We start from the raw sequence: 72089 nt of genomic DNA on the forward strand, positions 1-72089 counted from the left end.
TGTCCTGGAGAGCTGGTTTAGTTGTGGCAAATTTCTTCAACATGTGAATGTCACTGAAGTATTTAATTTCTCCATCATAAATGAAGCTCAGTTTTGCTGGGTACAGGATCCTGGGTTGAAAGTTATTTTGTTTTAGGAGATTAAAAGTCAATGACCATCCTCTTCTAGCTTGAAAGGTTTCAGCAGAGAGATCTGCAGTTATTCTGATATTCTTGCCCTTGTAAGTAATGGTTTTCTTTCATCTGACAGCTTTCAGAATTTTCTTCTTCATATTAACTTTAGTGAAATTGATTATGATGTGACTGGGGGATATCTTATTTGGGTTGAGTCGTGCTGGAGTTCTGAATCTGTCTGCTATCTGAATTTCGGAATCTCTTGGCATGTCTGGAAAGTTCTCCTTCATAATCTCATGGAGAAGAGACTCTGTGCCTTGTGAAGCCATTTTGTCACTTTTGGGGATCCCTATAAGACGAATATTGGTTTTCTTCAAATTATCTGAGTGCTCTCTTAGAGAGTGGTCTGTATTTGCTCTCCATTTCTCTTCTTCTTTGAGGGTTTGGGAGCATTCAAAAGCTTTGTCTTCAATGTCAGAAATCCTTTCTGCTGCTTGCTCCATTCTGTTACTGAGGGATTCTACTATGTTTCTCAGATCTTTGAGGGATGCAACTTCTTGTCTCAATTTGTCAAAATCTTTGGTCATTTGGTCTTTGAATCCGATGAATTCTTGAGATAACTTTTGGAATTCTAATTTGATCTTATTTGCTATCCAGATCCTGAATTCAATTTCTGACATCTCAGCTATTTGTTTGTGCATGGGGTCTTGTGCTGTTTCTGCTCCATTGATCTTTGGGGGAGTTGATCTACTCTGATTATTCACATTGCCAGAGTTTTTCTGTTAATTTCGCCTCATGATTGTTTTTCACCATTGCCTCTGGCTGTCCTTAGAATTGGGGAGGTGTCTCTCCAAGATTAGACCCCAGCGGGATCACTCTATTGTTGCTGGATCTTTGTAGGGAGTGACCCTGTGTAGTTCCTCTGGGGCTGCTCTAGTTAGGGAGTTGGTTGTTGAAGCAGCTCCAGTTTGTGACACACCCAGATCGAGCAACAGGGCTGGGGGTGGTGCACACAGTTCAGGGAGTGCCAGGCACCTAGTGACTTTGGCACAGAGAGCCCAAGGCTCCAGCAGTCTCTGGCCAGGAGTAGAGCTCTGCACAAAGGCAGGGAGGGCTCAAAAGGGCATGCAGCTACCAGAGTCCCTGTCCAGATGAATGGGCTAGTGTGGAAGCTGGGAGGACACAGGAGGGAGGACACAGGGTTGCGTGGCTCCCACAGTTCCTGGTCAGGGAATGCGGCGGCCTGGTGTGTGTGGGTCACTGGTCGGGGGTCACTGCACAGCTCTTATGGAGGTCTGGGTGGCACCAAGCTCAGGAGTTTGAGGTTGCCATGAGCTGTGACGTCATGGCACTCTACCCAGGGCAACAGCCCAAAGCTCCAGTGTGCCAAAACCATCTCACTCTGCCCCTAAGGATTAAGGCTGTAAGGCAGCTCAGTCCCCACCTTTAGGCTGCTCAGTCAGTAGGTTACTTTGACCTGCCCAATCCTTGCTCTGAGACCCTGAGGGCAGAGCTTGCCAGGGCAGTCCTTTCACAATGGCTTCCTGTGCCCAGCTCAGTGGCTCAGTCTGGGGCCCCAGACAATGCCCAAAGTTCTCCACACTCCTGCTCAAGCTATCCCCAAGGCAGTTCAACTGAGTGCCAAGTCCAAGAACACTGAAACAGTTCACAGGTAAGGCCTTTCCAGTTTGCAGTCTCACTGCTGCTTGTACTTACGGTTGCCGGCGTGATTAAGTTGATGGAACACACGCAACCACTTGCCAGTTTTCCACTGTTTTTGTCCTCCTCTTGGGGTCCAGAAGTCCCTTGCTGGCTCCGTGTATCCTCAAAGGGATGGTTATAGGCAGATCCCACAGGCCAGAGATGCCTGGAGTCTTGTCTCCCCAGACTTGCTGTTCCCAGTTGCAGGGAAGCTGTTACTTGGCCGCCATCTTTAATCCATCCGGGTTGGAACTTTTTGGCTGTCAATAAAAAGGGAAAGACCAAGCCAGCTGGGAAGCATGGCCATTTGGAATTCTTCTATGCTGTAAGCTCCCAGCCAGTAAATTAAGCCCTTCCTATATTAAACATGGTATTTGGGTGCTCTTTCTCTCCTTTGGGCCTTGTCTTCCTGCAACAGTACACGATTAAGCATTCTAGCACATTTTCTGATTTGAGGATTCATCCTACAAAAAGGCCTCAGAAGGCTCTAGCAAAATATCACACAGTGGGAGAGAGTTGTGATACTCTAAATCTGCTTGACTTTAATGATTTTAAATGTATGTGGTTCTTTTGTTACTCAGTTCTCCAGACATACAATTTATTGTGTCCTTGTTATATTCCAGGCCCTGTGCATTTTGAGGGGCCAACACCAGCATAAAGATATGGCCCTTCATACATTTGACTACCAGAACACAATACATACACACACATACATGCAAACATATTCTCAAGGAAAAATAATATTTTCCCAAAGTAAATTACTATGCAAAAATTTCTCCTGCCAAAAGGGCAAGGGATAATTTATATTTCAATATATTGCAGTTTTACTTTTCCTCTATTCACCCTTGTTCATGCCAAGTCAGGTTCTATCTTTGCACAAAACACTGGCAAATAACAAATGGTACATTTACAAGCAATATAGACATCTATCTCACATCACACCTCTAAGATACAAAATGACTTGAAAAAAAGCTTTGAAATTTTCTTTTTGTTTGCTTTTTTTCTTTTATCTTCATTGGAACTCCTCCTCACCGCCCCCACTCTCCCACCCCCCCAGTTCCGCACAATTAGTTTATGTTGGCAGAAGGGAAAGAGTACAGGGTGAGAAAGATATTTATATATTATATAAACATATACTATGTAAATATATGTATATATATACACATATATATATTTGCATCATCAAATTTGATGTATCTTAAAATAAAATGTAATTTGTAAGAGGAAAGCTCATTTCCAAATGCAACTTTGCAAGATGGAGTTTTTAAGTAGCATCATATCGCAGTCTCTGGGTTCCTGAAAGGTAACCTTCACCCTCAACTACATTAGTCAGCAATTCAATTTTCTCAGTATCTTTAAGAGGTGATAATAGCTGCAAATTGTCCTGACATAGGCTACCAGCTGCTTCTTTAAAGCAAGTTACACAACTTGCTTTCTCTCAATTTGAATCAGAGAAGAAAAGTTCTTCCTTAACTGTTCTTTTACATTTTCATACTCAAGTTTGGAATTAAAAGTTTTAAACTCCAATTGTTTCTGAAAGCTTAGCATTTGCTCTCTACTCACATCAGAAGGAAATCAGCAGTTTACGAAGAAGAAAAGAGAAATTTTTCACTTTGGTGACAAAGGAGGAAAAATGTCAAACTATTTATCTCACAATACCAAATTTCTCAAACATAAGCAGAAACATAGAATTTTTAAAAGGGAGAGACTATTTTCCTTCAACTACAGTTAATTATTCTAATCTTCCTATCTCTGCCAAAGACAAAGCCATGATCTGTTAGCAAGGGGCCAGGCCTCCACCTCCAGTCTCACAAAGATCAGCTAAACCATTCTCTGTAGCACAAAGAACAAAAGACCTTCCCTGTCCCTTCTGACCATGGCCTGAGGCAGGGATGCAGGCCTCAGTTTCCAAAAACAGTGGGGGAAGTTTTAAAGAGACAGAAAACATTTTTGCCATTTTTTTCAGACCTTCCCTTTGTTCTATATATAGAAGTATCCAGGATCCACTCTCATTTAAACACATTAGAGCTTCCATTGTCACATCCCTGCAATGACCACCTCCATATGATGACCTAATTTTCATAGACCAGACATGCACCACCTATATATATCAGTACTATAAGCCTAGTTCCTTATGTTGATTATCTCTGGTGTTGACCAGTTTATTACAGTCCCTTGGGTGGTCAACTTACAAAGTTTGTACTATACACAGAAGCTACTTTTGCTAATTTTATCTTTTCTCAGAGGATGGAGAATTTTATCTTTTCTCAGAAGATGGAGAATTCTATGTATTCAATTTTGATATGAAGACAATTAATGACAATTAATGACAAGTGGGTCATGGGGGAAGGGGAGAGCAGACAGAGAAGGAGGGAAGGGGTGAGGGAAAGGAAAAGAAGAAAAAGAAAAAAAACAAGAAAAGAAAAAAAGAAGAACTAATTCTCACAAAAATTGGATTTAATTTTGAACAAAGTACATTACTTAAACATTAATTTTTAATTCAACTTGTTAATATGTTGTTTAAGATGTTGCATCCTCATTTATAAGTGACATATGTTTGTAATTTCCCCTTTATAATAATATGTTTTCTCCAATTTTAATAACAGGTATACCCAGATCAAGAAGTATGGTTTTGAAGTATTTCTTCTTTTTCTATTGTCTATAAGATTTGGCATGATCTGTTTTTTGAAATTATCTTTTTCTTTTATTTGTAAATATTAGTTATTTATTTTTTGATACTTAAAAAAAAAAAAGTTAACTGATGACTCCATGCTGAATCTCAGAGTCAAAGCATTCTATAATAGACATACTCTTATTTGGCAATGTGAATGTTACTTTCTTTGCATTGTTATTATTATTGCTTAATATTTTGATGTAGCAATTGTCTGATTCCTTTTCTGAATGTATTTATGTTCATTCGTTCTTTACAAGGTTTTTGTTTCTAGTCCTTATCTTAAACATTGTTATTGTTATTAAATTTTAAGCCTTTTTAATTTTGTGAAGACAAAAATATGAAAACCTAATAAACATATGTATGTGTAAAAAGAAAAAAGAAAAATAATTTTTTATCTTTTCTCAATTGCATAATTTTAAAATATCTGAAATACTACCCTATTTGGTCATTTTTATATCATTTTTCATTGCAATTTTGAACTACATCTAAAAAAAGCATCATATTTTTTTCAAAGAATGTTCGCATCCCTAACTTCATGAGAACCTCTCAACCACAGTAAATATGATGTGTGGGGTGGGTAATATTAACCACGGCTCAAAGTAGCAGAAATGTAAACTTAAGGAATTAGAGTGTGAATATTTTCAATAACTATGTTTTGAGCTCCTGTTTCTCTTTTGTGCCCCAAGAGAGCTCTTGTACTTCTGTATCATGACCAGTATAGATTGAACACTCAACTTTATGCAATGGCCTCATAAAATGATATCTTTAATTTTTCCCATTTATCTGAGCTCCACACTTGTGATTACAAATGTCTCTTGATTACTTCTTGTGGTATATCTTGCCCATATTTCAAACTGCACTGAACATCCCCTATGACATTTTCTTCCTTCACTAATTCCTATAGCTATCATCTCAGTAACTCACTCTGACTTAACCTTCATATTTTAGGGATTCATCCACCCCTTTCCACAAATAAACTCAGTCTGTTGTCATCTAACTCCTTCCCTCAGAAATCTTCTCTCCATTTTGTATAAAAATAGCCTAAAACTTCTGTTAAGAACTTGGTGTTCTGGACTGGTTCTTCATGTTGCCTGGAGTTCTCTGCTGATTATTCCTCATGAGTGATTTCTTTTATCTGTTTCCTTGCCCTGATTTTCCTTTCACTTCCTCTTGCTCTTTAAGTTCTCGTGCCTGTGGACTAAGGGTTAGATGAGTCCTTTTGGTACAGGACCAGAAGAATGGGAACGATGAAGAGCAAGAAATGGATGAAAGAAAGGAGGACCAAGTGAAAAAAAATAGAGAAAGGAGAGGGTATGGGTAAAAGGAATACTGACAAAAAGAAGAGAGGCACAGAAATAGGGAGACCAAGCAATATAAGTATACAGTAGGGTACTTTCACACAACCTTTAAAAAAAACCACATTCTGGGGGTGCCCAGGTGGGTGGTTCCCTTAAGGTCAGCAGCTCTTTGCTAACCTGATCAGACACAGTACCCAACCTCCACCAAGTAGAGAGGAAAGACAAAAATGCTACAAATGAAACCAAAAAAAGCAAACAGAAAACTTTATGGGATAAAATTGGGTGAAAAACCAAATAATAGTGGTAGAAACGCTAGCAAAAATGAAGTTCTAGTTATTAAAAAAGGCAGCAATGGGAAATTATAATTAAACTAGAAAAATTGAGAAAGAAAAAAGATCTGTATGGAAAAGGTTGAAATTAAAAAACAAAACAACATCAACAACATCAAACTAAACAAAAAAACAACCAAACCAAAAAAAAGAAAAAAACAAAACAGAAAAAAACAAAACACAACCAAAATCAAAGCAATATGTATATGTTGTTGAATATTGTCTGGGCAACACGTGGTCTTCTGGGGTATGAGATGTTAATCACAGTTCTGATACAGCTGGAGGCTGCTGATTTCTCAAACCCCAGCAGGTAGACACCCTAAATCTCTCTTCAGCCCACTTAAAAGGCACTTTGAACTTGTAAAATAGACCATGAGGTAGCTACTGCACAGGATTCCACCTGTAAAGAAATGTTAGGAATGACAGAAAGGGAATTTAGAATACACATGTTGAAAACAATGAAAGAAATGATGGAAACAATGAGGGAAACTGCTAATAAAGTGGAAAATAACTAAAAGGAAATCCAAAAACAGAATCAAATAAGAGATGAACGATATGAAGAATATAAAAAGGATATAGCAGAGCTGAAGGAACTGAAACAGTCAATTAGGAAACTTAAAGAAGCAATGGAAAGTATCAGCAACAGGTTAGACCATGCAGAAGAAAGAATTTCAGAGGTAGAGGACAAAGTTCTTGAGATAACTCAGATAGTAAAACAGGCAGGAAAGAAGAGAGAGAAAGCAGAACGTTCACTGTCAGAATTATGGGACTTTATGAAGCATTCCAACATACGAGTTATAGGAATCCCAGAAGGGGAAGAAGAATGCCCCAGAGGAATGGAAGCCATACTAGAGAATATTATAAAAGAAAATTTCCCAAATATCACCAAAGACTCTGACACATTGCTTTCAGAGGGATATCGGACCCCAGGTCACCTCAACTCTAACCGAGCTTCTCCAAGACATATTGTGATGAACCTGTCCAAAGTCAAGACAAAAGAAAAGATTCTGCAAGCTGCCAGGAGTAAGCGCCAGTTGGCCTACAGGGGCAAATCCATCAGAGTGACCGCAGACTTCTCTAATGAAACTTTCCAAGCAAGAAGACAATGGTCATCTACCTTTAATCTACTTAAACAGAACAATTTCCAGCCCAGAATTCTGTGCCCTGCTAAGCTAAGCTGAAAAATTGACGGAGAAATCAAATCATTTACAGATATACAAACATTGAGAAAATTCGCCACAACAAGACCAGCTCTACAGGAAATACTTCAACCTGTTCTGCACACTGACCACCACAATGGATCAGCAGCAAAGTAAGAAATCAGAAATTAAAGGACAGAACCTAACCTCCACACTGAAGCAAAAGATAAAACTAAGCAATGGACTCTCACAAAATAAGATGAATAGAATACTACTACACTTATCAATTATCTCAATAAATGTTAATGGCTTGAATTCCCCACTGAAGAGACATAGATTGGCTAACTGGATTAAAAAGCACAAGCCATCCATTTGCTGTCTGCAAGAAACACACCTGGCTTCAAAAGACAAATTAAAGCTCCAACTCAAGGGTTCGAAGACAATTTTTCAGGCAAATGGCACTCAGAAGAAAAGAGGAGTTGCAATCTTATTTTCAGATTAATGTGGATTTAAAGCAACTAAAGTCAAAAAAGACAAAGATGGTCACTTTATATTGGTCAAGGGAAAAAATACAACAAGAAGATGTTTCAATTCTAAATATTTCTGCACCCAATTTAAATGCTCCCAGATTCTTGAAACAGACCTTAATCACTCTGAGCAACATGATATCTGACAATACCATAATAACAGGGGACTTTAACACTCCTCTTAACAGAGCTGGACAGATCCTCTAAACAGAAATTAAACAAAGATAGAAGAGATTTAAATGAGACCCTAGAACAACTGTGCTTGATAGACGCATATAGAACACTCCATCCCAAACATAAAGAATATACATTCTTCTCATCACCCCATGGAACATTCTCCAAAATTGATCATATCCTGGGACACAAAACAAATATCAACAGAATAAAAAGAATTGAAATTTTACCTTGTATCTTCTCAGACAATAAGGCACTAAAGGTGGAACTCAACTCTAACAAAAACGCTTGACCCCACACTAAAGCATGGAAATTAAACAATCTTCTGTTGAATAACAGATGGGTGCAGGAAGAAATAAAACAAGAAATTATTAACTTCCTTGAGAATAACAACAATGAATACACAAGCTACCAAAACCTGTGGGAGTTTTGAGAGGAAAGCAGTTTTGAGAGGAAAATTCATCGCTTTAGATGCCTACATTTGAAAAACAGAAAGAGAGCACATCAACAATCTCACAAGCCATCTTATGGATTTGGAAAAAGAAGAACAATCTAAGCCTAAACTCAGTATAAGAAAAGAAATATCTAAAATCAAATCAGAGATCAATGAAATTGAAAACAAAAGAATCATTCAGAAAATTAATGAAACAAGGAGTTAGTTTTTTGAAAAAATAAATAAAATAGATAAACCATTGGCCAGACTAACGAGAAATAGAAAAGTAAAATCTCTAGTAACCTCAATCAGAAATGATAAAGGGGAAATAACAACTGATCCCACATAGATACAAGAGATCATCTCTGAATACTACCAGAAACTCTATGCCCAGAAATTTGACAATGTGAAAGAAATGGATCAATATTTGCAATCACACCCTCTCCCTAGACTTAGCCTGGAAGAAATAGAGCTCCTGAACAGACCAATTTCAAGCACTGAGATCAAAGAAACAATAAAAAATCTTCCAACCAAAAAATGCCCTGGTCCAGGTGGCTTTACTCCAGAATTCTATCAAATCTTCAAGGAAAAGCTTATTCCTGTACTGCAGAAATTATTCCAAAAAATTGAGGAGGAAGGAATCTTCCCCCAACACATTCTATGAAGCAAACATCATCCTGATACCAAAACCAGGAAAAGACCCAAACAAAAAGGAGAATTTCAGACCAATCTCACTCATGAATGCAAAAATGCAAAAATGCAAAAATTCTCAACAAAATCCTAGCCAACAGATTACAGCTTATCATCAAAAAAGTCACACATAATGATAAAGTAGGTTTCATCCCACGGATGCAAGTCTGGTTTAACATATGCAAGTCCATAAATGTTATCCACCATATTAACAGAGGCAAAAATAAAGATAACATGATCCTCTCAATAGATGCAGAAAAAGCATTTAATAAAATTGAGCATCCTTTTCTAATTAGATCACTGAAGCGTATAGGCGTAGGTGGCACATTTCTAAAACTGATTGAAGCTATCTATGACAAACCCACAGCTAATATTTTACTGAATGGAGTAAAACTGAAAGCTTTTCCTCTTAAAACTGGAACCAGACAAGGTTGTCCTCTGTCACCTTTACTATTCAACATGGTGCTGGAAGTTCTAGCCAATACAATTAGGCAAGACAAGGAAATAAAGGGAATCCAAATGGGAACAGAGGAAGTCAAACTCTCCCTCTTTGCTGACAACATGATCTTATACTTAGAGAACCCCAAAGACTCCACCACAAGACTCCTAGAAGTCATCAAAAAATACAGTCATGTTTCAGGATATAAAATCAATGTCCACAAGTCAGTAGCCTTTGTATACACCAATAACAGTCAAGATGAGAAGCTAATTAAGGACACAACTCCCTTCAGCATAGTTTCAAAGAAAATGAAATACCTAGGAATATACCTAATGAAGGAGGTGAAGGACCTCTATAAAGAAAATTATGAAATCCTCAGAAAGGAATTAGCAGAGGATGTTAACAAATGGAAGAACATACCATGCTCATGGATGGGAAGAATCAACATTGTTAAAATGTCTATACTTCCCAAAGCAATCTACCTATTCAATGCCATTCCTATCAAAATACCAACATCATACTTTCAAGATTTGGAGAAAATGATTCTGCGTTTTGTATGGAACCAGAAAAAACCCCGTATAGCTAATGCAGTTCTTAGTAATGAAAGCAAAGCTGGGGGCATCAGCATACCAGATTTTAGTCTGTACTACAAAGCCATAGTGCTCAAGACAGCATGGTACTGGCACAAAAACAGATACATAGACACTTGGAATCAAATTGAAAACCAAGAAATGAAACTAATATCTTATACCTAATCTTCGATAAACCAAACAAGAACATACCTTGGGGGAAAGACTCCCTATTCAATAAATGGTGTTGGGAGAACTGGATGTCTACATGTATAAGACTGAAACTGGACCCACACTATTCCCCACTCACAAAAATTGATTCAAGATGGATAAAGGACTTAAAATTTAAGGCATGAAACAATAAATATCCTCAAAGAAAACATAGGAAAAACACTGGAAGTTATGGACCTGGGGAAAGATTTCATGAAGAAGACTGCCATGGCAATTGCAACAACAACAAAAATAAACAAACGGGACTTCATTAAACTGAAAAGCTTCTGTACAGCTAAGGAGACAATAACCAAAGCAACAACCTACACAATGGGAAAGGATATTTGCATATTTTCAATCAGACAAAAGCTTGATAACTAGGATCTATAGAGAACTCTTTTTAATCCACATGAAAAAAGCCAACAATCTCATATATCAATGGGCAAGAGACATGACTAGAACCTTCTCTAAAGATGACAGACGAATGGCTAATGAACACATGAAAAAATGTTCATCATCTCTATACGTTAGAGAAATGCAAATCAAAACAACCCTGAGATATCATCTAACCCCACTGAGAATGGCCCACATCACAAAATCTCAAAACTGCAGATGCTGGAGTGGATGTGGAGAGAAGGGAACACTTTTACACTGCTGGTGGGACTGCAAACTAGTACAACCTTTCTGGAAGGAAGTATGGAGAAACCTCAAAGCACTCAAGCTAGACCTCCCATTTGATCTGCAATCCCATTACTGGGCATCTACCCAGAAGGAAAAAAATCCTTTTATCATAAGGACACTTGTACTAGACTGTTTATTGCAGCTCAATTTACAATCGCCAAAATGTGGAAACAGCCTAAATACCCACCAACCCAGGAATGGATTAACAAGCTGTGGTATATGTATACCATGGAATACTATTCAGCTATTAAAAAAAATGGAGACTTTACATCCTTTGTATTAACCTGGATGGAAGTGGAAGACATTATTCTTAGTAAAGCATCACAAGAATGGAGAAGCATGAATCCTATGTATTCAATTTTGATATGAGGACAATTAATGACAATTAAGGTTATGGGGGGAGAGGAAAAGCAGAAAGAGGGATGGAGGGAGGGGTGTGGGGCTTTGGCGTGTGTCATACTTTATGGATGCAAGACATGATTGCAAGAGGGACTTTGCCTAACAATTGCAATCAATGTAACCTGCCTTATTGTACACTCAATGAATCCCCAACAATAAAAAATAATAATAATAATAATAAAAATAAAAATAAAAAACTTTGTTTTCTTAAAGAACAGTCTATGGTCACTTTATCTACCAACATTTTTAACTACTACCTATCTTTTGCTATTAATTCTAATCAACTTACCAAATTTAGTGTCTTTTAATGATACCAGAATTATTCTTGAATGTCTGCCCCCTTTTATGTTTTTCTTTCCCTCAAAATACTTTCCACCTATGAACTCAGTCATCACTATTCTTTCCCTATATGCTCACAAAAATTAGTGTCCAATCTGCCAAATTCAACTATTCAATATTTTGGTATTGTCCATTTACTCTTTTCTTAAACTGTTTTCATTTTTGAGCTGTTAAAGTCAAGGTAAACATGAATAATGATGAATCCTATAAGCTTTTCTGAGTACTTTAGCCCAGAGATTAGACTCAAACAACATATGTTATTGAGGTTATTTCTGGAATAGGAATCAGAAGGGTTAGCCTACTAGCCAATTGTGGGATTTGGAAAACTCATTAAATCTCTTGGATCTTAAAATCTCTATCTACAAACATAGGAATATCAGAATAGAAAAAATTTCTCAAACTCAATCATTCATTTCCCAGCTTCATGATGTGCCTACTGAATCACTGTCATCTACATGTAAGTAGAAAAACAATCATCTCCACATGTGAGTGGAGAAACAATTATCTCCTCAACCACACATCACTTTCCATTTTTCTAATCCCCTTTATGGCAGGGAAGCTCAAAAAAGGTTTTTTTCTCATTCTGTCTGGATCCTATTTCTTTACTTTCATGTTTCACCTCAACCCTTCATGATTAGGCTTTTTGTTTCCTGTACACCAGTAAGTTATGTTTGTCAATGTAATAAGTTATATTCATCTTGCCAAATGTAATGATCAATTCTCAATTCTCTTTTTCCTCAACATGTTAGCAGTATTTAACACAGTTGGTCACTCTTTCTTTCTTTCTTTTTTTTTTTTTTTTGTCACTTTCTTAAAGCACATTCTTAACCTGGCTTCCAGGACACCACATGTCTTGAGTGATTCTTCTACTGTACAGCCTCTCTTTCTGAGTCTTTATTGGTGTCTTCTCTTTCTGATCTCTAAAAGTTGAAGTGTCCTCGGATTCAATCTTCAGTATATTTCTCTTTCAATCTACCCTTACTCATTAGTCACCCATTTGACTTTAAATATCATCTGTACATTTACTTTTAAACATATATTCATTTGTAAACTTTTATTTCAGCTCTACATTTATATATGCTACTTATCATTAAACATCACCACCAAGATATCTAATAAGAATCTCACCTTTAACTCAGATAAACCTCTTTAACAAAAACCTACCCCCATTAAAATTTCTAAATTTTGTCTTCCCATGTGCTTCCTCATCTCAGTAAGAGGCATCATTGCTCACTTAATAGTTCAGGCCAAAAGCCTTGGAAACATTCTTGACTTTTCTCTTTTCTTTAATTTACACATCTAATCCATTCGTAAGTCCTACTACATAAACTTTTGAAATGTATCATGAATGCACTTTCTTCTCACCAATTCCATCAGCACAGCACTAGTAGAAGCCAGGGTGCTACTGGCTTAAAATTATCATTATGCAAAACTATCATTGTGCCCATTTGGAGCAGGCATATAGCTGGATAAGAAAGTGAAATATATGGGCAGCGCCTGTGGCTCAGTGAGTAGGGCACCAGCCCCATATGCCGAGGGTGGCGGGTTCAAACCCAGCCCCGGCCAAACTGCAACCAAAAAATAGCCGGGCGTTGTGGCGGGCGCCTGTAGTCCCAGCTGCTCGGGAGGCTGAGGCAAGAGAATCGCGTAAGCCCAAGAGTTAGAGGTTGCTGTGAGCCGTGTGACGCCACAGCACTCTACCAAGGGCGGTACAGTGAGACTCTGTCTCTACAAAAAAAAAAACAAGAAAGTGAAATATTTGAGATTCAGAAAGGCATTATCATCTGTGGATACATTGTCAGTAGAAAACTTTTAATAGATTGAAAAAAAAAAACCACCAAAAACCAAGTTTTCTTTCTTCCAGTTGAATACAACTTGTGTGAAGTTGTCAGGACACTTGAAGAATAGAGGTCTAGCTATGTTTCAGCCCCTACTTGATCCTTAACCCACATGATTATACTTGATGGGCCTCAGTCAGAGCCATCTTATCTCTCATCTAGAACACCATAATCACTTCCTATTCACCTCTTCACTTCAAGTAGTGTCTCCTTGACCAAACATGAGTCAAGATTCTCTGAGCTCTCTTTTTGGTGAGGCTTCAACCTTGGTCTCTACCCTTGACTCATTTCATCCAGTTTTAGCTAAGAATCCTGTTGGGTCAGTTTATCACAAATCCCCATATCTGATCATGCCTCATCTTTGGTATCTGATCACTCTTAAAATCTTATCACCCTAGCCTGACTTTAGTAACATTTCTGTCAATTCCATTTAACTAGACTCTCCCCTGTACCCTAATGTTTCCTTTTAATGATTTTCCATCTACTGACCCCCATCCAACTATTTGGCTACAGATTCTCACTTGTCCCTGTTATACTTAGAGTTGAACATGCTTTGTCACCATGTAGCAAAACCTCCATTGCAAAGGTCACTTCTTGAATAAAGTTTTCTTTACCATCTTCAACAAGTGCCATAAATTTTTTTTCATTAACAAGCAGATCTTGGCATACCCCAACTCAAAGATCTCCAACTATTTCCCATCACTTTCAGCATACAATCCAAGCTTTGTACCATAGCAAACAGGGCCTTGCGTGGTCTCCCTCTTTCTCTTCTTTGATCTTACCTTTCTACATTGTCTGTCTAACTCACACATAACCACATGGCTTTTTTGCTATTTCTTTAGCACACAGAGCTTGTCCTGCTTCAGGTATTGACATTATTACTCCTTCTAGCTATATTCATCTTCCCCAAGATCTTTGCATAATTACTTCTTCAATATATTCCAGTCCTCTTAAGAAAACTGGTTCCTGACTATGTAAAATAGAACACACATACATACATACTTTCCCTCTCTATGCCCTTACCCTGCTTTACTGTTTTCATATAACTTATCACAATCTGAAATATTTTACTTTTACTCATTTTTTTGCAGTTTTTTCATTTCTCTTAAATTTTAAGCTTCCTAAAGAGGATCATATCTATATCTTCTTTATTACCATATCCTTCAAGGTCTAGAACCTCTGCTCTAGATAAGCAATAGTAGGTCATTATTTATTAAATGAGTGAATGATAATTGTTATGTATGACACCATCATTGCTATTATTTGCTAATGTTATTTTATTTAAATTGATACATTCATTACTTAAATTGTTATATTTTAAGTGAAAAACTTGGAAAGTAACTGATTAACAGTAGCTTTTGCCACAAACAGAAGGTAATTCAAAAAATGACATATTGAAAACAAAACAGTCTAGTTAGCTATATTGTCTGCCTTGCTCACTTACATCTAGCCACATGGATTTTTTTCTTTTTTTTTGTAGAGACAGAGTCTCACTTTGCCGCCCGTAGAGTGCCATGACGTCACACGGCTCACAGCAACCTCCAGCTTTTGGGCTTACGCGATTCTCTTGCCTCAGCCTCCCGAGCAGCTGGGACTACAGGTACTCGCCACAACACCCGGCTATTTTTTGTTGGCAGTTTGGCCGAGGCCGGGTTTGAACCCACTACCCTTGGTATATGGGGCCAGTGCCCTACTCACTGAGCCACAGGCACCACCAAGGCACCACCATCTAGCCACATGGATTTCTTGCTATTTCTCTAGCACACAGAGTTCACACTCCAGTTAGTTTTATTATGGTTATTGTGGTCTAGTTAGCTATATTCTAGTCAAAAACTCTGAGCTTTAGCCTCCCCCTTAAAAAAAAAATTACAAAGTGTTAGAGTGGTCATAAGGATCCTAGCATCACACTCAGAATTTTTCTTCTTGAGGAAATCAGATTAATGGAGAGAAAACTTTTTAACTTATGAGGTTCAAAGTTATTGAATGCTATGTCACATTACCACTTAAAAATCATCACATGTGTCATTGATAGTAGACCACACATTACAATGGCCTGCACTAGATGTCTGCCTTCATGTCTCAGATTCCAGGATTCTATAAGGAATACAAAACAGCTTGCTCAAGTTCACACAATTGTTCAGAGGAAACTAAAGCTTACAACCACATTTTCTGACCATAGCCCAGGGCTCTGTCTACCAAATTAACCATTGCCCCGTTTAGCATCAAAAATATACCACCATATTTCTACACACCTGCAAATGGGCTTTGGCCTTCCCTAAAGAGATTAGCTACTCCATGTCTTTGGCCATGATATGTGCTCAAAGCTAAAACAAGGTCTAGGAGAATAACATTTCATAACCCTTAATACAAAGTCAATTACATGAAGGGGCTCTTTTTGTACAAGCTTACATCATTTGTGTATGTGAAATGAAGTTGATGCACAGTCAAAATGACAGAAACAGATGCTTCTGCCATCACTGAATAGGAAACATTTTTCCATACTGATAAACAGAAGGCTATCAATTGAAGAGACTATAAGTGAAAAAGGTTCTTACATTTTAGAATCCCCTGGGATAAAATATCACTATACTTTTTTCTAAATCAAAATGTATTTACAGCTCACATCTGTAATCCTAACACTCTGAGACATTGAGGTGTGTGAAGTGCTTGAGCTCAGACATTCAAGACCTGCCTGAGCAAGAGTAAGACTCTGTCTCTACTAAAATAGAAAAACTAGCCAAGTATAGTGGCAGGCACCTGTAGTTCTAGCTACTTGGAAGGCTGAGACAAGAGAATCACTTGAGCCCAGGAGTTTGAGGTTGCTGAGAACTATGATAATGCCACAGCACTCTAACCTGGGCAGCAGAGTGAGACTCTGTCTCAAAACAAAAAAAAAAAAATTGCATTTTGTTTTGTTCATTCTAAAGCTAGACATTCCTAGACTGGGCTAGATTATAAACCTCATGGCTTAATGGTGGTCTGCAGGTTGACATTTTTACTCCTGTTGTTATGTCATAAATATCTACCTTGAAAACCTGAGCTTCTGACAATCCTAGGTCTGGTAAACACCAGTTCACTAACAATAAACAGAATATTGAAAAATCAATATAGAACAATATACCTGCATAAAACTTAGATAACTTAAAGAATCCAAAGATATTTAATATGAAGACTAAATCCACATTAGGATAACGGTGTTTTACATGTCCCTATTTACCAGGCTTTCCAGCTTTCATTTATTTATTGTTTGAAAACAACATATAACTATGAGTATAGCAAGAAATTTGGTGTCATGTGCCTCTGGGATCATTTCTTGTCTCTTTCATTTATGAGTTCTATGGTTTGGATTAGAAACCTGGCTTTTCTGAGGCTCAGTTTCCTCTTCTACAAAAGAGTGATAAAGCCTTTCAAGGCTGTTGTGGAACTGAAATAGTGAGTCCAGTATGGTATTTGACAGCTATTCTGCAGTTACTAAATGCCAACCTCCTCTTAAGCCCTCTTTCTTCCCAGCTATGTGCCGCTGTGCACATGGCATGAACAGGGCATGAACAGAAAGATGTGGGAAAGTCCTTCACTCAGGAGCTTACAGTGCTTAATAATTCAAACTGCTTCTACCTCCCTGCTATACATGTGATCTCCCAGTCTGAAAGCTGAATTACAACTCTTACATTCTCTCTTTTGTTCCTTCTCATCCTTCAGATCTCGGTTTAAATTTCACATCCAAAGAGAAGTCTATGCTGTCTAGCCCTAACACATACAGTTTGCTTAATTCTTGATTTCCTGTTATTTCTTTCACAGTGCTTCTATCTATGTAATCATTTAGCATGCGTATGAATGTGCTACATATGCTTCCACCCTTAGACTTCAAGGGGGCTGGGAACATTTTCTCTTGTTATTTATATCCCTAGTTTTAGAGTAATTCCTAGCACTTAGCAAACACTCAAAAATATTTGTTCTTTCTTCTATATGAATAGAAATAGAGCATCTAACAACATTTTGTTCACTTTTAAAATATTCTAAAGTGAGAAACAAATATAAAACAAGTTTAAAAAAATTGTTCAATTATCATTGAGACAAGAGCATCAAATATATTTATATACATATATGTAATATGCTAAGGGTGTTATTTCTGAGGGAGGAAATATCTATAATACAATTTTTTGAGCACTATAATCAATGAATTGTCAAAGAATTGTGAACAAAGGTGGTAAAGAGAAAGAATTGCCCTACCTAAACAGAGAAGGGAAACCTGAACTTTCATAGAATAGCTGACATTTTAGTGTAGGACTTGATGTAAAAGTATGATATTGACAAGAACTGCAGAAGTAAGAGAGTATTCCTGATAGAGTATTCATGTTTACCTTACAGTAAACAACCTCACATCTTCCACTGAGCATTTGTCAAATGGTGAAAAGAAATCTCAGTAGGGCAAAAGGAAAAAAAAGATAAAAATGATGACAAAATGAACTTCAGGTTTAGCTCTGCTGTGCTGAAAGTTTGAAAGTCATCATATCCATCCTTAACAGCTAGACAAATAGACAAACTGAAAAATGGATGACTTTTCTTGGATTCATCAGAGAACTGAGAATGCAGGGTAAACTGACATTTCAAAATCTGAAGAGAAAGTTTCATTCAAAGAGACAAAGCAAGGTCTGTTTGCCTAGACCAGCGGTTCTCAACCTATGGGTCATGAAACCCTTGGGGGTCAAACGACCCTTTCACAGGGGTCGCCTAAGACCATCCTGCATATCCGATATTTACATTACAATGCATAACAGTAGAAAAACTACAGTTATGAAGTAGCAACGAAAATAATTTTGTGATTGGGGTCACCACAACATGAGGAACTGTATTAAAGGGTTGCAGCATTAGGAAGGTTGAGAACCACTGTAGACAGAAGATGATGAAGTCATAAACTTAAATGGTGTATTATTTTCTAGGGTCCCTATAACAAATTACCACAGACCGAGTAGCTTTAACAATAGAAATATATTCTCACATAGTTCTGGAAACTACTATCCAAAATCAAGGTACAGGCAAGGCCATTCTTCCTCTTCAGGAAACCTTCCTTACCTCTTCCTATCTTCTATAGTTGCTGACAATTTTCAGCATTCTGTGCCTTCCTTTGCCTTCACACAGCTGTCTCCCTTTTGTGTGTTTCTATGTCTTTCTTCTGTGCATTTCCTCTCCGTGCAATACAGATAAGCTGAGATTTTTCCAAACCATTCAGTTTTGTATCCTTTTTGCTTAACCAGTTCCTTCCTCAATTTATCTCTTTCCTCTCACATTTCACTATAATAATACATGTCCCTCTTCTTTCTCTTAAAAGACACAAGTTATTGGATTTATAGCCATTAATTCAGTATGACCTCAGTCTAACTTAATTACTGCTGCAGAAATCCTATTTCTAAATAAGGTCTCAATCACAAATACAAAGGGTTGAGACTGGACAGAGCTGAGGTGAGGTTCAGAGCGCTAAGCTACTACATTTAGGAATAGCTAGATAAAACAACAGACCACAGTAAAAGTAACAGCCATCCCGTTACTCACTGACTGCCATAGTATAAGCAATAACCTAAATCATAGAAACTACTGACTCTTCTCTTTCTATTTAGAGGGCCAGATGGATCATCACTTACATAGGGGGTTCCAGCACTCCTGAGGAAGCCAGAAGAAAAGATTCCTGCAATGTTGTGGATTTGGGAGTAAAGGAAATCAGACTATTTTACCCCAAATTAAAGCTCATGTATCCTTAGTAATTTTTAATAAATAAAAATTGTTCTTTTTTTTATTGTTGGTGATTCATTGAGGGTACAATAAACCAGGTTACACTCATTGCAATTATTAGGTAAAGTCCCTCTTGTAATCATGTCTTGCCCCCAGAAAGTGTGACACACACCAAGGCCCACCCCCTCTTTCTGTCCCTCCTTCTGCTTTTCCTCCCTCCCATAACCTTAATTGTCATTAATTGTCCTCATATCAAAATTGAGTACATAGGATTCATGCTTCTCCATTCTTGTGATGCTTTACTAAGAATAATGTCTTCCACTTCCATCCAGGTTAATACGAAGGACGTAAAGTCTCCATTTTTTTTAAAAGCTGAATAGTATTCCATGGTATACATATACCACAGCTTGTTAATCCATTCCTGGGTTGGTGGGCATTTAGGCTGTTTCCACATTTTGGTGATTGTAAATTGAGCTGCAATAAACAGTCTAGTACAAGTGTCCTTATGATAAAAGGATTTTTTTCCTTCTAGGTAGATGCCCAGTAATGGGATTGCAGGATCAAATGGGAGGTCTAGGTTGAGGGCTTTGAGGTTTCTCCATACTTCCTTCCAGAAAGGTTGTACTAGTTTGCAGTCCCACCAGCAGTGTAAAAGTGTTCCCTTCTCTCCATATCCATGCCAGCATCTGCAGTTTCGAGATTTTGTGATGTGGGCCATTCTCACTGGGGTTAGATGATATCTCAGGGTTGTTTTGATTTGCATTTCTCTAACATATAGAGATGATGAACATTTTTTCATGTGTTTGTTAGCCATTCGTCTGTCATCTTTAGAGAAAGTTCTATTCATGTCTCTTGCCCATTGATATATGGGATTGTTGGCTTTTTTCATGTGGATTAATTTGAGTTCTCTATAGATCCTAGTTATCAAGCTTTTGTCTGATTGAAAATATGTAAATATCCTTTCCCATTGTGTAGGTTGTTGCTTTGGTTATTGTCTCCTTAGCTGTACAGAAGCTTTTCAGTTTAATGAAGTCCCATTGTTTATTTTTGTTGTTGTTGCAATTGCCATGGCAGTCTTCTTCATGAAGTCTTTCCCCAGGCCAATATCTTCCAGTGTTTTTCCTATGCTTTCTTTGAGGATTTTTATTGTTTCATGCCTTAAATTTAAGTCCTTTATCCATCTTGAATCAATTTTTGTGAGTGGGGAAAAGTGTGGGTCCAGTTTCAGTCTTTTACATGTAGACATCCAGTTCTCCCAACACCATTTATTGAATAGGGAGTCTTTCCCCCAAGGTATGTTCTTGTTTGGTTTATCGAAGATTAGGTGTAAGATATTAGTTTCATTTCTTGGTTTTCAATTTGATTCCAAGTGTCTATGTCTCTGTTTTTGTGCCAGTATCATGCTGTCTTGACCACTATGGCTTTGTAATACAGACTAAAATCTGGTATGCTGATGCCCCAGCTTTATTTTTATTACTAAGAACTGCCTTAGCTATATGGGTTTTTTTCTGGTTCCATACAAAACGCAGAATGATTTTCTCCAAATCTTGAAAGTATGATGTTGGTATTTTGATAGGAATGGCATTGAATAGGTAGATTGCTTTGGGAAGTATAGACATTTTAACAATGTTGATTCTTCCCATCCATGAGCATGGTATGTTCTTCCATTTGTTAATATCCTCTGCTATTTCCTTTCTGAGGATTTCATAATTTTCTTTATAGAGGTCCTTCACCTCCTTCATTCGGTATATTCCTAGGTATTTCATTTTCTTTGAAACTATGGTGAAGGGAGTTGTGTCCTTAATTAGCTTCTCGTCTTGACTGTTATTGGTGTATACAAAGGCTACTGACTTGTGGACATTGATTTTATATCCTGAAACATGACTGTATTTTTTGATGACTTCTAGGAGTCTTGTGGTGGAGTCTTTGGGATTCTCTAAGTATAAGATCATGTCGTCAGCAAAGAGGGAGAGTTTGACCTCCTCTGCTCCCATTTGGATTCCCTTTATTTCCTTGTCTTGCCAATTGTATTGGCTAGAACTTCCAGCACTATGTTGAATAGTAAAGGTGACAGAGGAAAACCTTGTCTGGTTCCAGTTCTAAGAGGAAAAGCTTTCAGTTTTACTCCATTCAGTAAAATATTATCTGTGGGTTTGTCATAGATAGCTTCAATCAGTTTTAGAAATGTGCCACCTATGCCTATCCTCTTCAGTGTTCTAATTAGAAAAGGATGCTGGATTTTATCAAATGCTTTTTCTGCATCTATTGAGAGGATCATGTGATCTTTATTTTTGCCTCTGTTAATATGGTGGATAACATTTACGGACTTGCGTATGTTAAACCAGCCTTGCATCCCTGGGATGAAGCCTACTTGATCATGATGAATGACTTTTTTTTGATGATAAGCTGTAATCTGTTGGCTAGGATTTTGTTGAGAATTTTCGCATCTATATTCATTAGTGAGATTGGTGTGAAATTTTTTTTAATTATTGATAGAATAAAATAAAACCTTCAAAATTTATTTTAGACCTTTTTTTCCTGAACATATTGATCAGACAAGTTTATATTTTCTTAGCTCAATGGCTTAATGTCATGAAACTATTATTTCTGTAATACCTTAAATACTTGCTTAATTTCCTTGGTGTGTGTCACATTTTATGGGGGCAAGACATGATTGCAAGAGGGACTTTACCTAACAATTGCAATCAGTGTAATCTGGCTTATTGTACCCTCAATGAATTCCCAACAATAAAAAAAAAAAAGAAAAAAAAATACTTGCTTAATTTGCCTATTAAGCCTAGAAGGGTTGATTGGGGAACTTCTCCAAAGCTTACACACATTACCGTGAGCTTGTCTTTAGTTTTGAGGCTTTAGAATTTGACAAGTCAGAAAAAAGTGACACCTCAACATCACAGCACTGTGCGGCATAGCTCACACTCCCCTTTCCCCTTCACTGGGTGAGAGGTGTCTATGGGGCACCTGCTTCCACAGCTACTGCCACCACCACTGCCACCAAGTGTTGCCTCTATGGTGAGGAGAAGTGCGAGCTCAAGGACACAAGTACATAAATAAAAGACAAAGTGTTTTAAGGAAAAAATCTTCAATAAAATATAACATTTTGATGCTTGGCATCTAGGCTCCCTTGTGCCCTCACTATGCCAGCAGCAACTGTAGACGATAGCCAAAGAATTTGTGAAGGTTGGGCTTGCAACCTGGATGAAGAGATGAAGAAAATTCATCAAGTTATTCGAAAATACAATTACGTTGCTATGGACACCGAGTTTCCAGGTGTGGTTGCAAGACCCATTGGAGAATTCAGGAGCAACGCTGACTATCAGTACCAACTATTGCGATGTAATGTAGACTTGTTAAAGATAATTCAGCTAGGACTGACATTTATGAATGACCAAGAATACCCTCCAGGAACTTCAACTTGGCAATTTAATTTTAAATTTAATTTGAAGGAGAACATGTATGTCCAGGACTCTATAGAACTACTAAAAACATTTGATATCCAGTTTAAGAAACAGGAGGAGGAAGGAATTGAGAGCCAGTACTCTGAGAACTTCTTATTACTTCAGGAGTGGTCCTCTGTGAAGGAGTCAAGTGGTTGTCATTTTGTAATGGTTATGACTTTGGCTATCTAATCAAAATCCTGACCAACTCTAACTTGCCTGAAGAAGAACTTGACTTCTTTGAGTTCCTACGATTATTTTTTCCTATCATTTAAGATGTGAAGTACTTCATGAAGAGCTGCAAAAATCTTAAAGTTGGACTATAAGAAGTTGCTGAACAGTTAGAGCTGGAACGGATAGGACCACAACATCAGGCAAGATCTGATTCATTGCTCACAGGAATGGCCTTTTTCAAAATGAGAGAAATGTTCTTTGAAGATCATATTGATGATGCCAAATATTGTGGTCATTTGTATGGCCTTGGTTCTGGTTCATCCTATGTACAGAATGCCACAGGGAATGCATATGAAGAGGAAGCCAATAAGCAGCCATGACATGAAATAGTCCTTTAGTTTTTATTTTATTTGAGCTACACACATGCTTGTGTATAGGTTTTATCTATGGTTGAATCCTTGAACAGTAGACAGCACCTTTCTTTTTTCCTTTTTATGGCCCATTTTATTTTCTGCCTTTCAGTATTAAGTATGACCATTCCTAACTCAGATCTTAATAAGTAGAAACATATTCAGATTAAATTTAGCCTTAATTTTATATACTTGTTAGCAGGTATGTGTAACACAGAGTGGAGAAAGCTCTACCATACTGAATATTTTGATAAAACTTTACTTACTTGAGCTTGGCATATTTTTTCCCTTTTCCTAAATTAACTAGCACTGACTGTAATTTATTTCCCTGTTTTATGTCTCTCCCTTCCAGTCTTCAGGAGTTTTCACTATTTGAGATTGCAGATCATCAATTTTGTACTTTAGAGAGTGATTCTGACTCAAATCCTCTGTTTTATCAGAAATTTTGGTTTTCCTTGCTATTAGCTGGAGAAATGCCCTGCCAACTTTATACAGTATTTACTTGTTTTTGACCCACAGAATATAGCACATTCATTGTACAAACTCAGCAAGACTAACAAAAACAAAGACAAGAAATTACTGAGGAGCTTAGTAACTGCTGTTTCTGTACCTGGTGCCTAATCTTCCCAAGCACATCCAGTGTCTATTGGTGTCTAACTGGCATGTGTAGGCTTCTCTGTGACTGAAGAATTTTCAAACCAGCTTTACACACTTCAGGAAAAATCCCTTGTGATTGGATGTTTACATCTGCTAGGAAACTGTTACTCGAGATACTGAAGCTACAGTTATTTTATGATAGCCCACTTCCCTTAACTGCCTCTTTTTATTCCATCACTGTTTACTCTTGTTTTTTACTTTATAGTCATACTTATGATGCACTTGATTTGGTGATTCATATTCAATTTCATTAAAATCCAGAGATAAGGAGAAGGTGGAAACAAGATTCCTGACTGAAGTCAGCTTTCCACAGAGCCTCCTGTCCAGAAGGAGAGTTAAAGGAAAAAAATTAGCAAGTAACCTGGTGGATTTGAGCTGCACCAAGAAAGAAGGTTGAAGAATGCACATCAACCCCGCTGAGGTGAGCTGTGACCACAAGGATACAAACAAAAGGTAAAAAATCCATCACCACGCAGATGGGAGTCCCCTCCCCCATGAGAACTGCTTGGAGTGCCCCACAAACAAATGGGCAGAGTTCAAAGGTCCTCTCACTACACTCCACAGGAGAGACCCTCCAAAAACTGGACCTGCCTCCCCTACTAGGGTGCAATGGCATTCTCCTGCCAGGCATAAACTGTGTAAAACTGTATATATTCTCTACCTGCAACTCTGAGCTCCCAGCACTCCCCTCCACTCTCACTCTGAGGTCTAGAAGCCTGTCCCCCAGGAGTCCAGATTCTTGGGTGATTTTTTGAGGGGTGTGGACAGTGCCTAATCTGCAGCTGGTCAGTGCTGACTCTGGGGCACGGGAGTGAGGAGAGGACAGTGGGCTGAGAGGGAACCACACCAGAGCAGCAGTTCCCTGAGGCTCGGAACAGCAGACGTCTTTTAGCAGCAATATGGCTCACTCCCAGATATTCTGAAGCCACACCCCCTGTCTCCCTGGGCAACCAGAGGAGGCTGACAACAACCAATGATAAAAGATTTGCCTGAGGTGGTACCAACTCACAGACCTGGGAAGCTCCCAGGGTGGGGCTGACCCAGAGGGCTGCTTTACTGAGCCTAAGACGCACCTGGCCCTCAGGGGATCGTCAGCCTATAGACAAAAGAAGGCAGAAGGATAGAACTGACAGATAACCTAATACAAACCAGCAGGAGCAAAGACAGGGCTTTGGAACTCAAAACAGCTTCTCTTCTGCAGGAGAATTTAGCAGTTCTGTTCGGTTCTGTCAGTAACATCAATCAGGAGCAGAGTTCAACCTGAGTGAACACCCCCCAACCTTCACCAAGCACCCGAGGCTGTCAGGCCTCACCTTCTCCTGCTAGATAGAGGCAGAGTGCTGAGGCCTGGCAGATTTCCTTGTGATTCAGGCAGGTGCAAACCCTTGGAGTATCTGTTCACTACAGGCAACTGGGTCAGCCAACTGCAGGGCTATCAGTGACTGAGTGTGACAGAGGTGCAAGATGGGGAAGGAGGCATCAACCTTCCCACACTGATCTATTGGCTGGGTGCCTCCTCCTGACTCCACGCAGCACTGGAGCAAGCCATATTAGAGTAGTCACCAGACCCCTGTGATCCAGTTCCCAGAGACCTCTTAAACTCTCCCACCCGAGACAGGTGCTGACTGAGACAATTGATATGGACCTTTTGAACTGAGCCAATGGCCTGGGGACTATACAGGTGGCACGCTGGGTGTGTGGTTGTCGGAAAGTTTGATTTTCCTTTTCCAATTTCCTGTGGTGGGTGGGGTGACATTATTGCTGGTATTTCTCCACAGCTGAGACTTCAACCCAGAGTAACTGTTTCACTAGGGTGGAACAGAAACCAGCTGAAAACAAGACAGAACCACTTAACCCCACCACACCAAACAGGGCCCCAGTTTCTCAGGCCATGGCACTGTATGGGTCCTCGACAAAGCTCCAGGTGAAAAATCAAAGGGAGTAAAACAATCATGGGGTGAAATCAGTGGAAAAACTCTGGTAACATGAATAACCAGAATAGATCAATCCCCCCAAGGAAAGATATGGCAGATGCAATTGAAGATCCCATTCATAAACAACTGCTGAGATGTCAGAAATCGAATTCAGAATTTGGAATGCAAACAAGATTAATAAAGTGGAAGAAAATTTGGAATTAGAACTTCAAGCAGCAATTCAAAAGTCGGAATTACGAATTCGAGGAGAAATTCAAAAGTTGTCTCAAGAATTTAACGAATTTAAAGACAAAACCACCAAAGACTTAGACACACTGAAGCAAGAATTTGCAGCCATCAAAGATATGAAAAATACAGTAGAATCCCTGAGTAACAGAGTGGAGCAAGCAGAAGAAAGGATTTCTGACATGGAAGACAAAGCCTTTGAATGCTCCCAAACTCTCAAAGAGGAAGAGAAATGGAGAGCAAAAATGGATCATTCTTTCAGAGAGCTCTGGGATAATTCGCATAAGGCTAATATCTGACTCATTGGAATCCCTGAAACCTATGAAGTGGCCTCGCTAGGCACAGAGGCCCTTCTCCATAAAATTATGAAAGAGAATTTTCCAGACATGCCTAGAGATTCTAAAATTCAGATAGCAGACAGCTTCAGAACCCCAGCACTACTCAACCCCAATAAGACATCCCTCAGGCATACAATAATTAACTTCACTAAAGTTAATATGAAGGAGAAAATTCTCAAAGCAGCCAGACATAAGAAAGCCATTACATACAAAGGGAAGACTATTAGAATGACTTCAGATCTCTATGCTGAAACTTTTCAAGCCAGAAGAGGGTGGTCACTGACTTTTAATCTCCTAAAGCAAAATAACTTTCAACCCTGGATCCTGTATCCAGCTAAACTGAGTTTCATTTATGATGGAGAAATTAAATACTTTAATGACATTCATATGTTAAAGAAATTTGCCATAACCAAACCAGCTCTTCAGGATATTCTCAGACCTATCCTCCATAATGACCAACCAAATCCTCTACAACAAAAGTAAACTCACTCAGAAACATTTCATCAAACTCCAACTTCCACACTGGCGAAAGGATTAAAAATGTCCACTGGACTTTTGAAAAACTTGATACCCAAAATTTTACCAGACTTATCAATATTCTCCATTAATGTGAACAGCTTAAACTGTCCTCTAAACAGGTATAGGTTAGCTGACTGGATACAAAAACTCAGGCCAGATATTTTGTGCATACAAGAGTCACATCTTACCTTAAAAGACAAATATCTACTCAGGGTGAAAGGATGGTCATACATATTTCAGGCAAATGGTAATCAGAAAAAAGCAGGTGTTGCATTTTTATTTGCAGATACAATAGGCTTTCAACAACAAAAGTAAGGAAGGATAAGAATGGTAACTTCAGGTGGTGCCTGTAGCTCAGTGAGTAGGGCGCCAGCCCCATATACTGAGGGTGGTGGGTTCAAAGCCAGCCCCGGCTGAACTGCAACCAAAAAATAGCCAGGTGTTGTGGCAGGTGTCTTTAATTCCAGCTGCTGGGGAGGCTAACGCAGGAGAATTGCGGAAGTCTAAGAGCTAGAGGTTGCTGTGAGTCCTGTGACATCATGGCACTCTACCGAAGGCAGTAAAGTGAGACTCTCTCTCCACAAAAAAAAAATGGTCACTTCATATTTGTTAAGGGTAATACTCAATATGATGACATTTCAATTATTAATATCTATGCACCCAACCAGAATGCACCTCAATTTATAAGAGAAACTCTAACAGACATGAGCAACTTGATTTCTCCAGCTCCATAATAGTCGAAGATTTCAACACTCCTTTAGCAGTCTTGGATCAATCCTCCAATAAGAAGATGAGTAAAGAAATTTTAGATTTAAACCTAGCCATCCAACATTTGGATTTAGCAGACATCTACAGAACATTTCATCCCCAAAAAACTGAATACATATACTTCTCATCAGCCCACGTAACTTATTCCAAAATCTATCACATCTTAGGTCACAAGTCTAACCTCAGTAAATTTAAAGGAATAGAAATTATTCCTTGCATCTTCTCAGACCACCATGGAATAAAAGTTGAGCTGAGTAACAAAAGAAATCTGCATACTCATACAAAAACATGGAAGTTAAATAACCTTATGCTGAATGATAGCTGGGTCAGAGATGAGATTCAGAATGAAACTGTCAAATTTTTGGAACAAAACGAGAATGAAGACATGAATTATCAGAACCTCTTGGGATACTGTAAAGGCAGTCCTAAGAGGGAAATTTATAGCACTGCAAGCCTTCCTCAAGAGAATGGAAAGAGAGGAAGTTAACAACTTAATGGGACATCTCAAGCAACTAGAAAAGGAAGAACATTCCAACCCCAAACCCAGTAGAAGAAAAGAAATAACCAAAATTAGAGCAGAATTAAATGAAATTGAAAACAAAAGAATAATACAATAGATCAATAAATCAAAAAGCTGGCTTTTCGGAAAGGTCAATAAAATAGATAAACCTCTGGCCAACCTAATCAGGAAAAAAAGAGTAAAATCTCTAATCTCATCAATCAGAAACAACAAAGACGAAATAACAACAGACTCCTCAGAAATCCAAAAAGTCCTTAATGAATATTACAAGAAACTGTATTCTCAGAAATATGAAAATCTGAAGGAAATTGACCAATACTTGGAAGCACGTCACCTTCTGAGACTTAGCCAGAATCAAGTGGAAATTTGGAACAGGCCTGTATCAAGTTCTGAAATAACATCACCCATACAAAACCTCCCTAAAAAGAAAAGCCCAGGACAAGATGGTTTCATGTCAGAATTCTACCAAACCTTTAAAGAGGAATTAGTACCTATATTACTTAACCTGTTCCAAAGGTAGAAAAAGAAGGAAGACTACTCAACACATTCTTTGAAGCAAACATCACGCTGATCCCCAAACCAGGAAAAGACCCAATAAGAAAAGAAAATTATAGACCAATATCACTAATGAATATAGATGCAAAAATATTCAACAAGATCCTAACAAACAGAATCCAGCAACACATCAAACAAATTATACATCATGACCAAGTTGGTTTTATCCCAGGGTCTCAAGGCTGGTTCAATATCCATAAATCTGTAAGTATAATTCAGCACATAAACAAATTAAACAACAAACACCATATGAGTCTCTCAATTGATGCAGAAAAAGCTTTCGATAATATCCAGAATCCCTGCATGATCAGAACACTTAACAAAATTGGTATAGAAGGGACATTTCTTAAACTGATAGAGGCCATCTACAGCAAACCCACAGCCAATATCATATTGAATGGAGTTAAATTGGAATCATTTCCACTCATATCAGGAACCAGACAATTCTGCCCATTGTCTCCATTGCTCTTTAACATTGTAATGGAAGTTTTAGCCACCACAATTAGGGAAAAAAAGGCAATCAAGGGTATCAATATAGGGTCAGAAGAGATCGAACTTTCGCTCTTTGCAGATAATATGATTGTATATCTGGAAAACACGAGGGATTTTACTTTAAAACTCTTAGAAGTGATCAAGGAATATAGCAGCGTCTCAGGTTACAAAATCAACCTTCATCAATCGGTAGCCTTTATATAAACCAACAATAGTCAAGTTGAAAAAGCAGTTAAGGACTCTATCCCATTCACAGTAGTGCCAAAGAAGATGAAATATTTGGGAGTTTATCTAACAAAGGACGTGAAAGATCTCTTTAAAGAGAACTATGAAACTCTAAGAAAAGAAATAGCTGAAAATGTTAACAAATGGAAAAACATAGCATGCTGGGAAGAATCAACATCGTTAAAATGTCCATACTACCCAAAGTAATATATAATTTTAACGCAATCCCTATTAAAGCTCAACTGTCATACTTTATAGATCTTCAAAAAACAATACTTCGTTTTATATGGAATCAGAAAAAAACCTTGAATAGCCAAGACATTACTCAGAAATAAAAACAAAGCAGGAGGAATTACGCTACCAGACCTCAGACTATACTACAAATTGATAGTGATCATAACAGCATGTTACTGGCACAAAAACAGAGAAGTAGATGTCTGGAACAGAATAAAGAACCAAGAGATGAATACAGCTACTTACCATTATTTAATCTTTGACAAGCCAATTAAAAACATTCAGTGGGGAAAAGATTCCCTATTTAACAAATGGTGCTGGGCGAACTGGCTGACAACCTGCAGAAGAATGAAACTGGACCACACCTTTCACCTTTAACCAAGATAGACTCTCACTGGATTAAAGATTTAAACTTAAGACATGAAACTATAAAAATACTAGAAGAAAGTGCAGGGAAAACCCTTGAAGAAATTGGCCTGGGTGAGTATTTTATGAGGAAGACTCCCGGGGCAATTGAAGCAGCTTCAAAAATACACTACTGGGACCTGATCAAACTAAAAAGCTTCTACACAGCCAAGAACACAGTAAATAAAGCAAGCAGACAGCCCTCAGAATGGGAGAAGATACTTGCAGGTTATGTCTCCAACAAAGGTTTAATAACCAGAATCCACAGAGAACTCAAACGTATAAGCAAGAAAAGAACAAGTGATCGCATCGCAGGCTGCGCAAGGGATTTGAAAAGAAACTTCTCTGAAGAAGACAGGCACATGGCCTACAGACATATGAAAAAATGCTCATTATCTTTAATCATCAGAGAAATGCAAATCAAAACTACTTTGAGATGTCATCTAACTCCAGTAAAACTAGCCTATATCACGAAATCCCAAGAGCACAGATGTTGGCTTGGATGTGGAGAAAAGGGAACACTTCTACACTGCTAGTGGGAATCCAAATTAATACATTCCTTTTGGAAAGATGTATGGAGAACATTTAGAGATCTAAAAATAGATCTGCCATTCAATCCTATAATTCCTCTACTAGGCATATACCCAGAAGAACAAAAATCACATCACAACAAAGATACTTGTACCAGAATGTTTATTGCAGCCCTATTCATAATTGCTAAGTTATGGGAAAAGCCCAAGTGCCCATCGATCCACGAATGGATCAATAAATTGTGGTACAGCCTTAAAGAAAGATGGAGGCTTTACCTCTTTCATGTTTACATGGATGGAGCTGGAACATATTCTTCTTAGTAAAGTATCTCAAGAATGGAAGAAAAAGTACCCAATGTACTCAGTGCTACTATGAAACTAATTTATGGCTTTCACATGAAAGCTATAACCCAGTTACAACCTCAGAATATGGGGAAGGGGAAAAGGAGGGGAGGAAGGGGAGAGGTGGGCAGACAGAGGGGGATTGGTGGGATTACACCAGCAGTGCATCTTACAAGGGTATATGTGAAACTTAGTAAATGTGGAATGTAAATGTCTTAGCACAATAACTAAGAAAATGCCAGGAAGGCTATGTTAACCAGTGTGATGAAAATGTGTCAAACAGTCTATGAAACTAGTGTATGGTGCCCCATGATTACATTAATGTACACAGCTATGATTTAATAAAAAAAAAAAATCCAGAGATAACCAGTCTTTAGGTATATTTTGTACAAAATTAAATTAGAAGACAAAAAATTGTGCTTTCATAGTTGCTACCTTGATAAATAGTAGAAATTTTTGGTGCAAAACAACAAAATACAATATGTACATATATTGATATATATATCTTAGTAAAATTACCTGAGGAATGTAATGCTTGCTTATTTTTTGTGTATATCTTTGCAATCTATTTATATATATTGCAATCTCTTTATATATATAAGAGACTGTGAAATATTTAGCCAGGCAGAATATGTGACCAGACCAGAGCATGTATAGGAAGACTTTTTGGTAATTATTAACTCTGCCCCAAAATGATGGACTACAGGTTATAATGTGTGTTACCTGCACGTCAATCAGCAATATTAGCAATTCTCCAATCAGTAATATTAGCAATTCTCCAAATGTTAGGCATATTGGTTTGTTTCCCTTGTATATTCTTTGTCCATCATATAATGCCGTGACAGGGTGGTCCTTTTTAAACAAAACATTATTTGCAAAACAGAGTGTATTAGTTGTTTTTAAAGCTTTTGTAAATAGAGGCTTCAGAAATGTTTTCTTATTTAAAAAAAAAAAAAAGAATTTGAGGAGTAGACAAGTGACCATGATAAGGCCTCAGAACAACATTCAAGCATCCACCCAATCTCCCCACCACTGCTGTGTCAATTTACTTACTCCCTAGGTTTTTCACTACCTCTAGGAGTTTACATTGCAGTTACTATGTATACTTGAAACTGCTAGATATAAGAAAGACAATTCTATACACAAAGTGTAAAAGGATAGTAGGATGTGTTTTTTTGGTAAGAAAGTGTATAACTTCACGTAGTTTGGAGGGTTTAAGAATTATTTTAAATTGAAGAAATGAAAAAAAAAATAACAAGGATGATGGTTAAAACTAAACATCATCTATCAGTCATCTTGCAATAGTGATTGTCCCTCTGCACGAACACAAAATCCAACAACTGTCCACTCAAGCAAGCATCTTTAGAAAAACCAAAAACAAGATAAGAAACATACTACCTGGTTTAAACATTGTATCAAGAAAAGAGACATTGAAGAGGGCAAAAAAGACAATCTTGCATTTCCTACACCAGTCCTCCCTCATCCTCCGTTAGAATTTGCACAGAGTGCAAAGAGAATATGTATGTCCAGAGGAGGGAGAGTGATGTGACTGTGGGACTTTGCATTGGAACTCAGACTACTTGGTCTTCCTGGCACAGAAGAACACAGCATGTGGCAGAATTCAGGTGGTGACCACAGGGGCAGTATTAAGACCAGCCTGGCTACAGGGAAATCTTTCACCTCAAAATCCAAGTTATGGTTAGCTCCCCCTTTGGCTGACATAAAGCAGCCTGAGGCCTGGATTACAATTTTTAGACAGGCCACTAAAGTTGCAATCCTTAGGCAATTTCTGTAGCTGTGCTGGCTCAGAGCCAATGGATTTGACCTGTACATGATGCAGCAAGTGCCTGTGTCACCCCTCCCCAACTCTTGGCAGTGGAGCTCAAGCATCTTCATGCACTTGGGAAAGTCAAAGGGAAGAGTTCAGAGGATCTTTTTTTACAACTTGATTACCAGCTCAGCCACAATAAGATAAAGTACCAAATAGATTCCTGAAGCCCTTGATTTGAGGCCTTAGTTCTTAGATGGCATTACAGATCCATCCACCCTGGGCTACAAGAAAACATGAAGGGAAGGACCAAGTCCTAGCAGAATTCAATACCTGCTGACTAAACAGCCCTTGAGTTTTGTTTTGTTTTTTTTTTTTTTTTTTTTTGAGACAGAGACTCACTTTGTTGCCCTCGGTAGAGTGCTGTGGTGTCATAGCTCACAGTAACCTCCAGCTTTTGGACTTAGGCGATTGTCTTGCCTCATTCTCCCAAGTAGCTGGGACTACAGGCTCTAGCCATAATGCCCAGCTATTCTTTTTCTTGTTTTTGTCGTTGTTGCAGTTTGGCAGTTTGGCTGGGACCAGGTTCAATCCCACCACCCCCGGGATATGGGGCCGGTGCCCTACTCACTGAACCACAGGCACTGTCCATCCCTTGGGTTTTGAATAGACATGAGAGGTAGCCAGGCAGCAAACACCACAGGCTTTGGGTGAGACTGACTTGACTTCATGTGTTACCAGGGAAAGGCCCAGCTGTAGGGGGCCATGAGGGAATGCCCACATAATTCCTCCCCAAGCCTGGCACCTCAACACAGAGAGGGAAGGATGAGAGTGAGAGATTTTGCATGGTAATCCAGGGAATTCTCCTCTATCTTACCCAAGTCCACTAAGGAAACACCATCAGGAGACTGCAACACTATTATGGCGCTTGGGGCACCCCCAGTGCTAATTCAGCTACAGTGACCAAAATCACAACACTCAATGGAAAATTGACTCTTTGGAAAGCCTTCTCAAGAGGGATGGGTTCAAACAAACCTAGACTGTGAAGATTAGAATCAATTTCTAAATCTTCAATGCCCAGACATTGATAAACATCCACAAGCATCAAGGACATCCAGGAAAACATGACCTCATCAAATGAACTATCAATCACCAATTCTGGAGAGATGAAGATGAACTTTCAAACAAAGAATTCAAAATAGCTACCCTGAAGAAGTTCAATGAACTTTAAGGCAACACAGAAAAGGAATTCAGAAGCCTATCAGAGAAATTTAACAAAGAAATTGAAATAATTCAAAAAAAAAAACAAAAGCAGAAATCCTAAAGCTTGAGAATTCAATTGACAAACTAAGAAGTTCATCGTAGTCGCTCAACAACAGACTTGACCAAGCAGAGGAAAGAATTATTGAGCTCGAAGACACGCTACACAAAAATGCACAGTCAGAAGAGAAAAAAGAAAAAAAAGAGAAGGAAACACGCCTACAAGATCTAAAACGTACCCTTAAAAGAGCAAATCTAAGGGTTATAGGCCTTAAAGAGGAGGCAGAGAGAGCTATTGGGGTAGAAAACATCTAGTATGTTCAAAAAAATAATGCATACTAACAGAGAACAATCTAAATGTAGAGAAAGATATTATTCAGGTAGAAGAACATGATAGAACACCAAGCAGATTGTCTCAAAACATTTAATAATTAACCTGCCAAAGGTCCTAAGGAAAGTAAGAAAAAATAAAAAAATAACATATAAAGAAGCTCCAATATGTCTGGCCCAGACTTCTCAGTGGAAACCTCGTAGACCAAAAGAAAGTAACATGACATATTCAAAGTGATGAAGGAAAAGAAACTTAACTTTAGAATATTTATATTTTGCAAAAATATTCTACAAACATGAGGAGAAATATTTTTTCAGACAAAAAAAAAAACTGAAGGATTTTCATCAAACCAAGACCTTCCTACAAGATATGCTAGAAGGAGTTCTTTAGTATAAAAGTAAAGAACACTAATGAACAATAAGGAATCATATAAAGGTATCAAAGTCACCAGTAACAGTAAATAAACAAATATAGACAACTATATAATTTTAGTGTATACTAATTATACCCAGCCTAGGAAGACTAAAAGATAAGACCTAACAAAAATAACTACAGACTGTTCGAAAGGTCTCCCATAAAGTTGCCATACATAGGGGAAATAGGAAATTATAGCTAACTGTATCTTTATTTAGAAAATATTCATTACAAAATTTTACTAAACACTTAACAAATATTCTCTATGTTGGCCACCTCGTTTTTATGTTTTTTTTTGTTGTTGTTGTTTGTTTGTTTGTTTGTTTTATTAAATCATAGCTGTCTACATTGATATGATCATGGGGCATCATTCACTAGCTTCACAGACCGTTTACCAAGTTTCACATATACCCTTGTAAGATGTTTTCTTTTTTTAAGACAGAGTCTCATTCAGTTGCTCTGGGTTGAGTACCATGATGTCATTGTAGCTCATAGCAACCTCAAACTCTTTGACTCAAGTAATCCTCTTGCCTCAGCCTCACAAGTAGCTGGGACAACAGTCATCAGCCACAACACCTGGCTAATTTTTCTATTTTTAGTAGAGATGGGTCTCAATCTCTCTCAGGGTGGTCTTGAATTCCTGAGCTCAAGCAATCTGCCTGTCTTGGACTCCTATAGTTGTAGGATTGCAAGCGTGAGCCACTGTGCCTGGCTGGTGACCACTTTATAAAATTTTGTGATGAATATTTTGTAAGTAAAGGTACATTTAACTATAATTTCCTATTTTCCCTCGGTATAGTGAGTTTATGGGTAACCTGTAGGACACCCTGTAGAACAACTTTTTAAGAAATAGGTAAACTCTATCTATTAAACTTTTTTTCCTTCCATATGAATGAAAAAAAGTTTAAAAATGGGGGGGCAGTGGAGTTAAAATGTAGAATTTATGTAAGATTTATTTTTGCTTGTTTGTAAACAGAACTGTCACATAATTAATATATTTGGTTACAAAATGTTTATTCCAAGGTTCATGGTAACCACAGATAAAAAATCCTACAACAGATACATAAAAAAAAAAAGGAAGAAATGAAAACACACTATCACGGAAAGTAACTTTTAACAAAGAAAGACTGAATGAAGTAAGAAAGAAAGAGAGGACCACAAAGCAACCAAAAATCAAAAAACAACATGGCAATAGTTAAGTCCTTATCTGTCAATAATAACACTGAATGTTAATGGTCTAAACAATTTCATCAAAATGTACAGAGTGGCTAGGAGCTTATTGAGAATTTTTGTGTCTATATTCATTAGTGAGATTGGTCTGAAGTTTTGTTTTTGGTTGGGTCTTTCCCTGGTTTTGGCATCAGGGTGATGTTTGCTTCATAGAATGTATCAGGGAAGATTCCTTCCTTCTCAATTTTTTGAAACAGTTTATGTGTCTGCAAACATGAGGAGTATTGGTATAAGCTCTTCTTTGAAGGTTTGATAGAATTCTGGTGTGAAGCCATATGTACCTGGGGAAGATCCCTATTCAATAAATGGTGCTGAGAGAACTGGATAACCACATATAAAAGATTGCAACTGGACCTGCACTTTTCTCCACTCACTAAAATTGATTCAAGATGGATAAAAGATCTAAATCTAAAGCATGAAACAATAAAAATCCTCAAAGAAAGCATGATAAAAACACTTGAAGGTATCCCTGGGGAAAGACTTAATGAAGAAGACTCCAGTGGCAATTGCTACAACAACAAAAACAAATGGGACTTGATTAAATTGAGAAGCATCTATACAGCTAAGGAGACAACAACCAAAGCAAAGAGACAGCCATCGGAAAGGGAAAGGATATTTGCATATTATCAATTGCACAAAACACTGATAACTATAATCTATGGAAAACTCAAATTAAGCAACAAAAAGAAGAGCCAACAATCCCTTATATTAATGGAGAAATGAGATGAATAGAACACTCTCTAAAGAAGATAGATTAATGGTTAACAAGCATATGAAAAATGCTATTGTCTAATTATCAGAAAATACAAATCAAAACAACCCTGAGATATTACCTAACCCCAGTGAGAATGGCATACAACACAAAGGCTCAAAGCTGCAGAGGTTGGCATGGATGTGGAGAGGAGGGAACACTTTTACACTGCTGATGGAACTGCAAACTAATACCACCCTAATGGAAGGAAGTATGGAGAATCCTCAAAGAACTCAAACAAGACCTTCAATTTGATTCTGCAATCCCATTACTAGGCATCTACCCAGAAGAAAAAAAATAATTTTATCATAAGGACATTTGCACTAGACTATTTATTGTAGCTCAATTTACAATTGCCAAATTGTGGAAACAACCTAAATGACCACCAATCCAGGAATGGATTAACAAACTGTGGTATATTTATACCATGGAATACTATTCAGCCACTACAAAGATAATGACTTTATGTCTTTGGTATTAACCTGGATGGAAGTGGAACACAGTATTCCTAGTAAAGCATCACAAGAATGGAGAAGCAAGAATCCAATGTACTCAATTCTAATATGAGGACAATTGATACTAGTTCATGGCAGGGAATAGGCAAATAGGGGAGAGGAAAGAGGGAAAGAGGGAGGGGATGAGGGGTCACAGTGTGTGACACTCCTCTTGGGGTGGGACACAATTACAAGAGGAACTTTGCTTCATAAATGCAAGCTTTGTACCCTCAATGAATACCCAACAACAACAACAACAACAAAATAAATGTGCAGAGTGGCCGAATAGACTAAAAAATGAATCAACTCCATGTTGTCTGCACAAAACACACTTCAGCTACAAAGACACATATGGACTATAAATCAAGGGATGGGAAAAGACATTCTAGGCAAATGAAAACCAAAAATCAGCAGGAATATCTGTAGTTCTATCAGATATAATAGATTTCAAAACAAAAACTGTAGAAAAAGACAAGGAATCTCATTATATAATGATAAAGAAGCCAATTCAAAAGAGGATATATTAATTATAAATACTATGCATATATGTACCCTACAAAGGCACATACACAGATATATAAAGCACATATTGTCAGAGCTAAAGAGAGAGATAGATCCCAATACAATAATCACCGGAGACCTCAACTAAAGGGTTGTGTGTAGTGGTCTTAGAACAGGTGCAGGAAGCAATAGAACTGTCACCTGAGACTTCAGCCCAGAAAGCTGAACTGAATGCTTTTACCAGAGCTCTTCAGTTATCCAGAGAGGAAAAGGTAAACATTCATATGAACTCTAAATATGCTTTTATGATCGGGCATGCTCACAGTGCCACTTGGAAGGAAATGGGACTCCTGATGTCATTAAAGGGGATATTAAATATGCCACTGGAATATTTGTCTGACACGGGATGTGGCTGAGTCCAATCAGGTGGCCATCACACACTTTCTTGGTCATCAGAAAGGGGATATTTATGTTGCAAAGGTAATCTGGCAGCTGACAGGGCCACTAAAAGTGATCTGTTCCTTAGAACCTTGACAACCCAGTAGGATATAGGTCACTATATACCCCACTACATGGATAAAGGTGAAAAAAGACTGGGGCTTTGACACTTGGGATGGCACAGCTAAGTGGAGACAGAACTTCCAAGTACTTATTCTTCTATCCCTACTCTGGTTTAGCCCCTTATGAGGCATTGACATAAATACATGTTACAGGCCAGATGCTTGAATGAATTTGGTGGGACCTTATTTAAGAGGATGCTGAGTACAACAAACTACACAGCAAATAACTCAGGGCTGCCCTGCTAATTAGTTAGGCTCAGGGCAAAATTATAGGGGTGTAGAAATCATCTTCTTGTGTTGAATCAGTTCTTGGATTGGAGTGAAAATTCCAGTTGAGTCCATTTCTTGGTTTGGGCTACTGCTCTGGGTGGGTGAGCTAAATCGGTGAAATGCAGGGCCTGGAAGATATCTCAGAAACTACCTTAAGGTTTTCAAAAAGTGATGTTATCTCCCAAGAAAGTTAAAAAGCTTTATGACCACCAGTTATAAGACTCTGGAATAGAAACCATAGAGAAGCAAACAGGGCAACAGAGATTATCCTTTTTTTAGGTTGGTCCTTACCATAGTTCTCACCTTGTACCCCTTTCTTGATTTTTAAAGGGAAGTTTTAGGAACGTAAATTCAGCCCACTCGTGATGGTAATTTGAAAAATTGCTGAAGGCTGAGTGTCATCTAGTATGTGAGTGAGAAATGTCTGGAGATACAGACATAAGGAGACATGATGTGTGGAAGATAAATCCAGGAATCCTCATCAGTTGCTCACAGTGAAGATCTTAAAAAAAATAATAAATTTTTAAAAACTCCCTGTTGTTGCTGCCAGGAGAAAGAAAGAGTATCAATGTGATCCACACCCAGAGTCTTATTTATAAAAACGTCCTTATTTCCAGAGAAAAAGTTGTTGCCAAAGCCCCTTCAGCCTTCCTGTCTCATCTAAGGTCTAAGGGGGGATAGGAAGGATATCGTAACCAATAGAGAATAGACTTCAAATAAACTGGGAAATAACTTGTGAATACTGCAGTCAGACAAAAGAATAAAAAGGAAAATAAAAGCCCTACCACTAAAGGAATATTTGTGAAGGTTATAGCCTCATGGCACAGACAGATTAAAAGAGTGAAATTTAATTAGGTATTATAGAATGCTCCCCTCTCCACACCTTACCACCTCATAAAAAGTGTTTCAGTAGATAACCAGGGATTATAGTTGAAAGAGTTACAAGACAAACCATCTCTGAAGAGGAGTTCCCCAGGAAGCCCAAAGTCAAGAGAGGAGACAAAACAGAGACCTAGTGGAACTTCCAGTCTCTGACACCTATAGCTACAGTGATATTAAATAAAACCCAACTTCTAGCCACATTTCCATAACGCCTCATATTAACGACCTATTTGTCTCAATTTTTTAATATACCATTAAGAGTCACATATTTATCTCAATTACTATTGCCTGACATAATATTACAACCACACCTAAAATTAGAGAGTGAACAAAAATGAAGCATAGTCTGAAGACACAAAGCAATCATCTCAACTAGACTCAGATATGACACAACTGTTGGAATTTTCAGACAGAAAATATAAAATAACTGTAACTAACACATTAAGGGCTTAATTTTTTTTTTTTGAGACACAGTCTCACTTTCACCCTTGGTAAAGTGCTGTGGCCTCATAGCTCACAGCAACCTCAAACTCCTAGGCTCAAGTGGTCCTCTTGTCTCAGCCTCCCAAGTAGCTGGGACTATAGGCTCCCACAAAAACACCCTGCTATTTTTGGAGACAGGCTCTTGTTGTTGGTCAGGCTGATCTCGAACTCCTGAGGTCAAGCGATCCATCCACCTCAACCTCTAAGAGTGCTGGGATTACAGACATGAGCCACCACACCCTGCAACATTAAGGGCTTAATATAAACATATAGCATCTGTAACATGGGTCATATGAGCATAGAGAAGAAAACTCCAATAAAAAATCAAAAGGAAATGCCAGAAATTGAATACACAATAGTAGAAATAGAGAATGCCTTTGATGGACTCAACGAATCAATGAGCTTGAATGTAGGTCAATAACAGCTTCCCAGGCAGAGTGCAAAGAGAAAAAAAAAGAAGAAGATTAAAAAAAAAACAAAAACCAAATATCCAGAACTGAGGGATAATTACAAAAGTTATAACATACTGATTATCGGATTACCAGAAGGAGAAGAGACAACAGAGCAGAAGAGATATTTGAAATATTAATAGCAAACAACTTTCTAAAACTAGTAGCAGATACAAAACCATATATCCAGGAATCTCAGGGAGCAATTACCAGCATAAACACCAAAAGAAAAACAAAATTCCACACCTATACATGTCATATTCAAACAGCAAAAAAGAAGAGAAAAATAAAAACCTCGCAAGAAATCACAGGGGAAAAATCATCTTACTTACAGAAGGTAACAAGAATAAGAATTATAGTTGACTTCTCACTGGAAATCATGTAAGAAGAGAATGAAATGAAATGTTTAAAGTGTTGGGGGAAAAGATCTATAAAGGGCTTGTATCCAAAATATACAAAAAAAACTACTAAAACTCAACAAAAAGAAAATAAAAGCACCAAATTCTAAAAGCAAATGATCTGAATATACACCTCACCAAGGAAGATGTGCAGGTGGCTAACAAGTATATGAAAAGATCTTTAACTTCATTTATCATTAGAGAAGTACAAATTAAAATAACAGAGTTGTACCACTACATACCTGTTGGAATAACCAAAATCCAAAAACTCGACAATATCAATGACATAGCAACAAGAATTATGTCATTGCTCTTGAGAATGCAAAATTGTTAGTCACTTTGAAAGACAGTGTTGCCTCTTTCTAAATGCTAAAGATAGTTAAGCAACAAAATAAAGCAAGCACATTTCTATTTGTATTCAACTGATTTGAAAACCAACTGTCCATATGCCAAAACTAGCACAGAGATGTATAGAGAAAATTTATTAATTAATTGCTCAAGTAACTATTATGCCCTTCAACAGGTGAATAAAATAAGCAAATTGTGCATAGTATTTTATACAATAGAATATTTTTGAGCAATACAAAAGAATGAGCTATCAAGCCATGAAAAGACAGAGAGATCTTAAATGCATACATTTAAGTCAAAGAAGACAGTTTGAAAAGGCTACATATGGAATGACTCCAACTAAATCACATTCTGGAAAAGACAAAATGATAGAGACAGTAAAAAAGATCAGTAGTTTAAAAATATGTATCACTGACTGCCAGGGATTTGGCTTGGCAGACATAATGGTAGATACATGACTCAATGCATTTGTCAAAACCTGTAGAACTTTGCAGCACCAAGTATGAAACTTAATGTATGCAGACTTAAAAAAATAATAATTTAGGAGGTCAGCAATTGCAGGATGGAATGCAGTACAGGTATGTGGGAAATAAGGAATCCAACAATAATATGCAGACAGTCCCTGACTTAAAACTGTTCAACTTAATTATTTTTCATCTCTACAATGATATGAAAGTGACACACAGTTAGTAAAAATCATAGTTTAAGTAGCCATACAAACATTCAATTTTCCACTTTCTGTATAGTACTCAAAAAATTACATGGAATATTCAACATCTTATTATAAAATAGGCTTTGTGGTAGATATTTTTGCCCAAAGCTAAAGGAAGTATTCTGAACATGTTTGAGGTAGGGTAGGCTAAGCTATGATGTTCAGTAGGATAAGAGTACTAAATCCATCTTCAACTTACAATATGTCCAACATACAATGGGCTTGTCAAGACATCTCCATTGTAAGTAGAGGAACATCTATAAATGTATGAAACAATATCACTGAAGGAGTTTGGGGAAAGATACTGATTTAAGCAACTTTAAGAATGAGTAGAATTTGGAAAACTAAGGGTAAATGGAATCTCACATAAGCACTGTGCTTCAGTTAATAAAGTAGCATCTAAGAGCATGGTCTGTTGAATATAACAATTCCAAAATTACTATACGTGTATATTAGCAAGGAAAGAATTAAGTAAGTGAATAGTGAATGGTGGGAGACAAGTTTCTCATTGCTAAAGTGGGAGACTAAAGACAACAGAAGGCTAGAATGATCCGTGTGGGAATCCATTAGAGTTGGAGATATCAGGATGAACTCATGTTATCTTAATAGAGATACAGATGGTTAAATACAGAAATATTTATAAATGTGTATATATATACTTACATATATTTCCTTGGTTCCTCTACTGAGAAGGCCTGGAGACAATGATACCTAGCACCTGCATCGTGGTTTCTAATATGGAAGAAATGGAAGGAATGAGGGCTTCTTATAGAAAAGGCTGATATTCTAGAATGTTTGTGGGAAATATACAAAATAAGCCTGGAGCATATTGCTGTACTAGAAAGCAAGCAAATGCTCACATACACAAACACACACACACACACACACACACACACACACACAAACACATTGATTGTCAAAGGAACACAGGAACCAACTGAAAGATTTCCCAATAGCCAAAGATAAGATAATTTCAGTAACAAAATATAGAAATATTGGATTATAGCACAAAGTATAAAATACACATCCATCAGTCAATATTGATATTAACAAATGACTGAATAAATAAATGGGGGAGAATACGTAAATGTTACATTCAGAAGAATTCCCAACAGTTCATGTAGACAATACCCCTCATGAAATGGAGCATAAAAATCTCAGAGTGACTTTCTCCCAAGTAGAGTATGAAAACAAGGGAAAGAATAACTTTATAGTGGAGAAACTTTACAAACACTACCGCTGCTAGGTGAACGAGGTGGCTATCAACAGTGACAGTTCACATTGCGAGCATGTTCTCTTGATAGAGTGTGATGAGAATCACTTTACCTCTTGTGCTTCCAAGAGAAACATGTTACTCCAGTCTCATCATGAGCAAAATATCAAATAAATCCCACGGAGGGACATTATACAAATTACCTGACCCCTGATCCTCAAAACTGTCAAAGACATTAGAAACAAAGGAACCTGGCCAAACTTTAATAAAGATCAACATCACAACTAATGTGAATCCTGAAGGAGAAAAAAAAAGACAACAGGTAAAAAATTATGTCTGAATAAAATATGGGCTTTAGTTAATAATTTGTCAACATTGATTCATGAATTGTAACCAACATGTGATACTTACATTAGATATTAATAGCAAGAGAACGTGATTGCATATATGGTACATGGGAGCTCTCTGTACTATCATCACATTTTTCTATAAATCTAAAATGATTCTAAAGAAAAAATGTTATTTAAAAATATTTGGTCACTATGCATGAACAATATCTTTTTTGAATTTCAAAATATTGAGGGAGTACAAATGTTTTTGTTACATGGATAGCTTTTATAATGCTTGAGTTGGGGATAAGCAACATCATGTATCATAAAAATCCTTCCAACTGCAACTTCCAAATAAGTGTGGAAGAAAAAGACAAGTAAAACTCATATAAAGATTGCAATAGTTACTAAAGCAATTAATTCTCAAGAACACACTTTTTTATCATTCTTTCATGCACAAAAATATTCCACCATACTCTGGAGAGCCAGAGAAAGACTTCATCTTCGCAAGTAAGGTTAAAGAGAGAACAGTGTTCACAAATTTAAATTATAAATGTGCACACTTCTATTTTTATGCCAGGAAGTCACCATTTTTGTTCTAATGCTTTTGGTTGTCCACTCACCACTCATTATACCTGTTTCCTCATCTGCTGGCAGAGACTGCCTTGCATAGTAAAGGCTGGAAGCAACAGATACCTCGTTAGACATCTTTGAAGTTCAGATCTGGACATGAAATGCAATCTCACTCAATGAATATGAGGTGAATTCTGCTAAATCATTCTGGGAATAGGCCTCCTTCCAAATTACAAGAGATGTGTAAGAAAAATATTCCTGTCCTTCTTTTCATATACACATCATAGACGTTTTGATAACTGCATGAGAACATGAGGTCTGGAGATACAACAACCATGTAGGAAACATGATTGGGCAATCCTACTAGTGAAAGTCAAACCACCAAGAATGGTGGCTGACTAAAAGATATAAAAGGCATTGTTGTTTGATGGCATCATCAAACCAAATTAGCTACTCCTAAAATCTGTCCCCATACCTAGACTTCTTGTTAAATGAATAAAAAATATCCTTATGGTTTCAGATTCTTTTAGCTGTGTCTTACCTTAAAGTTGAGATCACCATGTTATATATCTAATTATGCTGTTCCTTTAATGTGCTCTTCCCCACTTCAAGTTGTATTTGTCTATCTGAACCTGACCTATATATTAAAATCCAATGACATTTTCACCACCTGACAACCTCATTTCAAGAGAAGATAGCCCTGCTCCAATTCATTAACCCTTATAATATACAACAGTGGTTCAAACATCTCACTTCCCATCAGAATCATTTGTGGAACTTCCCAGGCTGTATGCCAGGCCTACCAAATCAGTCATTGAAAAAAAAAAACTCTGGAAATACACATTTTTCATAAACTCTTGAGTGAACATGATGATACTCTAAATTTAGGAAGGATGGATCTACATTGCATTAATACTTAGTTCACATGCTCATTATCTAATTTTTAACCAAATTTGTAAGCTTCTAGGGGGCAGAAATTAAGCCTTAGGAACATTTCTTTCTGATATATTTTCTGTCTTCTTCTGAGGTAGTATTACTCAAAGAACAGCCCACATCTGTGACAGGTCTAGAGACTGTTTTAGGTGGGAAATGACATGAAATGGATAAATATGGTATGCTTATCTTAAAGAGATGGCCTGGAGTCTAATTTCAAAGTGTATATTAAGAATTACTAAGGGTAAAATCACCCACAAAAAACTAACTAAAAGAGTCCTGTGAGAATCATTTTGTTTCATCAGGAACCAAAAATTCCCTAGAATTTATTTTTATATTTCCTTCTACTTATTATACATAATGATAACTTAAACAAAAGTAGTATGTATAATTAATAAAAAGGGTGGAGGTGGAACTCAAAAGGCTAAAAATTGGAGAAGATTGCTCTGTAGGATTATATTAAATAGACATGTCTTGATTTTAGTATCTATAACAGTAATTCCAATAACTAGGAAAAAGAAATTGAAGGAAAGTCAATCTTTCTACTTTCTTTAGTGCCTTGCAGAGTAAGAAACACATTAGTAAAAAGGAAAATTAAAATCACAAACCTCCCGCCCCCCGAGTAGAGAGTGAATCTCTATGGTCCTTCACACACTCAGTCCTTCATTCGCTCAGCAAACACTGAGCATCAGCTATGCGGTAAGTACTGTTCTACTGGCCATTTGGATGCCATAGTTAGTCAGAAAAATAGCAGGAAATTTTTATTTTTAAGAAAGTGACTCAGATAACTGTGATTATTCTTCACTATTGCCCAATCATGTTTCCTACATGGTTGTTGTATCTCCAGGTCTCATGTTCTCATGCAAATTATACACTATAATATTTATATTACATAAGTAATACATATTATAATATAAATATGTTACATAGGTAATGTTTATATTATATAGGTAGTACACATGATCATTAACACTGTATTCACAGAACATTCATTGTCCATATAAGACAAAGTAGACAATAGACAAATTAACAAATGAATGCCTAGTATAACAAATAATAAGTACTATACAGAGTAAGATATCAGGGTAGTGCTATTATTTTAGATATTTTATATCCTGTTATTTATGACAAAGGATATTATTCTATATGCAATAAGAAGGAAAAGTGCCACTAATAAAGTGGCATTTGAGCAAGATCCGAAGAAAAGGAGGGAGTGAGTCATAGGATGTTTGAGGAAAAAGTGCTCCGAGAAGAAAAAGCATGGAAAGCCCTGGAACAAGAGCGTATGGGAGATGTTTGAGAAGCAGCAAGGAGGCCAGTATGGCTGGGAAGTTGAGTGACAAGGAGATGAGTAGGGAATGAGGATAAAGAACTAGTGATCTTGAAAGACTAATAAGCCAATGGAAAGTCTTTTGTATTTATTCTGAACCTAATAGGAGGGCAACTGAAGATTCTGAGAAGGACATGATCTAACATGAGTTTTAAAAAAATTATGCTAGCTGCTATGTTGAGTGTAGGCCAGGAGAGAAGCAAGTGAGGAAGCAGGGAAACTGGATGAATGACAAAAGCAATCATGTGGGCAAAAATAAAAAAATAAAAAAAATGGCAGGTGGAACCGTAGTAGTAGTGATAATGGAAGTGGTAAATAGATAAACTCTGCATGTGTTTTGACAATACAGGAGTTTCTGAAGGTTTAGAAGTGGGGCTTTGGGAAAAAAAGGAGGAATCAAAGGGACAAGTGTATCATTTTTGCTCATGTTCATCTTTTTGCTTTGAGTATTTTTTTGTTTTGTTGGTTGGGTTGTTTTGTTTTTTGTTTTTTGTTTTTTTGTCTGAGCAACTGAAAGGAATTTCAATTTATTAAATTGGGAAAGACTTTTAGAAAGCAATGTTGGGGAGGAAAGGGCAGACATTGGAGTTCAGTTAAGGACATATAATAGTAAGTTTAATAAGTCTATAATACATCAAAGTGGGAAAGACAAAGTAGGCATTTGGATATTTGAGCTTGGAGTCCAGGAAAGAGGTTAAGGTTAGAGACAAATTTTGGAGATTTTAATACTTAGAGGATATTAAAGTCATTAAATCTGAAGAATTAAAAAAAAATGAGGGAGTGTAGATAAAGAAAAGGCAGGAGTGGAAACCTTTTCATGTTGGAAGGTCACATAAATTTAGCTGGAATCAAATAAGGCCGCATTCAAGACACTCCAATGAGATATACTTAAAATGTACATTATTTCATAAAATTCTAACTACTATGTACTTAATAATCTCAAAAAAGGAAAATTATTTTGTTAATTTTAAAGTTAATTGATTTTTTAATGACTTTGTTGCATATCCTGTTTGTTGGAAAGCATTTGAGTATTTGTTTGCAGCCTGGAGTTTGCAGTTTGATCCTCTAGATCAGTCATTTGTGACCTTAAGGGCATCTTGATTTGAGTTAGGTAGGAGAATGCAGATTTTTAATGATAAGTGGTTGAAAAGTAAGAAGTATTTTGGGGCATATTGCCCAAGGCGTGGGTATTCTACTGCATTTTTCCATATATCAATTGAGTCTTTCTTACCATCAAAAAATGATTTTTAAATGTCCGCTACTAAAGGATCAATTAATTCCATCCATAGTTCTTTAGGTGCTTTGGCAATATCAAATTAGTTGAGGCTGAGATGCTAATTTAAGTATGATGTCATGATTCTCAAAGTCCATGTATTCTCCAATTAGTAGGACTAGAAGAGGTGTGTATTCTTCAAATGATATATATATATATATATCCTGCTCATTGATGACCTTTGATAAATAGGAAAAATTTCATCCAAAATTTCCTTTTGAAGAAGTATTTTAGAAAAGATAGCACTTTTCAAAATGCTTGGTTTTTTTTTTTTCTTGTTTTTTTTTTGTCACATATTACATGGAAAAGCCATGAATGGCTTTCCTTTTTCCTGACTATAAGTTCCTCTATAAGTTGCTTCATTGGCATTATTTCCAGGTCTTATTGCTGTCTGAAAGAATTGTCTTTGCTTTTGCTGAGCATCTTTTTGTTTCTATAATACAACCATCCATACATTTCCCTCTAACTTAAAATATTTGTGGTCCAAGTCCCAAATCTTCAGATGTTGGTGTGGCTGTGGAGAGAAGTGAACAATTCTACATTGCTGGTAGGATTGCAAACTAATACAATCTTTGTGGAAAGAAGTATGGAGAATTATTAAAGAACTAAAAGTTGACCTTCCATTTGATCCTGCAATCTCATTACTAGGCATCTTCCCAGAAGAACAAAAATCATTTTACCACAAAGGCATTTGCACAAGAATGTTTACTGCAGCTCAATTCACAATTGCCAAGTCATGGAAGCAACCCAAATCCACACTAACCCATGAATGTATTAACAAACTGTGGCATACATATACCATGGAATACTATTTAGCCATAAAAAAAGATGGAGACTTTACATCTTTTATGTTTACCTGGATAGAATTGAAACACATTCTTCTTAGTAAAGTATCCCAAGAATAAAAAAAAAATATCCAATGTACTCAATGCTAATATGAAACCAATAATAAATAATTGCATGCACATACAAATAAAACACAAATATAAAATGGTGCTGGGATAACTGGATATCCACATGTAAAAGACTGAAACTGGACCTGAACCTTTCTTCACTCACAAAAATTGATTCGAGTTGGATAAAAGTCTTTCCCCAGGCTGATAACTTCAAGTGTTTTTCCCATGCTTTCTTTGAGGATTTTTATCATTTCATGCCTTAAAGTGGGACTTAATTAATATGTAAAGCTTTTGTACAGCTAAGAAGGCAACAATGAAAGCGAATAGACAACCTACAGGGAAAAGATATTTGCATATTTTGAGTCAGACAGAAGCTTGATAACTAGGATCTACAGAGATGATGAACAGAACCTTTTCTAAAGAAGACAGATGAATGGCCAACAAACATGAAAAAATGTTCATCTTCCCTAATTATTAGAGAAATGCAAATCAAAACCACCCTGAGATATCATCTAACCCCAGTGAGAATGACCCACATCATAAAATCTCAAAACTGCAGATGCTAGCGTGGATGTGGAGAGAAGGAACACTTCTACATGGCTGGTGGGACTGCAAACTAATAAACCTTTTTTGGAAGGAAGTATGGAGAACTCTCAAAGAACTCTAACTAGACCTCCCATTTGATCCTGCAATCCCATTACTGGGCATCAACCCAGAAGAAAAAAAATAATTTTACCATAAGGACACTTGCACTAAACTGTTTATCACAGCTCAATTAACACTCACCAAAATGTGGAAACAGCCTAAATGCCCACCAACCCAAGAATGGATTAACAAGCTGTGGTATATGTATATGGAATACTATTCAGCCACTCAAAAAGATGGAGATTTTACATTTTTTGTATTAACATGGGTGGAAGTGGAACACATTATTCTTAGTAAAATATCACAAGAATGGAGAAGCAAGAATCCTACGTACTCAATTCTGATATGACAACAATTGAAGATGTAGTACATGGTGGGAGGAGGAGGGGGAGCAGTGAGAGGGAGAGGGATGGGGGGTCACGGTGTGTGACACACCTTTTGGGGGTGGGACACAATTATAAGAGGGACTTCACTAACAAATACAATCAAGGTAACCTGGTTCTTTGTATCCTCAATGAATTCCCAACAGTTAAAAAATAAATCACAAATATAGTCTACCAAAGTGGAAGGGTGTGGAAGGAGAGAGGAGAGGAGAGGGGAAGGACAATTGGTGGGAGGAGGGTGGGCAATTGGCAGGATCTCACCTAATGTGCAGTGAGGGTGTTCAGCATGCACCCTGGGTGAAGGGCTCTTCTTCAACTTGAATTTTACCTTAGAAATGAGAACAATATAATCTAAAACTCTGTACCCTCATATTAATATTAATTTGAAAAAAATTAAAATTAAAATTAAAAATATTAAAATGAAATATTTGTGGTTCATGTGAGTGTTTTAATGCAGACTGAACATTAAATTTCTTTGGCGTGGATATTGTAATACCAACAAACCAAGAAAATCATGTTATCTTTAGTGGTAAAAAGATAATATTACAATTCCCAATCCTGTTTTAAAAAATCCATTTTTTTCCTTCAGCCTTCTCTTGGTCTTCTTGGATGTGATAAGCTATTAAGCAGACAGAATTCAAAACTACTGGGGTGGTGCCTGTGGCTCAAAGGAGTAGGGCGCTGGCCCCATATGCTGGAAGTGGCGGGTTCAAACCCAGCTCTGGCCAAAAACTGCAAAAAAAAAAAAAAAATTCAAAAATACTGTCCAGCTGTGCAACCATTCACAATTCCACTTCAAACAGAAACACAGTGCATTGCTGTCAAAAGCTGATAGCACACTGGTGTACTTAACCCCCATAAACTCTTGCCAACCAGCTTTGTGCCAGCGTAGCACCAGTCAGGTGGGAGAAGTTAGAATCATGAGTGGTCAATTTAGGCCTTGTGGCTTACTAATGTTCTAATTGTGCCACTCGGTCTGGGAGGATTATTTTGTTGAAACTTACTTTATTCTATGGTATTTTAAATATGTTCATTAAAAAATAAAAATGTAGGGGCGGTGCCTGTGGCTCAGCGGGTAGGGCGGCGGTCCCATATGCCAGAGGTGGCGGGTTCAAACCCAGCCCCGGCCAAATTAAAAAAAATAATAAAATAAAAAAAAATAAATAAATAAAAATGTAAAATGCAAACAAGAATGTATTAATAAAAATAAAATGATTTGTTCTATCAAATTTGATTCAGTCAAAAAAACCACACTTAAGGACCTATGGGCCACATGTGGCCTTAAAGCCGGTTTTCCCTGCACTCTCCTCTAGTATTTTTAAAGTTTCATGTCTTAAATTTAAATCTTTAATCCAGTGAGAGTCTATCTTAGTTAATGGTGAAAGGTGTGGGTCCACTTTCAGTCTTTTACAGGTTGCCAGCCAGTTCACCCAGAACCATTTGTTAAATAGGGAATCTTTTCCCCACTGAATGTTTTTAATTGGCTTGTCAAAGATTGAATAACGGTAAGTAGCTGGATTCATTTCTTGGTTCTCTATTCTGTTCCAGACATCTACTTCTCTTTTTTTTGTGCCAATACCATGCTGTTTTGATTACTATTGATTTGTAGTATATTCTGAAGTCTGGTAGCGTAATTCCTCCTACTTTGTTTTTATTTCTGAGTAATGTCTTCGCTATTCGATGTTTTTTTCTGATTCCATATAAAACGAAGTATTGTTTTTTCCAGATCTTTAAAGTATTACTGTGGAGCATTAATAGGGATTCCATTGAAATTATATATTGCTTTGGGTAGTATAGACATTTTAACTATGTTGATTCTTCCCAGCCATGAGCACGGTATGTTTTTCCATTTATTAATATTTTCAGCTATTTCTTTTCTTAGAGTTTCATAGTTCTCTTTATAGAGATCTTTCACGTCCTTTGTTAGATAAATTCCCAAATATTTCATCTTCTTTGGCCCTACTGTAAATGGGATAGAGTCCTTAACTGTTTTTTCAACTTGACTATTGTTGGTATATATAAAGGCTACCGATTCATGAATGTTGATTTTATAACCTGAGATGCTGCTGTATTACTTGATCACTCCAAAGAGTTTTATAGTAGAATCCCTGGTGTTTTCCAAATAGACTATTATATCATCCAGGAAGAGTGAAAGTTTGATCTCTTCTGACCCTATATGGATACCCTTGATCGCCTTTTCTTCCCTAATTGCAGTGGCTAAAACTTCCATTACAATGTTAAAAAGCAATGGAGACAATGGGCAGCCTTGTCTGGTTCCTGATCTGAGTGGAAATGATACCAATTTAACTCCATTCAATATGATATTGGCTCTGGGTTTGCTGTAGACGTTCTCTATCAGTTTAAGAAATATCCCTTCTATGCGGATTTTCTTAAGTGTTCTGATCATGAAAGATGCTGGATATTATCAAAAGCTTTTTCTGCATCGATTGAATCATATGGTCTTTGTTTTTTAATTTGTTTATGTGCTGAATTACATTTATAGATTTACATATATTGAACAAGCCTTGAGATCCTGGGATAAGACCGACTTGGTCATGATGTATAATTTGTTTGATGTGTTGCTGGATTCTGTTTGTTAGGATCTTGTTGAATATTTTAGCGTCTGTATTCATTATTGATGTCGGTCTATAACTTTCTTTCCTTGTTGGGTCTTTTCCTGGTTTGGGGATCAGCGTGATGTTTGCTTCATAGAACGTGTTGGGCAGTCTTTCTTCTTTTTCTACCTTTCGGAACAGGTTTAGTAATATAGGTACTAATTCCTCTTTGAAGGTTTAGTAGAATTCAGACGTGAAACCATCTGGTCCCGGGCTCTTCTTTTTAGGGAGGTTTTGTATGGTTGATGCTATTTCTGAACTTGATATGGGCATGTTCAACATTTCCACTCAATTCTGGCTAAGTCTTGGAAGGTGGCGTGCTTCCAAGAATCGGTCAATTTCCTTCAGATTTTCATATTTCTGAGAATACAGTTTCTTGTAATATTCATTAAGGATTTTTTGGATTTCTGAGGAGTCTGTTGTTATTTCGTCTTTGTTGTTTCTGATTGATGAGATTAGAGATTTTACTCTTTTTTTCCTGATTAGGCTGGCCAAAGGTTTATCTATTTTATTGACCTTTTCGAAAATCCAGCTTTTTGATTTATTGATCTGTTGTATTGTTCTTTTGTTTTGAGTTTCATTTAATTCTGCTCTAATTTTGGTTCTTTCTTTTCTTCTACTGGGTTTGGGGTTGGAATGTTCTTCCTTTTCCAGTTGCTTGAGATGTCCCATTAAGTTGTGAACTTCCTCTCTTTCCGTTCTCTTGAGGAAGGCTTCCAGTGCTATAAATTTCCCTCTTAGAACTGCCTTTGCGGTGTCCCAGAGGTTCTGATAGTTTGTGTCTTCATTGTTGTTTTGTTCCAAAAAATTGGCGATTTCTTTCTTAATCTCATCTCTGACCCAGCTATCATTCAGCATAAGGTTATATAACTTCCATGTTTTTGTATGCGTATGCAGATTCCTGTTGTTACTCAGCTCAAGTTTTATTCCATGGTGGTCCGAGAAGATGCATGGAATAATTTCTATTCCTTTAAATTTACTGAGGTTAGACTTGTGACCTAAGATGTGATCAATTTTGTAGTAAGTTCCATGGGCTGATGAGAAGTATGTGTATTCAGTTTTGTTGGGATGAAATATTCTGTAGATGTCTGCCTAATCCAAATGTTGGATGGTTAGGTTTAAATCTAAGATTTCTTTGCTCAGCTTCTTGTTGGATGATCGATCCAACACTGCCAAAGGAGTGTTGAAATCTCCGACGATTATGGAGCTGGAGGAAATCAAGTTGCTCATGTCTGTTAGATTTTCTCTTATAAATTGGGGTGCATTCTGGTTTGGTGCATAGATATTAATAATTAAGATCTCATCATGTTGAGTATTACCCTTAACAAATATGAAGTGACCATTCTTGTCCTTCCTAACTTTTGTTGGAAACTTTTGTTTAAAGCCTATTGTATCTGCCAATAAAATTGCAACACCTGCTTTTTTGTGATTACCATTTGCCTGAAATATGGATGACCATCCTTTCACCCTGAGTCTGTATTTGTCTTTTAGGTTAAGATGTGACTCTTGTATGCAACAGATCTCTGGCCTGATTTTTTGTATCCAGTCATCCAAACTATGCCTCTTTAGAGGACAGTTTAAGCCGTTCACATTAATGGAGAATATTGATAAGTCTGGTGAAGTTTTGGGTATCGAGTTTTTCAAAAGTCCAGTGGCCATTTTTTATCCTTTTGCCAGTGTGGAAATTGGAGTTTGATCCAAAGTGTCTGAGTGAGTTTACTCTTGTGGTATATGATTGGGTTGGTCATTATGGAGGATAGGTCTGAGAATATCCTGAAGAGCTGATTTGGTTACGGCAAATTGCTTCAACATATGAATGTCATTAAAGTATTTCATTTCTCCATCATAAATGAAAATCAGTTTAGTTGGATACAAGATCCGGGGTTGAAGGTTATTTTGCTTTAGGAGATTAAAAGTCAATGACCACCCTCTTCTGGCTTGAAAAGTTTCAGAATAGAGATCTGCAGTCATTCTAATATTCTTCCCTTTGAAGGTAATGGTTTTCTTTCTCCTGGCAGCTTTGAGGATTTTCTCCTTCGTATTAACTTTAGTGAAGTTAATTATGATATGCCTGGGGGATGTCTTATTGGGGTTTAGTCGTGCTGGGGTTCTGAAGCTGTCCGCTATCTGAATTTCAGAATCTCTAGGCATGTCTGGAAAATTCTCTTTCATAATTTCATGCAGAAGGGCTTCTGTGCCTAGTGAGGCCACTTCATCTGTTTCTGAAATTCCTATGATTTGGATATTTGCCTTCTTCGAATTATCCCAGAGCTCTCTGAGAGAGTGATCCGTTTTTGCTCTCCATTTCTCTTCCTCTTTGAGAGTTTGGGAGCGTTCAAAGGCTTTATCTTCAATGTCAGAAATCCTTTCTTCTGCTTGCTCCATTCTGTTACTGAGGGATTCTATTGTATTTTTCATATCTTTGAGGGCTGCAAATTCTTGCGTCAGTGTGTCTAAGTCTTTGGTGGTTTTGTCTTTAAATTCGTTAAATTCTTGAGACAACTTTTTAATTTCACCTCGAATTCCTAATTCCACTTTGTTAATCTTGTCTGCAATCCAAATTCTGAATTTGATTTCTGACATCTCAGCCAGTTGTTTATGAATGGCATCTTCAATTGCATCTGCCATATCTTTCCTTGGGGGGGTTGATCTATTCTGGTTATTCATGTTACCAGAGTTTTTCCACTGATTCCTCCCCATGGTTGTTTTACTCCCTCTTTTTTTTCCCCCTGGGGCTTTGTCTAGGGCCTATACAGTGTTGTGGCCTGAGAAACTGAGTCTCTGTCTGGTGTGGTGGGACTAAGTTGTTCTGTCTTGTTTTCAGCTGGTTTCTGTTCCACCCTATTGAAACAGATACTTTGGATTGAAGTCTCATCTGTGTAGAAATATCAGCAATTAATTCACCCTGCCCCCACTGGCAAACAATTGGAAAAGAAAAATGAAACCTTCCTACCACCATGCACCCAGGGCACCACCTGATTTGTCCTCAGGCGATTAGTTCAGTTCAAAAATGTCCAAATTAATTGTCTCAGTCTGCACCTGTCTTGGGTGAGAGAAATTAAGTGGTCTCTGGGAACTGCATTACAGCTGTCTTGTGACTACTCTGGCGTGGCTTTCTCCAGTGCTGTGTGGAATCAGGAGAAGTCACCTAGCCAATAAATCAGTCTGGGAAGGTTGCTGCCTCCTTCCCCGCCTTGCACCACTTCACACCCTGTCACTGATAGCCCTGCAGTTGGCTGACCCAGTTGCCTGTAGTGAATCAGTACTCCAGGAGTTTGTACCTGCCTGAATCACAAGGAAATCTGCCAGGCCGCTGCGCTCTGCCTCTCTCCAGCAGGAGGAGGTGAGGCCTGACAACCTTGGGTGCTTGATGAAGGTTGAGATGTTTTCACTCAGTTCCAGTCTCGCCCGATTAATGTTACTGACAGAACAGAACAGAACAACTCTGCATTTCCCCTGCAGAAGAGAAACTGAATTTAGTTCCAAATCAGCTTGTCTTTTCTCTTGTATTGTCTATAGGCTGATGATCCCCTGAGGGCCAGGTGCATCTTAGGTTTAGCAAAGCAGACCTCTGGGTCAGCCCCACCCTGGGAGTTTCCCTGGTTTGCAAGTTGGAGTTGCCTCAGGCAAACTCAGAGTCTCTGGTTGCCCAGGGAGACAGGAGGTGTGGCTTCAGAATATTCTGTAGTGAGCCGTATTGCTAGCAAAAGAGGGCTGCTGCCTTATGGCTCAGGCAACCATAGCTCCGGTTTAGCTCCCCTCCAGCCAACCATTCTCTCTCTGCTCCCATACCCCAGAGTTTGCACCAACCAACTGGCTGCAGCCCAGCACTGTCTACACCCCTTGAGCAATTGCCCAAGAGTCTGGACCACTGGGGGACAGGCCTCCAGACCTTGGAGCGAGAGCAGAGGGGAGCACGGGGAGCACTGGAAGCTTGGGGTTACAGGCAGAGAACACACAGAGCTTTACCCAGTTTTATGCCTGGCTGTATTGTCACCAAAAGATGGCTGTTGCACTGTGCCTCAGGGAACTGCCACTCCGGTGCAGTCCCCTCTCCGCTGACCGACCGGGACTGGCCTCCATACCCCAGTGTGAGCGAAGGGGAGCGCTGGGAGCTCAGAATTCCAGGTAGATACTATATACAGTTTATACAGTTTTATGCCTGGGAGGAGGACGCCGTGGCACCCTAGTAGTAGAGGTAGGTCCAGTTTTTAGAGGGTCTCTCCCATGGAGTGTAGTGGGAGGACCTTTGAACTCTGCCCAGTTGTTTGTGGGGCACTCTGAGCCGTTCTCATGGGGGAGGGGACTCCCGTCCGCTTGGTGATGGATTTTGTACCCTTTGTTTGTATCCTTGTGGTCTCAGCTCGCCTCAGCAGAGTTGACGTGCGTTCTACAACCTTCTCTCTTAGTGCAGCTCAAATCCACCAGGTTACTTGCTGAATTTTTGTCCATTAACTCTCCTTCTGGACGGGAGCCTCTGTGGAAAGCTGGCTTCAGTCTGCCATCTTGTCTCCTTCCCCCACAATATATAATTTCAATGCACTCCCTATTAAAGCTCCACTATCATATTTTAAACATCTTGAAAAAACAATACTTCTTTTTATATGGAATCAGAAAAAAAACCTTGAATAGCCAAGACATTACTCAGAAATAAAAACAAAGAAGGAGGAATCACACTACCAGACCTCAGACTTTACTACAAATCGATAGTGATCAAAACAGCATGGTATTGGCACAAATACAGAGAAGTAGATATCTGGAACAGAATAGAGAACCAAGAGACGAATCCAGCTACTTACCGCTATTTGTTCTTTGACAAGCCAATTAAAAACATTCAGTGGGGAAAAGATTCCCTATTTAACAAATGGTGCTGATTGAACTGGCTGGCAACCTGCAGAAGACTGAAATTGGACCCACACCTCTCACCATTAACTAAGATAGACTCTCATTGGATTAAAGACTTAAACTTAAGACATGAAACTATAAAAATACTAGAGGAGAGTGCAGGGAAAACCCTTGAAGAAATCAGTCTGGGTGAGTCTTTTATGAGGAGAACCGCCCAGGCAATTGAAGCAGCTTCAAAAATACACTACTGAGACTTGATCAAACTAAAAAGCTTCTGCACAGCCAAGAACACAGTAAGTAAACAAGCAAACAGCCCTCAGAATGGGAGAAGATATTTGCAGGGTATATCTCTGACAAAGGTTTAATAACCAGAATCCACAGAGAACTCAAACGCATCAGCAAGAAAAAAACAAGGGATCACATTGCAGGCTGGGCAAGGGATTTGAAGAGAAACTTCTCTGAAGAAGACAGGCGCACAGCCTTCAGACATATGAAAAAAATGCTCATCATCTTTAATCATCAGAGAAATGCAAATCAAAACTACTTTGAGATATCATCTAACTCCAGTGAGACTAGCCTATATCACAAAATCTCAAGACCAGAGATGTTGGCGTGGATGTGGAGAAAAGGGAACACTTCTGCACTGCTGGTGGGAATGCAAATTAATACATTCCTTTTGGAAAGATATATGGAGAACACTCAGAGATCTAAAAATGGATCTGCCATTCAATCCTGTAATCCCTCTGTGGGCATATACCCAGAACACCAAAAATCACAACATAACAAAGATATTTGTACCAGAATGTTTATTGCAGCCCAATTCATAATTGCTAAGTCATGGAAAAAGCCCAAGTGCCCATCGATCCACGAATGGATTAATAAATTGTGGTATATGTACACTATGGAATATTATGGAGCCTTAAAGAAAGATGGAGACTTTACCTCTTTCATGTTTACATGGATGGAGCTGGAACATATTCTTCTTAGTAAAGTATCTCAAGAATGGAAGAAAAAGTACCCAGTGTACTCAGCCCTACTATGAAACTAATTTGGGGCTCTCACGTGAAAGCTATAACCCAGCTACAACTTAACAATAGGGGGAAGTGGGAAAGGGTGGGGACAGAGTGGGGTGGTGGGTAGAGGGATGGGGATCAGTGGGATCACACCTGTGGTGCATCTTACAGGGGTATTTGCGAAACTTGGTAAATGTAGAATGTAAATGTTTTGGCACAGTAACTGAGATAATGCCAGGAGGGCTATTTTAACCATTGTGATGAAAATGTGTCAAATGGTCTATGAAGCGAGTGTATGATGCCCCATGATCATATCAATGTATACAATTATGATTTAATAAAAAAAAAAGAAAATTGATTTATAAGAGAGAAAGAGTTACTAAAATTGTATCCTTGGAAAATGAGAGCTGGTGGATAAGAGGAAGTATTGGTCTTAAGTAGGAAAACAATTTTTCCATAGTAAAAAAGGGAAGACAGGACACATGAATGTAGATTCAAGGAGCTCCCATAAGCGGTAGTATCAAGCAGTATCCCATACTAGACTTCAAAAATCCTAAAAATATGCATTTCATTTAACCAGAAGGTAAATGTATCATTCTTCTGTTTTTGTACCTATTGCATTTATGAAAGAATTTTAATTGAATCAGAAATCTGAATGAACATGAGATTACAAAGGTATTGTAATTCAATTGGAAAAAGTACACAAAAAGTATTACTCAGATATGTAATCCATTAAAACTATATTGCTTCCTCACAATGAATGAAGAAGAGATTAAAGTTTGAAATCTTCCCTCCAATTGAGCATACTACTGTTACTAATTTTAATATTAGCCATATTATAGTGACATAATGACATAACTTAATAATGTATAATTTCCCTCTGGCTATACTTAGTCCTAGCTGTAAGGATGAGGCAATCAATTGTGATGTTACTTAGTCAATGATGACATAATCCTGTCAATTTTTCCAAACAATTTCACTTAGGAGTTCCCATATTAGGGTAAATTTAATACTGAAATGATATTTTAAACATCTAGAGAAACTGATAATGCTAATAAATGTTGCATATCTGGATAGGATCCAAAAGGTGACTAACTTTGCCTGCTGTCCCACTTCAGGCCAAAGTCTCTGAAATGCTGAAGCATCAGTTCTTAGATCAGGGTCAGACTTGATCAAGGTCCAAAATAAATCAATAATATAGGAAAAGATGAACAACATTGGCCATTTAGCCCTTGAGAACAATCAAGGTTTGCATTTCTCATTCTGATGAGCTAATCACAATAACAAGAAATAAAATAATGAACTACACAAACAACCTTAAAATTTAAGTTTATTTTTATACAGACTAAGGCATATTCTCAATACTCAATAACACATCAAAATGCAAAAACATCTTAGCCCTATTTGAGCATAGAGAATGATCTAATATTTACATAGAGAATGGTTGCTAGGTAAAGGTATAAACATGTAGATATTTATGCAAAAACTTTTCACATTTGGCCCCCAAGTTATGGCTGAGAAATTTGTTACATAGATAGCTTTTATTTATCTCCATTACTTGTTGAGAATCAGCCATTCTTCTGCCACTGGTGTGTTATGTCATTTCTACTTCCTTCCAAATTAACAGACACAGAGTTGCCCTGAAAATAGAACAATTCTTTTGGCAGTACAAAATTAAATAGTTTAAAGTTTCAGAACTGGACCTATACTTCACCATATGGTAACCTATCCTTCACTATGGCTAAGTGGAAATATAAAATACTTAGCTCTGAAAAGAAAATAATGTCATTATGTAATAGGCAATATTGTCACCTTTTGGCAAATTACTTGCTGAGTCATGAATAAATAGATAAATCTGCATAAGGTAGATGTCTCTGGAAAATCAAGCACAGGAAATATTTGAAAGAAATGCAAGCCCCTGACAATCAGAAGAGAGGTGTCTTAAAGGACAAATTGAACTTTTACAAGTATATTAAATGGCATGAATCATTAATATTTCTTCAATTATTTAGGACATAATTTTTACTTTTCACTGCAGGCATTGTGAGAGGATTTATAATAGTTATTTTTAGTGGTTACAATACCACTTCCATTTACCTAAATAAGAACATCTCTTGTTTTATATATGTGCCCACAACCACGTTCCACTGCTAAAAGATGAAATGCAAAGTGTAATAGGTTTTTTAAACATTAACCCATTTCATTGTATTAATCCCCACAGTTACCAAAAACAAACATTTCTAAATACCTATGTCATAAAAAACACCCCCAGAAATAACTAGTGATACAACTGTTCCTACTATAAGTAGCTGATATATAATTCTACATTGTAAAATATAATAATATAAATGCATTTATGTTTCTTTTATTTTTTATTTATTTATTTATTTATTTTTTGTTGTTGTTGCAGTTTGGCCGGGGCTGGGTTTGAACCCGCCACCCTTGGCATATGGGGCCGGTGCCCTACTTACTGAGCCACAGGTGCTGCCCAATGCATTTATGTTTCTAATCATAGTTTTCCACCCATGAGACCAAACCTATCCTTTTTTACTTTTTTCCTAACTAGAAATTTTATGGCTGCCTCAGATCTAGAACTAAAAAGAAAATGAGTAGAAAAATGAGTCAGGAAGTCATTGAAACATTCTATTTAAAAAGTACCTAATTGTCTTATCCATATTAATAGAAAACAGTTTTGTCTCCACAAGGTTATCTACTACCATAAAAACAAAGTAATGGCATGATGAAAAAGACTTTCGCTGATTCTAGAAGCATTTCTTCTGGATTTACTTTTCCCTTTACTCTTCATGTCCTGTTTGAGGTTGAGAAGTACAGGAGGATGCAGAATTCTCAGCTTTCATCACACAAAAGAACAAGGCCTATTTATCTGGAATCTGTCTTTCTCATTTGGAGGAGCTCAATCCCTTAGCTCCTGAGGAGCCCATTGCTTCAGTTTCATTATTTGCGATTCAAATTTCTACTGTAAGGAAACAAAGAAGGATATTATTCAGAAAGCAGGATAAATGAAAATGCTTTTGAGTTTTCATTTGTGGTATGAATACTGACCACAGCTTGTCATGCCTCTTGCAGCAAATGCCGGCAATTTTCTACACATGGCATAAAAGGTAATACCTAACTATTACTCAGTATCTCCCAAGCATGGACATGATTTCTTACCCTCTTTCTTTCTACTCTAACCTCCAATAAGGTGATAGCTTTTAGATATTCAATAGATGACATTTTCAACATTTCTGTGGACCCAAATGCACCCAAATAATATTTTTTCAAGAAAAAGTATGACTATTTTATCTTCCATTAATTAATAATGCATTAATAACTGTTTTCTATAAATTCTAATAGCAACATAGCTTATTTGGAAAAGCAAAGTGCCAATGATTGAAGACCTACAGGCTATTCTAAATCACTAACCATTTATTATTGCAATTCTGTAATTTTTCAGGTTCCCTTGTTAGGATACGGGAATGGGACCTGATTACAAACAAGGGCTATGAGATTTTTAACTGAGAGAATGCTGGATATGCAGTTGCAAAGGACAGATGATCGAGGGCAGCATCTACTTTCCAATTCTATCCTCATAACACTTCTCCCTTGAGGAAATATAACAATGACATTTATAAATTGAATGGGGCATGTCTTTGGGGTTGAGTTAGGTTTCAAAGCAGAATTTAACAAGTGCACATATCACTAATCTCTGCCTTTTTATAGTCTTTCCTTTGCACTTGTTTCAAAAGAAGCAAAGATTCACCTAACACTTTCCAATCTGTTCATGGTGTCTACATCAGAAACCAGAGTTTACATCTAATTGGCTTATTTATTCTCAGAGCAACACACAGAAAAGGAGTCCATTTTCATAGTACAAGTTGTGTTTTCTTTAACCTTGCGTTAAGGCAAAGTCCAATGATCTTTAAACAAACAAAAAAAAATCTGTTAATGACAACAAAGTATAATCTAGTATCTTCTTGATAAACACTTTTCTCTGGAAAATTTAATTAACCTCCACTTAAAGTATGCACTAGATTAACAGATCCATTTTATTCCCTATGATTAACTTAGCAAACTGACTAATATCCATGTTATGATAAAATTATAAGAGTCTGTAAGAAATAAGAAAAACCAAAGTATTTTTTCCTACTCTCAACACAACATATCTCACCTCTCATCACCAAAATGTGGATGAGGATTTTCTTCTCACCAGAACCATTTCTTCAGTAGACACTAGCTGAGTGTCCTATAACTTCATGTCTGATACTACCTACCTAGAGATAGTTTCAGATCCCACATGTTAAGGGTTCAGTCACACAAGACTGCCCCCACCCCACTTCAGATGCCATTTATAAGCCCCAATCTGTGATCTGTGCTTCCGAGTAATGAATCGAGGTTCCCATGACCTCCTCCACAACTATTTTGATGTAGTGGCTCACAGAACTCAAGGAAACACATTTGACTAGTTTATTATGAAGGACATTACAAAGGATACAGATGAACAGCCAAAATTGAGAGATGCATAGGTTGGGTGAAGCTTATGGGAAGAGGTGTAGGGCTCCCATTCTCTCAGGACACATCACTTCTCAGGACCTTCCTTGTGTTCAGCAGTCTAGAAGCTCTCGGAACCCAGCCCTTTGGGGTTTGTGTGGAGACTTCATAACACAGACATAATCATTGGCCATGGTGATCAATTCAGCTTTCAGCTTTGTCTCCTACTAGAAGGTTGAGCTAAAAGCCAAAACTTTCTAATCCTGCCTTTCTTTCTGGTGGCCATCCCTTATCCTGAAGCCAGGTAAAGGCCTCCAGCCATCAGCTGTCCTATTAACATACAAAAAGACATATCATTGGGGATTTAAGGGTTGTAGGAAATGTGTGCTATGAACCAGGAACAGAAACCAAATACATATTTCTTATTAAATCACAGTATTACAGCACCTTTCTAGATCTCTACCCAATTATGAGGCCACTCACTAGTTGTCTAGTTTAAACTGAACATGAACTTTGTGGACATCTGTATATTTACTAAGAATAGGTTACATTTTGTTTGTCCCTACCCTGCTTCTACCAGCTGCACTGGGTAAGGTAACTAAAGCACTTTATCGATTATTACATGAACCCCTGAAATAAGATTATAAAGAATGAAAAGGTGTTTCTCTATGAACACAAGATTGAATATTTTGCAAAGATGTTTCAAATGTGACCAAAAGCAAAAATTGTTACTAAATTAGATGTGGCTGAGTTCAGGAGGTCACAAAAATCTAGATGGAGTGTAGAAACAGGCAACTTCACAGATATTTAAAAATTCTGACCCTTTTTAAAGAAATAGAATGTAGAACAGAATATGAGAGGCATTAAGATTGTCACCAAAAAATATGCAGAACTCTAAAAAGTGGAGCTCTTCTCCAAGGGAGTCTTCCAGTCATGTTGATGAGACTGACAAACTAATGTAGGAGATGGTTGGACCTAAAAAGTTTTCCAACTTTACAATGGGTTTATTGGGTACTGAATGCATTTTCAACTCACCATATTGTTGATTTACCATGAGTTTGTCAGGTCCACCAAGGAGCATCTATACATGAGTACATTTAAGTGTTTTATATTTGACTAAAATACTTAAGTTAAATGGGTATGTTTCATTTTTTATGATTCCCTCTCTAAATGACTTTTTTGATCAATCCCTCCTTCCTAATTGCATTAAATAAGAGCATTTCTCCTGCTTTTCTATTCTAACCATGTTTCACGTTCTATTGATACTCACTTTCTTTACCCCAAGACAAAACACTCAGGACAGTACTTAATAAGAATCTCAAAACTGCAGATACTGGCGTGGATGTGGAGAGAAGGGAACACTTTTACACTGCTGGTGGGACTGCAAACTAGTACAACCTTTCTGGAAGGAAGTATGGAGAAACCTCAAAGCACTCAAGCTAGACCTCCCATTTGATACTGCAATCCCATTACTGGGCATCTACCCAGAAGGAAAAAAATCCTTTTATCATAAGGACACTTGTACTAGACTGTTTATTGCAGCTCAATTTACAATCACCAAAATGTGGAAACAGCCTAAATGCCCACCAACCCAGGAATGGATTAACAAACTGTGGTATATGTATACCATCGAATACTATTCAGCTATTTAAAAAAATGGAGACTTTACATCCTTCGTATTAACCTGGATGGAAGTGGAAGACATTATTCTTAGTAGAGCATCACAAGAATGGAGAAGCATGAATCCTATGTACTCAATTTTGATATGAGGACAATTAATGACAATTAAGGTTATGGGGGGGGAGGAAAAGCAGAAAGAGGGACGGGGGGGTGGGGCTTTGGTGTGTGTCACACTTTATGGGGGCAAGACATGATTGCAAGAGGGACTTTGCCTAACAATTGCAATCAATGTAACCTGGCTTATTGTACCCTCAATGAATCCCCAACAATAAATAAAAAAAAAAAAATGGAGACTACATCCTTCATATTAACCTGAATGGAAGTGGAAGAAATTATTCTTAGTAAAGCATCACAAGAATGGAGAAGCATGAATCCTATGTACTCAATTTTGATATGAGGACAATTAATGACAATTAAGGTCATGGGGGGGAAGGAAAAGCATAGAGAGGGAAAGAGGGAGAGGGGTGGGCCTTAGTGTGTGCCACACCTTCTGGGGGCAAGACATGATTGCAAGAGGGACTTTACCAAACAAATGCAACCAGTGTAACCTGGCTTATTGTACCCTCAATGAATCCCCAACAATAAAAAAAAAAGAAAGAAAGCTCTCTATAGTAGGACTAGAAATGCTGGCAAGTAAAAAGATGGCAAGGCTTTGCATTCTGACAGAGAGTGGTGATAAGCAATTCTATCAACAGGTATGAATTAAGATTTCATTCTGGCTTCAGTTTACTTTTAACCCTGTTATCATCCTGCAGCATGTTGCACTCCTGAGGATGGGAGCATGGGGAAGAGGGTGGCAAATTGCTTGTGCAGATGTAATTAAAGGCAATTTAAATGGAGTCAAGAAGTTAATAACTTCGAAATAATGCATGCACCTCACATGAGTTTAATCGGGGTTTATTAAAAAGATGGATTACTTATGCCTTTTTGATCTTCATGTATCCTCATTTAACAACAAGTTTACTAAGAATTACGTAAAAGTCTTCCTGGTATTCTCAATATTTTCCGAATTATGATTTTCTTTTAAAATGAAAGAGTTTTTGAAACTTAAATGGTTAAAAAAATTCTCCCCACTCACCCTCATAACTCAGGTACATTATCAGTAGAAAGCTTATTTCCCTTCACTCTGAAATTGTAGGAAATGACAGTTGTGAAGCCTCTGGGACTCCTCACTACACATGAATATTCAGCACCAAGAACAGAAACTTTAGCACATCCAATTAAGTATAACCTTACGAAGGGCTTATCATTTTTAAGTTATTTGCATCTCATTCCCCCAAACTTCCCTTCCCAACCCGTGTAAGATGACTTGGCATCTCTACCTAATCAACATTAATTTTTCATACCTCCATGACAAGGCAGATGGCTCCCTTCACTGAGGCTCTAGGCTGGCACTTAGGCTGGTCACCTGTAATAGCCATGTAGCCACCACATAGTCAACATTAAATTGAATAGGGTATCAGACATAAGCCTCACACACTGTTCAAATCCTTGAAGAGTAAGAATGTATTAGGAATTCCTGACTAGGGTTATTTGGTTTCAAATATCAGAAACCCATTTGAAGCCAAGAGCAAGACAATACGGTTTCACTCCATCTGGAAGGACAGGAACTGATCTGGTTTTAAACAGCTGGTTGAGGAGTTCAAACAATGCCATCACACCTCTCACTTCTTCCCTAATTTCTACTTTCCTGGGTACTCTCACTGTCTTAAGACAGAGATAATTTGTAGTCATCTTCAGAGCCTGCAAACTCAGTAAACAGACCACCCCTGGGTGGCTGTGTCACTTCCTTGACTGTTTCATTTGAGGTACATGCGGCTGATTTTGGTAGGGAATACAGAAGCACAAAGTTAAGAACCCTTTCAGAATTGCAGGATATGGGGAAAAAATGTTCCTAAAATGAATAGATGCAGAAGAGCCTAAAAAGTAAATAAAATAAGATAGCAAACATACACAAATAGCCTTTAATACAGACAATAGGTGTGTTAGGCAGGGAGGATATATATCTATATATATATACACACACATATGTATATACATGTACATACATATACATGTATACATACATATATGTGTATACATACATATACACACATATGTATATACATGTACATATGTGTGTGTGTATATATATATATATATATATATATAGATATCTCCTTTCCCCCCATACATATGTATATATATATATATAGGGGGGAAAGAGATATATATATATAAAGAGAGGAGATACCTCTCTCTATATATATATTATATATATATATATGTATACACATATATACATACACACATATATAGTAATTAAAAAGGATGCAGAATTCAGAGGCAGAATTCTGTCTTTGACAACTATCTCTACCACCTACAAGCTGTGAGTGCCTGAGTCACATTTTTCAGCCTGTTTTCCCTTCCACAAAACACTTCCTACCCTGCAGAATTATTTCAAGAATGAGATAACATTTTTGAAAGGCATCTTGCATGGGGCCATCCACATAGTAGATGTTCAGTAAAAGACAGCTCTTATTATTTTGGGTTAGACAAAGATGACAAGAATGACTCTAAATCTCAACCAAAAAGAAGCAGAGACTTGAAAAGATATTCTTTTTTTTTTTTTTCTAAAACAGCTTTTTTTTTTTATTAAATCATAACTGTATACATTGATATGATCATGGGGCATCATACACTCGCTTCATAGACCATTTGACACATTTTTATCACAGTGGTTAACATAGCCTTTACAACTATGAAATTTACGATCTCTAATAGTAAGTTTTAAATGGCTGTATTTGCTTTAAAATATTTCAGATAACAATTATGTTTAATATAGGCCTCAATGTATCATTCTATGGTGTTTACTGAAGTATTACAGTGACTCACTGACAAACAAAGCATGTGCTCTGGGGGTGTAGTAGCAATAAATATGTTGCAAATTTTTTCAGTCTTAATATTCAAATAGATACTTAATACACACTGAATAATTAGCACAACTCAAAATGGGCTAACTATATTTCTAAAAACAGAACCACACTCAGGCAGTGCAAAGGCTTATGAGGAGGAAAAGGAAGGGTATTTAGAGTTTGGAATATCATTTCTGGCTCTCATATTCCCTTCCTCTGTGACCTTGCCTGCCAGTCCACTAACTTCTCAATTGTCTGTCTCTTCATCTGCAAAAAAGGAAGTTGCTGGGTCCTAATCATGTCTGAAAGACAGTTTATATTTGAGAACATGACATGGAAAAGGAAAAAGATTTATTTCAATTCTGAAATCCCATTTACCTCCCTGGACAATTTTATCAAGTGAGCAATTAATCACACCTACCCCTTTTATTTCACACAAACACACTAATTGGGTTTTGATGTATAAGACCAAATCAGTTAAATAGACACATTTCAAAGCTAACAGAGGAATTCTAATTCACAGAATCACATAACAATAGAGCCAAAATAACTAAGAAAATGCTACAAAAGCTATGTTAACTAATGTGATGAAAATGTGTCAAACGATCTATGAACCAAGTGTATGGTGCCCCACGATCATACTAATGTACACAGCTATGGTTTAATAAAAATAAATAAAAAAAAAAACAATAGAGCCACAGGACACCCTCCAGTTGAATTCTTCCAATCTTTTTTTTTTTTATAGAAGAGGAGAATCAAGACAGAGTTCATATTTTCCAGGCACAAGTACAAAGAACTTCCATGTTGCCATCCCACTGAAGTAAGAGATTGTTAAAAGTATATAAGTTATTTTTAAAGTAGCATTAGTTCTTTTGACTACAAAGAAGAAAAGAATATAAATAAGAAGAAAGTAATACCTGTATGAGGAAGGACATGGCATAGATGAATTGGGGTTTGGAAACTTGTGGAAAAAATGTCTTTGAAATGGAAGATTCAAGAAAGTCATTAACCAAAGACATGAATAGGAAAACAGGAGAAAGAAAGCCTCAAAGAATCTTCAATTTATAACCTCTATATCCCACAAAGACAGCACACTGCTATGTCCACAGTGAAGAGTCAGACTGATGTACTTTCAGAAGGAAAACTAATACTAGAATTCAATGAAAAACTTCACTTTACTAACCAAGGTAAGGTTTCTATATTAATGTTTGGTAAGGAAAATGTTAAAGGAAATGTCATCACATCATAGCTGTTTGAGTAACTATGAGCAAATTCTAAACAAAGAAAAGATGATTATTAATACACAACGTGTGCCAAATGCTAGTAAATCAATGTGGTTAATGATAGAAATATTTAAGAAATCTAAAATATAACAACTGCTGAAATGTGACTGGATTGAGCAGGATTTTTGAAATAGTGGAGGAAGGAGCTCAGCAAATCCTCTCTCAAAGTGCAATGATAAAGTCACCAGGGGATCAATTTCTTTGGAAATGGATCAAAGGCTACATAACTTGAGAGTGTTTATCTAAAGGAAAAAAAAAAAAAAACTAAACCTTGTTTAGTAGCCGTGGGAGTCTATGGAGCTTTTAGCCTGAAGCTGCTTCAAATCCTCCCATCCCCCTACCATAGCCTGGTAGCTATGTTAGGGTGAGAGCACAGTGTGAAGCCAGCAATTTTATTGCCCAATGGAGAGATGTCTTAATTTGGAGCAAAGGTCAGTAAAAGCCCGCCCTCCTAAGCACTGTCAGACACAGTAACCATCTTGATGTTAAAGAATGGGGAAGACCAAAGTCACAGCTAGCCTAAGGTGGTGATGCTGCTTGGGTCTAAATAACAAGCTCACAGACTAGCTGGAAATTTAACAGAAAGATCCAGGGAACATGTGGCTCTTGATAAGAAACTGCATAGTAGTTTGGGAGGCTGTGCATAAGAACAAGGTGAGGCAGACAGCATTCACACCCTCAGTGGATATCAGACAGTGAAAAGAGAAGGCCAAGCAGAAAGTGGAAACCAAAAGAAACTTGTAAACATACTGAACTTCCAATGCATTTTCCAAACACACATATCCATTGCCAAAATGAGAAAATGTTACTGGCTTGAGTTGTTTGAACACAATCTCTGACTAATCATTGGCCAGAAGTTATAATGACTCTGAAGGTTACCCTTAGGAAGCTAGATTTTTAAATATAAAAGAAAAATTGAGAAAAAAAGTTAACAGAACACTGAGAGGAGATAGCAGTGAAAATCAGGAGAGAGAAAAAGAGAGAGAGTCCACAGAATTAGTCCAAGCAAATTAGTCCAAGCAAACTAAGCAAATAAACAAGAAAACAGCAACAAAATTCCCCATTAGGAAAAAAAAAAAATTAGAATCCAGAATTGCTATTATCTACCAAAAATGTCCAGTTTTCAACAATAAAAAATTAAAACTGAAGAGAAATTTGAAAGTTTGACTTCTAATGAGGAAAAAATAAATCAATGGAAACTGTTTCTAAGGGTTTATAAGTATTAAACTTAGAAAAATCTACAAGCCAAGGATTTACAAATGTGTACAAAGACCAAAAGAACCACATTTATAAGAATTAAAGAAAATTATATTAATAACACATTAAATAGAGAATCTCAGAAGAAATAAATGTATTTATAATAGAAATTATAGAATTTTAAAGTACAAAAACTGACTTACTGACTAAATCTGACTCAGAAAAGATAGATAAATAATATTCTTTCATAAACTCTTCCATAAGATTTATTATATGAGCCCAGTATTACCAAAGCCCTCCCCAATAAAAGGGCATAAGAAAAATAAACTATAGACCAATATTTCTCATGTAACAGATAATACTAAAATACCATGATCAAGTGGTAATTAGCCCCAAAGAGAGGTAAAGTTTGTTTATCATCTAGGATCAATTAATATAATACATGAGTTAGAATAAAGGACAAAAATCCTATGATCATCTCAATAATCACAAAAAAAGGTCTTTGACAAAAATCCAACACCTTTTCATAATTAAAATTCTCTATAAAGTAGGAAAAGAGGGAGCCTACCTCAACCTTATATATAGCATTCAAGAAAAATCTACAGCCAACGTCAAATTAGAATTTGCTTTCTCTGTATCTTTGGGGAAAAGACTTAAGATTGTCACTGCTCTGTTCTCATTATTTCTATTGAACATTGTGCTGGAGGTTCCAACTAGTGTAATTAAGCAAAATAAGAAAAAGAATTTTAGGCTCGGTGTCCACAGCTCAGTGTTTGGGGTGCCAGTCACATACACCAGGGCTGGAGGGTTCGAACCGGGCCCATGCCTGCTACACAACAATGATGACTACAAAAATATAGCTAGGTTTTGTGGTGGGCAACTGTAGTCCCCACCTACTTGGGAGACTGAGGCAAGAGAATCGCTTAAGTCCAAGAGTTTGAGGTTGCTGTGAGCTAAGACGCTACAGCACTCTAAACCAGGGCAACATAGTGATGAGACTCTGTCTCAAAAAAAAGAATAATTTTAAAAGATTAGAAGGAAAGAAATAAAGAAGGAAGAAGTAAAAACTGTAAATCTTTTTCATCCACACAAGTATCTTGTAGAAAATACAGAGGAATCCACAAAAACACTACTGGGGCAAATAAACCAATTCAGTAAGTTCACAGAATATAATACTAATATTTTAAACATTCACTGCATTTTATGTTTTTCTATCTTTATTGAGACATAATTGGTATACAAAAACCTCAACACAATTAATGTATATAATTTGGTGAATTTGGACATAGGTATATAGTTATGAGGGTTACAATCACCACAATCCAGGTAATGAACATATTCATCAGCCACAAAAGTTTTAGTCTTTTCATGGGTTTTTTGGTTTATACTTAACATAAGATCTACCATCTTAACAAATTTATAAGTACACAAAACCTCATTGATGACTATAGGCCTACTGTTGGATAGCGGATCTCTAAAATTTATTTATCATATATAACTATAACTTTATTTCCTCCTCCCCCCCAACTCTACCTATTTTGTAAGTTGTGTAAAATCTAATATGCAGTATTTGTCCTTCTATGACTGACTTATTTCATTTAGCATAATGTCTTCCAGGTCCCTATATGTTTTTTCAAATGGTAGGACTTTCTTCATGAAAAGCAGTTATTGCATTTTTCTACACTAATAATGAACAATTAGAAATGGAAATTTAAAAATAAAATCTATTTATGATAGTATAAAAATTATAAAATACTGAGGAATACATTTAACAAAAGAAATGCACACTGAAAACTATACGATTTCAATATTGTTGACATAGCTGTTTTCTCAAGCTGATCTTTAAAACTGATGCGATCTCAATCAACATTCCTGGGCTTTTTTGTAGAAATTGACAAGTTGACCCTGAAACATGTATAGAAAAGCAAAGAACCCAGAATAGACCAAAAAAATTGAAAAAGTTCAACTACTAAAATTAGGAAAACAAGCTGGGCATTGTGGCAGGAACCTGTAGTCCCAGCTACTCAGGAGGCTGAGATAAGAGCAACTCTTGAACCCAAGAGTTTGACGTTGCTGTGATCTATGATGCCATGGCACTCTATCCAGGGCAACAGAGTAAGATTCTTTCTCAAAAAAAAAAAAAAATTATCTAAAGGATTACTTTTGTGTAAGTTCCTTTATTTGAAATGTTCACAACAGGAAAATTATAGTCAGAGCAAAACAATAGTTGCCTGATGCCAAAAGAAGGAGCAAAAATTGAATACAAACAGGCAGAGGGATCTTCTTGAGTCGATAGAAATGTTCTAAAACTGAATTGTAGTAGTGATTATACACCTCCGTAAATTTGTTAACATAGTCATACTGTACACTTTTACAATTTTTAAAAAGTGGTGTATAATTTTTATTTCAATAAAGCTACTAGAATAGATAGGTATAGATGGATCATACATATTGACACATTCATACATACATGCATACATACGATGGCTGGAAGTATAATTCATGCTACTTGCCAGGATTATGCACTAAAATTACACATAGTTAGCTAAAACAACTTCTATCTTTCCTTAATACACCTTACA

At 37.2% G+C, this 72089-nt stretch overlaps 1 pseudogene across 1 annotated transcript; it reads left to right on the forward strand.

The window, feature by feature from the left end:
- The first annotated feature begins 22435 nt into the window (after positions 1–22435).
- Positions 22436–23464, forward strand: LOC128568858 (CCR4-NOT transcription complex subunit 7-like; annotated as a pseudogene). Its single transcript, XR_008375236.1, has one exon. The product of XR_008375236.1 is annotated as a CCR4-NOT transcription complex subunit 7-like (transcript).
- Positions 23465–72089: the final 48625 nt, after the last annotated feature.

The sequence above is a fragment of the Nycticebus coucang genome, chromosome 17, assembly GCF_027406575.1.
Source record: "Nycticebus coucang isolate mNycCou1 chromosome 17, mNycCou1.pri, whole genome shotgun sequence".
NCBI lineage: Eukaryota > Metazoa > Chordata > Mammalia > Primates > Lorisidae > Nycticebus > Nycticebus coucang.